The 72,089-nt window shown below is 38.9% G+C and overlaps 3 protein-coding genes across 7 annotated transcripts in view; 1 reads left to right on the forward strand and 2 right to left on the reverse strand.

Annotated features, from left to right (window-relative positions):
• LOC127181923 (Y+L amino acid transporter 2-like) overlaps positions 1-4,023 on the reverse strand; it is a 16,153-nt gene extending 12,130 nt beyond the window's left edge. Inside the window, exons 1-2 of the mRNA XM_051136940.1 lie at positions 3,588-4,023; positions 751-876 (exon numbers count right to left, since the gene is read on the reverse strand). Coding sequence (XP_050992897.1) covers positions 751-876; positions 3,588-4,023 — 562 coding nt within the window. The remainder of the gene's footprint in view (positions 1-750; positions 877-3,587) is intronic.
• Positions 4,024-32,330: 28,307 nt separating this feature from the next.
• LOC127181922 (Y+L amino acid transporter 2) lies at positions 32,331-48,080 on the reverse strand. Of its 4 annotated transcripts, none has more exons than XM_051136939.1 (11): positions 47,834-47,942; positions 44,577-44,696; positions 43,866-44,433; positions 41,608-41,733; positions 40,723-40,867; positions 38,978-39,101; positions 38,310-38,413; positions 38,120-38,216; positions 37,853-38,002; positions 35,452-35,635; positions 32,331-32,469 (listed from the first exon to the last, which is right to left on the reverse strand). In XM_051136939.1, exons 3-11 carry the CDS (start codon positions 44,299-44,301, stop codon positions 32,372-32,374), a joined length of 1,464 nt encoding a protein of 487 aa, XP_050992896.1. In that variant the 5' UTR covers positions 44,302-44,433; positions 44,577-44,696; positions 47,834-47,942; the 3' UTR covers positions 32,331-32,371. The 4 variants fall into 4 exon arrangements, with proteins under 4 accessions (XP_050992896.1, XP_050992893.1, XP_050992894.1 ...); XM_051136936.1 differs by having other exon boundaries at positions 47,720-47,914; XM_051136937.1 differs by lacking the exons at positions 44,577-44,696; positions 47,834-47,942 and adding an exon at positions 47,977-48,080.
• A 9,339-nt stretch (positions 48,081-57,419) lies between these two features.
• On the forward strand, positions 57,420-67,448 carry stmn2b (stathmin 2b). Of its 2 annotated transcripts, none has more exons than XM_051137532.1 (5): positions 57,420-57,687; positions 62,687-62,770; positions 63,142-63,317; positions 63,461-63,652; positions 66,299-67,448. In XM_051137532.1, exons 1-5 carry the CDS (start codon positions 57,669-57,671, stop codon positions 66,356-66,358), a joined length of 531 nt encoding a protein of 176 aa, XP_050993489.1. In that variant the 5' UTR covers positions 57,420-57,668; the 3' UTR covers positions 66,359-67,448. The 2 variants fall into 2 exon arrangements, with proteins under 2 accessions (XP_050993489.1, XP_050993488.1); XM_051137531.1 differs by having other exon boundaries at positions 57,425-57,687; positions 62,687-62,782.
• The last annotated feature ends 4,641 nt before the right edge of the window (positions 67,449-72,089 follow it).

Here is a 72,089-nt window from a genome sequence, read left to right on the forward strand (position 1 = left end):
TTATTTAGCATCACATGATCCTTTAGTAATTATTTGAATATGCTGATTTGCTGCTCAAGAAACTTTTCTTATTATTTCTTCTTATTATTGTTGAAAACAGTTGAGCTGCTTAATGCTTTTGTCTGGAAATTGTGATGTTTTTTTTCAGGATTCTTGGATGATGAAAACAACAGCATTATTTGATAGCATTATCAGAATTGTGTTTATATCAATTTATATCAGTCAAAACAAGGAGTTTATATCTCGCAGTTGTGAGTTATATAGTTAGAATTACGTGACATAAACTCGCAATCACAAATTAAAGTCAGAATTGCTAGATAAAAACTTGCAGTTCTGACTTTTTTCGCAAATGTGAGTTTTCTTTTTTTTTTGAATTGCGAAATATAAACTCACAATTTTGACTTTTTTTATCAGAATTGCATGATATAAACTCTGACTTTTTTCTTGCAAATGTGGGTTTGTATCACACAATTCTGACTTTTTTCTCTCAATTCTATTTTCGCAAAAGCAAGCTTATATCTCACAGTTCTGACTTTATAATTCACAATTGTAAGTTCATATCTCACAATTCTGAGAAAAAAAATCAGAATTGCAAGATGTAAACTCGCAACTGCAAGAAAAAAAGTCAGAATTGTGAGATAAAAAGTTACCTTAATTTTTTTTTTTTTTTATTACTGACCCAAAATTTTTAAACTGTAATATGGTATATAGTACATGTAGTAAACAAGCCGTGTGTCAGTGTGTGCAAACCTTGGGCCAGCACAACCATTCCAAAAATGATAATGATGATGAGAGCCAGGACTTTAGCCACAGTAGAGATGACCTGAAGAATGAACCCCCATTTCACCTTCATGCAGTTCACCAAGGTTAGAAGACCTGCAAAGGAAATGGAGATGCATGCATGTGACTTTTGGTAATTGTGTAATAGTTTGTAATTGTTTTTTTGCCTCTGCCCTGCATGCCATAGCAATCCTGCAAGTTCACCAAGCCAAGGCACCAACCCGAGGTTGATGCAGGCCTGCGCTTGGAAACTGACTTTGCCCTCTGGGCGAGGAAAGTCACGGCACGGTCTCTCGGGAAGGCACTGTCAACATTCCCATAATGCCCCATTATGGGAAGCGGGGCTCAGGATCCTTAACTATCTCGACGACTGGCTCATCATGGCCTGGTCGTGAGAGCAATTGTGCGATCACAGAGACCTGGTGCTTGGGCACCTCAGCCTGTTGGGGCCTCGGGTCAACTGGGAAAAGAGCCTCTGGAGTCAGACGCAACTCAAGTCGCTGCATGCCGTCCACATTCCGGGGGAGCTCAATCCTGCAGCCAATGCACTCTCACGACAGCTCACGTTCCCTGGAGAGTGGTGACTCCATTCCCAGACAGTCCAGCTGATCTGGAGTCGATTTGGGGAAGCTGTCCTCCCATTGCCAGCTGTATTATTCCCTGACCAAGGCTTGTGCTTATGCTCTGAAGTGGAGTCTGTTCACAAACTAGTGTTCTTCTCGCCAAGAAGTCCGCCGAACATGCCCAATTAGAGTCGTGCCTTCTTTTCTGCAAGAGAGGTTGGAGTGTAGGCTGTCACCCTCCATCTTGAAGGTGTATGTTGCTGTGATTGCAGAACATCATGATGCAGTGGACGGCCAGTTCTTGGGAAACCACAATCTTGTCGTCAGGTTCCTGAGGGGAGCCAGAGGGTTAAATCCTACTAGGTCACCCCTGGTGCCGTCGTGGGATCTCTCTGTTGCCCTGGCTAGACTTCAGAGGGGTCCCTTTGAGCCACTGGAGTCAGTCGAGCTTAAGTTCCTGTCTTCTAAGACAGCGCTCCTGACTGCTATCACCTCCATCAAGAGCTTGAGAAGCTCTGAGCTGTTCTTTGTCTGCTACAGAGGTTAGCAAAAAAGGGAAGGCTGTCTCTAGGCAGAGGCTGGCCCACTGGATAATGGATGCCATTGTCTTGGCGTACCAATCCCAAGATGAGCCGTGCCCCCTGGGGGTAAACACTCACTCCACATGGAGTGTTGCCACCTCCTATGCACTGACACACGGCACCTCTCTTGCAGACATCTGTAGAGCTGCGGGCTGGGTGACACCGAACACCTTTGCAAAGATTCTACAGTGACCCCATCAAGCCGGTTTCTTCCCGTGTGTTGGGTAATAGGTAATTGGCGGGAAGGACCGGCTGGTGTCACGCTTGCTGTGCCATTCCCCCTCACCTGGCGATGCAAGCACACTTTCCGTCGTGCACGCTTTCCGTCATGCCTATCGGTGTTAGCTTACCCGGGTCTCCAGTCAACCCCTGTACTGGGTTAGGTGTCCATATGGCTTGATTTCCCATATGTGTATTTCTCAACGGTAAGGTTCTCTCTCGGTAAACCTGTGTCTTCCATTTGACAGACCACTCTGTCAGTCTCTGCTGGCATTCGTACCATCCCTGCTCTCATGTAGGACCTACCTCAGAGACCCATTTCATATGCAGTACTGCCCCCTGGGTCAGTCCATATCAGTATCTCCATGTTACCTCCCTATGGGCAGGATGTGGCCTCCGTAGTGCCCTTCCCTTGGAAGGCTCGCTTCTCTTTTGTTACCGTTGAACTGTAACAACAAATAGGAAAGACTTTAAGCATTTTTTCGTTGAAGGTTGAAATCCCTTCTGTTAGGAAATTTCTTATGGTAAATGGAACAGCAGCTGGGCTATCTCCCTGCAGGTACCAAGGTCAGGAAATTTGCACTGAGGCGTTGAGAAGGTTATGACCTTCACGTAGCATTTGTCTGACACGCTGCAGCTTATTAACATTTGCAACGCCACAGGCTTGTGACAGTGTTCAGGTTGTGGCGTTTTCCATGGACCCCAATATGTCATCACAACATAACTCGTAGTGACTGACGGAAAGGGAACGTCTCGGTTACGTATATGTAACCCTCGTTCACTGATGGAGGGAACGGAGACGTTAAGTCCTCATGGCACAACCTCGAACCATCCCTGGTTGCCAGGGACACGTTCTGTTACAACCCCATGTAGTGGCATAAATTGTATGTTTTTTTGTTTTTTTTTTGGACATGCTAACATGAAGTGCTCTTTTTCAGTGGTTTTCAGACCTGTCCTGGAGGCACCCCAGCACTGCACATTTTGTGTGTCTCCCTTTATCAGACACACCCACTTCAGGTCTTGTAGTCTCCACTAATGAGCTGATGAGTTGAATCAGGTGTGATAGATGAGGGAGAAATACAAAATATGCAGGGTTGGGGTGCCTCCAGGACAGGTTTAAAAACCACTACTTCAGAGAGTAATCATTTTTTTTAAAAGTATTTTTTTTATTTTTTGTTTACGCCTTTTATGAGATGGGACAGTAGAGACTCAACAGGAAAGCATTGGGTCGAACTTGGGTCATCGAAGCACTAACCACAAGGTTATCAGCGTCAACTTTACAGAGTAATCTTATACACACCGTGCTTTGTGAACAGTAAACAGTAGTGAATCTCCGGGAAAGCCAGCCTTTATTGTGCCATTATTTACACTAGTCTCAAGCGTTGTTACATGTGTGTTTATCAAAGCGATCTCTACATGTATGCATGAGTGCAAGAGCACTTACCTATAATGAGAGCTGCAATGAGCCATACTGCATCATATGGTGCCGGGCAGTTAGGAAAGAACAGTTTCACTAGGTAATTAGCAAAAGTGCGTGCAACAATCGCCTGGTTAGCTGGTCTCACGATCAGCAGTGTGGTCCACAGACGAATAAAAGCCAGAAAACCCCCAAAGGTCTCCAGGATGTAGGCATAACTGCCTCCTGACTTGAGAAAAGTGGTTCCCAGCTCAGCGTAGCACAGGGCGCCAAAAACAGAGAAGATTCCTCCAATAACCCAAACCACCAAAGACAGGCCATAAGATCCTGTTTTCCCAAGAACACTGATGGGGGAAACAAAGATGCCTGAGCCAATTATGCTCCCCACGATGAGGCAGACGCCATGCAGGAGTGAAATCTCTTGCTTTAGACGCATGGAGCTGGTGGAGTCGCCGTCACCCATGATGAACTAAATTCAAGAAGCTGGGTACTGCAGAAATTAAGGAGCAGGAATGTGACGTCCGACCATCAAGTACACAAGGGTGTGTTCTCCTCAAACCTGGAGTTTCAGCTGAGTCATTTCTGTATCGAATCTCTGAGAAAAAAAGAGATAAAGGACAGTTAATGAAACGTTGTATGTTAAATACAACACTTGGATTAAATGCACCAAAAATCTTTGTTTCTGTTCATCTATAGAAATTCAGATACATATCTGGGATGGCTTGAGGGTGAGTAAATGATAAGAGAATTTTAACTTTTGGGTGGAGTATCCCTCTAATGAGCCAGATGTCATGCAGAGGCCAGAAACATATTCCAGACATAATATAAGAGCCTGTGTTGAATTAATGATGAGTGACACAGAATTAAAAAATATAATATTGACTTTTTGAAAAAGCCACTTTTTAGTGCTGTCTACTCAATGCCCCTGTCTGTAATAATAATTCTTCATTTAATTGTTTTTTGGGGGCATTTAGAGTTTTTTTTTCTCTCAGCAAATATTGATATATAATTATTTACAACTAATTAGATTAATGGGTAAATCATGTATTTATTTAGATTAAATAATAATTCACTGACAGACTTAACATTATACTTTATACTTACGATACTAAAAAATAAATAGCTTAATCACTCCCAGTTGAGAACATCACTAAAAGTGATTTACAATTAATTTAACACACAATATTCATTGACACACTTTTTGGAGATTTAAAGCATATAATTTAAAAAGTAATCATGGCTTCCTCATTCGATGGCAAAGAAATTTTAAAGCCAGACATATACCTCATGAAAGTTAAAAGCGAAGCTGAAATGGATGTGCTTGATGCATAAAAACAAACCGCATCATGGTCACTACAGTGGACAGCTATTTGGAGGCCATTTTGCGCCATTTAAGAAGTAGCATCATGCACCATGGGCCTCAGGAATAAGTGTTAAATTCTTTTATTCTCAGAAAACCAGACAGGTACAAAAATAGGATGTCAGAAATAGTTTCATCCACATTTGAACATTATTTTTCTTCTCCATTTTTTCTGTGACAGACGGGTATCATTCTGGCTAGTCTGATATTTGTGAAATAATAATTTATGCATTAGAGGGTTAACGTGTGTAAAATAAAATACAAATGCAAAAATGTAACAAGTACTTTTGAAGTTGAAATAAAATTGTAAGGAGTAAAAATGATTGTTTCTTCTTCAGAAATGTAATCAAGTAAAAAAGGGAAAGGAAAGGGGGAAAGGACGTGACGTATGGCCAAGTATGGTGACCCATACTCAGAATTTGTGCTCTGCATTTAACCCATCCAAGTGCACACACACAGTAGTGAGAAGTGATCAAACACGCAACCGTGAAAACATACAGAGCAAAAGTGAAGCTGATCAACATTTAAACAACAAAGCAAACAAACAAACAAAAAGAGCTGAGTCAGAAAAATATGTAATTAATAATATCAGGGCAGGACATATTCTGGATGGATTAAAATACGACTTTGGTCACTGTATTGGACAGAAGGATAAACTACATTGAATCAAGTTCTGCAGGACAGAATAAAAAAGCAATGGCAAGACATACTGCTATTTAGCAGCTTTAAGATATATTAAAGCTCTACTACCATGAATATCTTAAGGTTTCTTAATTGCTGGTGAACCGGGATTATCATAGATGGTTTTATTAATATTTTATTTTGATATTATAAATTATTATATGTATCTTTATAGTTGTCTACGCGAATGCTGTCTACGTGCGATGAAGTTTATTTTGAATAAATGTTATAAAATACATCAGATAAAATAGGTCTACAAGAAAACATTTTTGTCCATCCCATTTTTATTGTAAGTCCATTAGCTAATCGTCCTTTTCCGTAATATTTGATTATTATTATTATTATTATTGGTTATGTTTTTCATTTTCGTTTATATTCGTTTCCCCCCCTTCATTTCAATCTCTTTACTTAATGTTCTGAATGTAAATGATAACCTAGGCTGCTGTAAATGCTCAACATGCCAAAGCTTTGATTAAGCTATATGACTGGAATTTTTACTGGAATGCAGTTTAACAAAAAGGCTATATCATTTTATTTTGGCTAATTAATACACTATAATTGTAGTGTTTTACTGAGGAATGAATCATTCACGTAGATTTTTTTTTTTTTTTTTTTTTTTTTTGTAAATGAAAACATGTTTATTTATCGTCACACACAGGCATAAATACAATCATAAAGTCAAAACTGCAATTTGCAATATATACGGTAGCAAATATTAGCATATACAGAACACTAATTAGGCGATACACAAGAAATATAAAAATACAGCCCTAACCAGTTATTATTATTATTTTTATTATAACTGTTTAGAGCTAAATAAACGCCTGACAAATATGCCAATAAAGTTTTGACTTTATGATTGTATTTATGCCCGTGTGTGACAATAAATGAGCATGTTTTCATTTACAAATGAAACTACGTGAATGATTCATTCAATGAAACACTATAGTAGGGCTATTTATAACTATAATCTATCTAATTAGCCGAAATAAAATTAAATATTAAATTCAACCTTTATGTCTCAACTCAAAGCTTTATGTCGAGCATTTACATCAGTCTGGATTTTACATAATAATGATAAAAATAAATTGAAGGGGATAATTGTGTTAAATACATTCTATTATTAATCCCCATAACAACTGAAAAAAAAAAAAATTTTTAAACCTAATAGCAGTTACAAGTGCTGGACATGTTTTGTCCCATGTCTCAAGTATCACTGATATACAACTGGAATTATATTAAAAAACACCCTGGCTCCTCCAGTGAATGGCTGTTAAGATTTGAAGTCCAATAAAGTGCATCCATCCATCATAAAAAGTGCTCCACACAGCTCCAGGGGGTTAATAAAGGCCTTCTGAAGTGAATTGATGCATTTATATAAGAAAAATATCCATATTTAAAGCTTTATAAATTGTAATCTCTAGCTTACGCTAACTGTCGTATGCACAATCACGAGAGAATGTCGCTATAATCGATATAAGCCAAGAGGAGACTGGTTTTCACATGACTAGCATATTCTCAGCGAAGCTTACACTACACCTATGTCCTACTTTATCCGCTGAAACACCACTCTCTCGTGAGCGTGTGTACGACCGTCCGCAGAAGCTAGAGTTTATAGTTTACAAAGTTTTAAACATGGATACATTTTCTTACACAAATTCATCGATTCACAAAACAGTCTGAGAAGACTCTGCCTACTTGAAAACCTCGTAACTTGTCCATATGTCTAAAACGGGGTGCCCAAACTCGGTCCTGGAGGGCTGGTGTCATGCAGTTTACCAACTTCCCTCAACATACCTGCCGGTAAGTTTCTATTATGCCTAGTAAGAGCTTGATTAGCTGGTTCAAGTGTGTCTAATTGGGGTTGGCGCTAAACTCTGCAGGACATTGGCCCTCCAGGACTAAGTCTGGGCACCCTTGGTCTAAAATAAAAACGTTATTGATTAATTTGCCTGTTTTATTTTTATGATTTACTATTACGACACTAATTCAAAACACGTTCCAAAAAACATTGTGACACTTGACATTGCATGTCCATGTTATATACGTAATGAATAGGGCTGTCAATTTAATTAATTTTGTGAAAATAAATTACAAACCTGCTACTACAGGAAACTTGCCTTGAAAAACCACACTTAAATGAATAGTTTGCCCAAAAATGAAAATTATCCCATGGTTCAATCACCCTCAAGCCATCCTGGGTATATGTGACTTTCTTCTTTCAGACGAATATACCTGGAGTTATACCAAAACGCCCTGGCTCTTCCAAGCTTTATAATGGCAGTGAATGGATGTTGAGATTTGAAGTCCAATAAAATGCATCTATTCATCATGAGAGTGCTCCATACGGCTCCAGGGGGTTAATAAAGGCCTTCTGAAGTGATTTGATGCGTTCGTGTAAAAAAAAAAAAATATCCATATTTAAAATTTTATAGTAAACTTTATAAATAAAACACTGTTAGAAACTGTAGTCTGCTGTGACCAGATTCCACTCCACAACAGATGTTTGTTTCATGCTAATTTTCCTAAATGTCGTAATTATTATAGAGAAGAAGAAAGTCAAGAGTCTGCACCATTTGGGATCATCACATCCTGAGGAAATGGTGACCAGTTGTAGAATGGGTGTGGGACACAGAGAACCATGTCAGACAATGAAGTGTCAGAACTTAATTATCATATAGACCACAGCTGTTACGACGGTAGTAAACTGTAAAAAAGTTTGTTCTGGGTTTATTTCGACTCTGTTGAACACAGGGTACACTAAATAAATCTCTAGCTTCCGCTAACTGTCATAAGCATGTTCATGAGAAAGTGGTGTTCCAGTGGATGACATAAAACGTGGGTGTAGTGTAAGCTCTGGTGAGAAGTGACATTGCTGATGTGCAGAGGAAAGAGTAAAACAAAATACCAGTCACAAATGATTAGAAATACAATACGAAGACTGGTAAAGAAATATGTTGGAGGACTTTGATACAAGCCAAGAGGAGACTGGTTTTCCTTTGCTGTGAACTGAACTTGGCTCTCACAAGACAAACATTCTCACTGGAGCTTATGTTACAACTACATCCTACATCATCCACTGCAACACAACTCTCTCATGAATGCGAGTACAACAGTTAGCGGAAACTAGAGATTATGGTTTATAAATTTCCAAATATGGAGATTTTTCTTACACAATAGGGTTGTGCCAATAGACGATAGTATCAAGGACAAGACAAGGGCTGTCTTAAAGGATTAGTTCACTTCCAGAACAAAAATTTACAGATAATTTACTCACCCCCTTGTCATTCAAGATCATATCTTCAGTTCATGTCTTTCTTCGTTCATTCGTAAAGAAATTATGTTTTTTGAGGAAAGCATTTCAGGATTTTTCTCCATATAGTGGACTTCTATGGTGCCTGTGAGTTTGAACTTCCAAAATGCAGTTTAACCCTGTCACACATGAGTTTAAAATATTCTAGCTGATCCCCCAGAGTGAGTTTTTTAGGCGACCATTATTTTAGAATGTATCACCTTATTGTTTCCATAGCGACACTTTGTGTTTGTCACGTGACACAACACAGCCACAATAGCGCTGTATGACACATGTATAACTTTTATATTGTTTTTCCTTTTTTATTATTAATATTCACAAACATGCACACTTTATTATGAAATATCTGATATTCCGATTTTGAAATATGTGCAAGTAAATGTATTTGGAGGTTTGAACACTTTTATAATGACCGCGTTAGTTGATCTATCCCGAGTGATGGGCGCCGGCATGTTAGTTTGCGCTGAATTCGAGCTGTGGGATTTACAAGATGGAAATTCATCCTCTCCTTTTGAAAAACATTAAAGTAAGTTTCTGGTGAGCTTGGAGAAGAGCAGAGTAAACTTTATAGTTACCTACACAATGTGTATATGATATCCATAAAATATGTTGTCAGATAACATTTGTAAGGATCATTATTGCCGCTTCCATAGACATCTGCGTGCATTTTGCAAACTATAAATGCATTGTTTTACTAGGACTTATGTGTATTTAAATGTCTGGAACCTAAACAGGCATTATATGGTTGAAAACACTGAATAGTTGCGATAATATGATAAGCGCTCAGCGCCTCTGATCTGGTTTCGCGCCAGCCAAAGTGCCAAAGCAGATTTGAATTCAGCAGTTGATCATGTTATGCACTGAACTTTTGAATCACACCGGTGTGATCGTACGCTTCAGGGACCAGCCAAGAATGATCACACTTGTGTGATCATACGTGTGAAAGGGTTTTATTTAATTACAGCCGAGGTATAAGGGTCTTATCTAGCGAAGCGATCTGTCATTTTCTAAAAAAAAATGCAATTTATAAACTTTTTAACCTCAGATGTCAGTCTTGTCTAGCTCTGCGATGCACACGTGTACTCTGAGCAGTCCCGTTCAAGACAGTTGGGGCATGTCGAAAAACTCCCATCTCATTTTCTCCTCCATCTTCAAAATGGTCCTACATCACTGTTTTACCTTTTTTTGTAAAAGGGATTTGTCTTCTTTCAAACTTCTTTGATCACATTCACTTTATAAACAGTGGGTCGGTACTTCTGCAGCGATGTAGGGCGATTTTGAAGACGGAGGAGAATTGTTTTTGTTTAGACCCCTTTGAAGCTGCATTTAAACTGCATTTTGGTATTTCAAACTCGTGGGCACCATAGAAGTCCATTACATGGAGAAAAATCCTGAAATGTTTTCCTCAAAAAACAGTTTCTTTTCGACTGAAGAAAGACATGAACATCTTGGATAACAAGGGGGTGAGTAAATTCTGTAAAATCTGTTACATGTTTGTTCTAGAAGTGAACTAATCGTTTAAAGTACATGAATGGTAGAGCTGCATATTGACTGATGAGTTTAAAATGACTGATCAAATAAAAGAGAAAAACGAAAACAGGGGAGATCTTAATGTGCAGAAATGGCAAATCAGCATGTGCACATTTAGTGTAGATAACTGTTCTTGTTTATGGCCCTGGGAAAGAAACTGTCTATGAATCTGCTGGTGTTGGTTTTGGCTGATCTGTAATGTCTGCCAGATGGCAACAGTTTAAACAGGCCATGCAGTCTGGTGATGTTTTGTGCCCTGCCAAGATAGCGTGTTGAGGCAACACCAAAGGTGGCAGCTGGCAGCCAATGATTTTTTTCTGCCATTCTCACCACTCCCTGCAGTCTCTTCTTGTCAGCAGCAGAACAGCCTGCATACCACACTGGTATACAGTAGGTCAAAACAGACTCGATTGTTGCATGATAAAAGCAGTTGAGCAGTCTCGTGTCCATATTTTTCCTCCTAAGCACCCTCAGGAAGTGAAATCTTTGATGTGCTCTTTTCACTAGCGGTAGAGTTGGCTGCCCAGAATAAGTTGTTATATATGAGGACATCTAGATATTTAAAGGTCTCCACTCTCTTTACATGTTCGCCATTGATGTAAAGTAGTTCAGGGACTGAGTCTCGGTTCTTCTTGAAGTCTACTGTCAGTTCTTTGGTCTTAGAGGTGTACAAAACCAAGCTGTTTGTTGAGCAGCCGACAGTCTGTGGATCTCATCTCGGTATGCAGATCCATCTCCATCCGAGATGAGTCCAACAACGGTTGTGTAATCCGTGAACTTATTAACGGTGTTAGAAGGATGGATAGATGAACAGTCATGTGTATACAGGGTGTACAAGATCTGACTCAGCATACAACCCTGGTGGGCTCCAATGTTCAGTTTAATGGATGTGGATGTGTGAAAACCAAGTTTAACATGTTGGGAGTGGTTCGTCAAAAAGTCCTCGATCCAAGTACAGATGTTTGATGAAAGCCCAGGTACAGTTTGTCCATAAGAATGTCTGGTACAATTTTATTAAGGGCAGAGCTAAAGTCAATGAAGAGTATCCTTACATAGCTCTACCAGGTGTTCCAGATGATGCAGAGCTATACTACACAATACTCCCGATTCATAACAGCTAATTAATCTTGTGCTCAAGTGTATTACTGTAATGAACCGCGCCTCTGTGGCTCTTCCCGGCCGTCACCAGCGGGAACCGTCACCCGAGTATTAGTTCCTACCCGGACGCTTTAGACCCACGTACCGGAACTAATCCGCGCTACAGGTGTAGCTTGTTATCTAGCCTTTATTAGCAGGACTTTCACCCACGTAGGACGCGAAGTCTTGCACTTGCTACGGCCTGCATTTCTGAGCGTTCTACCCTCTTGTTTGGATTTATTGTTGAGACCATTGGATTGCCTTCCCGATTTGGATTCTAGCTGCCTGCCCCGACCATTGGACAGTCTTCTCGTTTTGATACTAGCTGCCTGCCCCGACTTGCATCCGTTTATCGTTGTGATTTTGCCTGCCCCCCTTGTGTCTCTCGTTGTGCTGTGATCGTTTTGTCAATAAAGCGCTTGCAGATGGATCCACAAGCCTCCGAGTCGTTACAGAAGACTTCGCCGCCACAGGATCCAGCAGTGGTCTTTCAGGTCGTGCACCAGGGATCACTCGTAGCCATGCATCAGCAGCAACTCGAAAAGTTGACTTCTCTCACAGAGGAACTGGTTCGCTCTGTGCAAGCCCTCACTCTGGTCACGACCACCCAGGCCCAAGGCCCCAGCACACCTGCTGCACCTGCCGGGGTTGCTCCGGCTCCGCCTACCCCGGTTCCAGCCATCAACTCACGAGTGGCGCTGCCAGAGAAATACGACGGAGCTCCCGGAAAATGTAAGGGTTTTCTCCTCCAATGCACTATCTACATCCATCAACAGCCACAGTTTTACACTACGGATGACAGTAAGGTTTCACTCATCTGTTCACTGTTGACCGGGAGAGCGCTGGACTGGGCCACCGCCATGTGGGAGGGCAACCGGATGACTTTCCCGTCGTATGCACATTTCCTCACACAGTTTCGGGAGGTTTTCGAACATGCAGCAGGAGGAAGGGATCCGGGAGAGGAGTTAACCTCACTACGGCAGGGCTCGTCCACGGCAGCCGACTACACGCTCACCTTCCGCACGCTAGCGGCTCAAACGGGCTGGGACCTGGCACCGCTCAAGGTTCTCTATCGACAGGGGCTCAACCGAGAACTCCAGTCAGAGCTGGCCTGCAGGGACGAGGGACTGACACTGAGTCAGTAGATGGAACTGGCCATCAAAACTGACAATTTGATGCACTCACGTCGAGGATATCGCTCCACTCGATTCACTTCCCCGTCACCTGTCACCACTAAGTCCGAGCCAATGCAGATCGGAGCGACAGGATTAACTCCGGAGGAGAGGGACCGACGCGTGCGGAATCACCTCTGTCTATACTGTGGGCAAGCAGGACACCTCCGGACTAACTGTCCCATCCGTCCTCATCGACCAGACACTGCACGGGTGAGTTCCGATTCCCTCTCAGATACCTTTGAACTAGAAGTGATTTTAATCTGCAATCACCAGACTACGCAAACCGTAGCTCTCATCGATTCAGGGGCGGCGGGGAACTTTATTGATATATCGTTTGCTAAAAGTGCTTGTGTTCCTCTCATTGCATGTAACGATGTGGCGGTCACAGCGCTAGACGGACGGGCTCTCGGCTCGGGGGGAGATGAAGGCCGTTTCCAAGGAGCTGGAACTGCAAGTCAGCTTTCTTCACTCCGAACGACTGCGACTATTCGCAATAACCTCACCCAGCCACCCCATCATCTTAGGCCTGCCCTGGCTAAGACAACATAACCCTAACATCTCCTGGACACACCCGCAAATCCTTCACTGGTCACCTGAATGTCACGCTCAGTGCCTGCAGAGAGTCGTTCGCCGTCCCCGAGCCGTCCCGTTCCGCCAGACCGACCTCAGCTCCACCACACTCCTACCCTCCTGCTACCGGGACCTTTTGGAAGCCTTTAGCGAGGAGAAAGCCTCACATCTACCACCACACCGACCCTACGATTGTTCCATTGAGTTACAACCCGGAGCCATGCCCACCAGGGGGCGGGTGTTTCCCCTCTCGCAACCCGAGACAGAAGCCATGGAACGTTACATCAGTGAGGAGCTAGCTAAAGGATTCATCAGACCATCTACCTCGCCCGCCTCGGCGGGTTTTTTCTTCGTGAAAAAGAAAGACGGCAGTTTGAGACCCTGCATCGACTATCGGAGCCTAAACGAGGTCACAATCAAGTACCGCTACCCTCTTCCTCTGGTACCAGCAGCCCTGGAGCAGTTACGCACTGCGAAGTACTTCACCAAACTCGACCTTAGAAGTGCTTACAACTTGATTCGCATCAAGGCGGGAGACGAGTGGAAAACGGCGTTCTCAACCACCAATGGACACTACGAGTATCTGGTGATGCCCTTCGGCCTATCGAACAGTCCGTCCGTCTTCCAGGCCTTCGTCAATGAGATCTTCAGAGACATGCTCCACAGACACCTCATTGTCTACATTGATGACATCCTGATTTATTCAGAGAACTTGGAAACTCACATCCAACAGGTCAGAACAGTGCTCCAATGCCTGATTAAGCACCAGTTATACGCCAAATTACCCAAGTGTGAATTTCATCAGACCAAGATCACCTTCCTGGGGTACATAATTAGCCAAGATGGGGTCGCTATGGACGAGAAGAAGGTGTCATCAGTCGTCAGCTGGCCGAGACCACGAACCGTCAAGGAGCTCCAGAGGTTCCTGGGTTTCGCCAACTTTTACAGGAGATTTATCCGGGGCTTCAGTCAGATCGCTGCCCCCCTGACCTCAATGATACGAGGAGGAACCCGAACGCTGAAATGGACGTCAGAGAGTGAGCAGGCCTTCAAGGAACTGAAAGAACGTTTCACGACCAGTCCCATCTTGCGACACCCCGACCCCGAGCTGGAATTCATCGTGGAGGTGGACGCTTCAGTGGCGTGGGAGCGGTCCTGTCGCAGCGACACGGAGAGCCACCGAAGATGTTTCCTTGCGCATTCTTTTCTCGGAAGCTCTCTGCCGCCGAGCGCAACTATGATGTGGGCGATCGAGAACTGTTAGCTCTCAAGGAGGCCCTGCTCGAATGGAGGCATTGGTTGGAAGGTTCCAAGGTTCCCTTCTTAGTTCTCACAGACCACCGCAACCTGGAATACATCCGCTCAGCAAAACGGCTAAACTCCCGCCAGGCTCGCTGGTCACTGTTCTTTGCCAGGTTTGAGTTCAGAATTACCTACCGCCCCGGCTCCAAGAACAGCAAGGCAGATGCTCTCTCCCGTATCCATGATGCTCAACAACAAGAACTCACTCCCGATCCCATAATTCCACCCTCTCTACTTCTAGCCCCGGTCCGCTGGGACATCATGACCGAGATCAGGGAAGCTCAGGTAACAGAACCACCGCCTCCAAACTGTCCTCAAGATCACGAATATGTGCCCGAAACACTCCGCACACGCCTGCTTCACTGGATTCACGATTCCCCCGGCGCAGGGCATCCTGGGATCACCGCCACCCTCGAACTAACCAAGAACCGCTTCTGGTGGCCAGCACTTACTCAGGACATCATTCGGTTCGTGACTCAATGCAGAACCTGTAACATTGCCAAATCGTCCCACCAGAGACCTGCCGGCTTACTCCAACCCCTGCCAGTCCCTCATCGCCCATGGTCTCATATCGCCATAGATTTCGTTACGGATCTTCCCCTCTCTCAGAACTACACCACAATCCTTACCGTTGTCGACCGGTTCTCCAAAGCCTGCCGAATCATCCCCTTAACCAAGCTACCCACGGCCTGGGAGACCGCGGAGGTTATGGTACATCAGGTCTTCCGGGTCTTCGGCATTCCGGAGGACATTGTCTCGGACAGGGGACCTCAGTTCACCTCTCGGGTCTGGCACGCTTTCTGCAAACAACTCAACATCAATGTGAGCCTGACTTCCGGGTACCACCCTCAATCCAACGGCCAAGTCGAGAGACTTAATCAAGAACTCACTCGTTTCCTGAGAACCTACTGCCACACCAACCAAAGTGACTGGAGCAAATACGTAGTGTGGGCAGAATATGCCCAAAACTCACTTAGAAAACCTGCCACTGGTCTCACCCCCTTAAAGTGCATCTTAGGATATCAACCGCCTTTATTATACCGTATTTCTCCTACTTTCCATGTATCCTTGTTGAAACCCGCTGGTGCTCCGGACGGGGAGAGAGACCAGGATGAGGCCGCGGAGACAGAGACCCCTCCTCTAATCATAGATGGCGAGGAGGCCTACCGGGTCCACGAAATCTTGGACTCCAGGCGCCGGGGTCGTGTCATGCAATACCTGGTGGATTGGGAGGGGTACGGTCCAGAGGAGCGATCCTGGGTCAACGCTCAGGATATTCTGGATCCCTCCCTAATTGAGGACTTCCATCAAAGAAACCCAGGGAGACCCGCGCCCAGACCACGCGGACGACCTCGTCGTCGCCAAGGCCCTCGCCTCGGGAGCTGCTCGCAGGAGGGGCTCTGTAATGAACCGCGCCTCTGTGGCTCTTCCCGGCCGTCACCAGCGGGAACCGTCACCCGAGTATTAGTTCCTACCCGGACGCTTTAGACCCACGTACCGGAACTAATCCGCGCTACAGGTGTAGCTTGTTATCTAGCCTTTATTAGCAGGACTTTCACCCACGTAGGACGCGAAGTCTTGCACTTGCTACGGCCTGCATTTCTGAGCGTTCTACCCTCTTGTTTGGATTTATTGTTGAGACCATTGGACTGCCTTCCCGATTTGGATTCTAGCTGCCTGCCCCGACCATTGGACTGTCTTCTCGTTTTGATACTAGCTGCCTGCCCCGACTTGCATCCGTTTATCGTTGTGATTTTGCCTGCCCCCCTTGTGTCTCTCGTTGTGCTGTGATCGTTTTGTCAATAAAGCGCTTGCAGATGGATCCACAAGCCTCCGAGTCGTTACAATTACATATCACCACAATTTAAAATTTATGCAACAAAACCCCTAGAAGGCAAACAGAACCTGGGTGTAGCACATATGAGAATGTTTCACAATAAAAACACTTTCTACAGCCTGCAGCAGAAACCAGAGCTCCACAGGTGCCCAGCTGAACTAATAGAAATGAGACAAGAGAAATGAGTGGTTTTTGCATGTTCGTGTGCTCACTTACTGAGCATGTGTCCCAGAAAGGCGGTTCTCGAGCTGGGCGGGAGGTGCACACATATGTAATACACAGGAGCCCTGGAGAAAGCGACGATGATTCCCACCAGAGAGTTTATAGTGTCACTGTTGAGATACTTTATCTTGACTAAGTATTACATATATTATTTAGAGAGAAAACAATGAGACAGAGAGAGAGCAATCCCAGAATGCACTGACAAGAGTTCAGTAAATGACATTTACATTTCATTCAATGCCAAGATTTATCTGTAAAACTGTGCAATACATTCCCAGGCTAATTACAGTATCACATTGCTAGCTTTAAAGAGGACATGGGATGCAGAATTCACTTTTACATGGTGTTTGCATATAACTGTGTCTTAGCGGTGTGTGGATACAACCAACCTACAATGATAAAAATCCATTCACTCTTTTTTTTAATCCCCAAAAAACCTAAACAGTCCCAATTATCAAGGTTTTTATTTTCTGAGCAGTATGACATCATATTGCTCAAGTCCCGTCCACGACCACTGATGGACTGTCTCGTGTTAGCATATTTCCACCCTCAGTCAGTTGTATGCTGTCCACCATTTTCTCCATGCTCAAGCAGCTGTAGCGACAACATCTTGTAAGCAATGTGTCACAGTCACCAGCTCAGCCACCTCTACGCTACACTTAAATTAACTCTAAGTTTACCTACAGCCTTTAAGTCTGTACGAGAATTCCCCCCAGACCTTAAATCCACTCCAGAGCACAGCCCAGACTCGGCTCCAGCCCCTGAATGGAATTCAGTGAAGGCTCCAGCCCTTAATTCAAGATCTGTGCCTGATATTGTCCCAGCGCTCCAGTCCCCAAGTTCAGCCCTGTGAAGGCTCCACTCTCAGAGTTCAGCCCAGAGTTGATTCCAGTTCTGTGCGACAGATTGAAATTCTTGAATCTGCTAAAGAAAATTAAAGCACTGAACTCATTCCAGAGAGTCAGAGTTCCGAATCCACTTCCGAGAATGAAATCCCTGAACCCGTTCCAGAGAGTGAGAGTTTCGAATCCATTTCAGAGAATGAAATCCCTGAACCCGTTCCAGAGAGTAAGAGTTTCGAATCCACTTCAGAGAATGAAATCCCTGAACCCGTTCCAGAGAGTGAGAGTTTCGAATCTGCTCCAGAGAATGAAAACCCTAAATCCACTCCAGAGAGTCGAGAGATGGCTCTAACCCAGGGATTAGCAACATCGGTCCTGGAGTGCCGATGACCTGCAGAGTTTAGATCCAAGCCTGAAAAAAACCTCACCTTACTGTAGCCCTACTAATCCTGAAGACCTTGATTAGCTTGTTCAGGTGTGATTGATTAGAGTTGGAACTAAACTCTGCAGGTCATCGGCACTCCCTGCTCTAACCACTGACCAGAGATGGCTCTAGCACTTTGACCAGAGTCGAGAGATGGCTCTAGTTCCCGTGTTCTACCCTGACAATGTTTCAGTTCTAGTTTTTAGTCTAGAGATGGCTTCTGTTCTCGAGTTCAGCCCAGAGATGGCTTCTGTTCCCGAGTTTAGCCCAGAAATGGCTTCGGTCTCCAAATGCAACCCAGTAATGGCTGTAGTGCCCAAAACAGCCTAGAGATGGCTTCTGTTCCTGAGTTTAGCTCAGAGAGGGCTTCTGTTCTTGAGTTCCTGAATCTGCTCCAGAGCCTGCTTCAGTTCACGAGTCCGCTCTAAAGCTTACTTCAGTCCTTGAATCAACTCCAGAGTTCTCTCCAGTTCTTGAACCCTCTCCAGCTCCTCCCCAGATGGCGGCTTCTGCTGCAGAACCTCCTGAAGTAGCAGTGTCAATTTCAGCTTCTCTCATGGCATTGGGAATCATGTTTTCATGGAATCATTGTGGCCTCTTGCACAATCAGTTCCACCCTGGTGGGTCTCAGCTTTGCCTGCTCCACCCTGGTGGGACTCGGCTCTGCCTGCTCCACTCTTTTAGGCATCAGCTCCGCCTGCTCCGCCTTGGTGGGCCTCAAATCCACCCACTCCACCCTGGTGGGCTTCTGCTTCGACTGCTTCACCTTGGTGGGCTCTGCCCTGACCGGCTTCCTGCTCTGCCTCAGTCTCCTGGTTCTCTGTTGCATGGGCCTGGCCCTTCATCCCTCCCTCTGTTCCGCCTCCACTCCACCACACTCCTGGACTGTGTTATTTCTGGAGCATCTGGATGCCGCTCTTTCGAGGGGGGTCACTGTCACAGTCACCAGTTCAGCCACCTTTACACTACACTTCCCATCATCCCTCTTTCCACCCACCTGAACTCCCTTGACAATCATACACACCTGATATCATACAGTCAATCAGCTAGCTACAGTATTTAAGCACACACATTGAGACTCACAATTGTCTGGTCTTGTTTCGATTAACGACTGCTTACCTGTGCTCCATGTTCCTGCTACGACTCCTGTGTAGTCTCTGAGTTCCTGTTATCTATGCCCCTCTGTTTTCATTGAGTGTTTGTGCTACATGTGGGATAATTGCCTTCAGACTTACCAGTGTCCATTCGAGGTGTGTACTCCGACTCCATCCCCAGAGTTCACGATCTTCACCGCACCTGAAATGACAGCAAAATCATTATCGATTCTTCCATCCATTGAACTTTCTAAAGTATCATTTACTTACCTGCTTCAGTTGCTCAAACTTGCTGCATAAACTGCACATTGTTGAACCGAATTCTCATCGTTTGAGAGCATACTGTAGGTAGACCATGTCATTATTATATGCTTCATAAGTGGACATTAAATAGTTCTGGCTTGATTTACTGATTGCGATTCTCTGATTGGTTGAGATTTCTCTGCAGAATCATTGTTTTTTTTTCACTAAGTAGGAGTGCTACTTGCGTACATGGAGACAATTCAGAGTCAGTAATCTATGGTTAGGATTACATAGGTAGTGGGTTGCAAGATAGCTCACTAGGTTTTGGATCAGAGCTACTGACTTACCTTGATAAGACGGGGCAGGTCAGGTGCTTTGATGCGCCGGTAGATCTGACTGCCTATAGAAAGGCCGATGAACAGCCAGTAACTAAAACTAAATTAATTTATTAGCTGGAACATGTCTTTCATGCAGAGACATATGAGTGAAATGCAGATCAGACTGTAGTGATCTGTTTTTAGTATATAACACTGATATTCTAGATTTTCTACATAGTACAGGCATATCTGAGCCTGCCTGCTCACATTAAACAGCAGGGCTGGGATTGGTGTGTAGCGTTTGACTTGGATCATCCAGAGGACTGTCACACGCACCGAATCACGTGAGGTCACGAGGTCCCGGAAGTAATCTCCGCGGGTATATAAACAGGAAGTAAGGTTCAGTCGGCACCGGACATTGAGTTCATGTGTGAACGTCTTTGTAGGTCGCCTCATCTCCCAATCTCAACTCACGTGAGTACCGCTTGGCGGAACATTTATATACCTTTCTGTGTGTGTATTAGAACGCGGGTTTCCTGGTGGAAATCCCTACTCCTTTGCTGGAGCGTTCTCAGAATAATTGCGTGGCTAACCTGCTCACTGTGTATCCGCGTTGTGTATCCTTGCGTTTGAGTTCTCCGTCAGCTGGTGGGGGACCTATTCTCGATCGACCACTTCTTGTCTTGCCTCCGTGACAGAACTGCTACGGTTCCTCCCGCCGAACCGGTCCGCCAAAACACCCCCGTCAGTCATCCCAAAATATCGCTCCCGGACAAATGGGATGGGTCCGGAACCAAATGCGATGTCTTTCTCACCAATCTTAACCTGGTTTTTGAGTTCCAGCCTTCCAGATACCCCTCCGATCGTAGCAGGATCGCACTTCTCACCTCACTCCTCACTGGGCAGGCAGCCGAGTGGGCTACGGCGGTTCTGAAGGCTGACGGAGACGTTGCTCATTCATACCCGGCATTTACCTCCGAGCTCAGAACCGTCTTCCAACATCCTGAGAGCGAGGTGGAGGTTGATTCACGGCTGTACCATCTCAAGCAAGGGAGTCGCAGCGTCAGCAAGTACACTACCGAATTTCGCACTCTCGCCGTTCAAACCACCTGGTCTAACTCAGCTCTCCGCACAGCCTTCTACGAAGGACTCTCCACCCGTCTCCGAGACGAATTGGCTGTGCGGGAGCTCCCTGACACCCTGGAGGGCATGATACAGCTGGCCCTCCGGGTGGATCAGCGGATGAACCACAACACTAAAACTGTTTTCCGTTCTTTTGCAGGAGCCACCGGTCACCACAGGATCCCAGAACCATCCACCTCCCATGCTGTCGCTGCGTCTCCATCACCTCCACCGATCGCCTCAGAGGCCCACTCAACCGGAGCCGGGGAACCCATGCAAATAGGGCGCACCTCCCTGTCAGCGGCAGAGAGGGCCAGACGCTACCGTGAGGGCCTGTGTGCCTATTGCGCCTCCCCGGACCACCATCGAGCAATCTGCCCTCTTCGACCGGGAAACGGGCAGACCAGGTGAGGAGGGGGAGGTCCTCATCTGGTCCCAATACTGCGAAAACCTACCCCGAGTCCGTCCCTTCCCGGCTGCTGCTGCAGGTATCAATCCTCATGGGCCACCAACGGATCGAGACCACCGCATTCGTTGACTCGGGTGCGGCTGGGAACTTCATCGATCAGGCTTATGCTGCCCAAATGGGGATTGTAATCGAGGCGTTATCCCAACCCTTGAAAGTCACTGCCATTGACGGTCGCCCCCTAACTCTCAGCCCCATCACTCACCGCACCCAAGAACTCACCCTCATCATCGAAAATCACTCCGAAGCCATCCAATTCTATGTTACGAAGATTCCCTCACCAGCCATCATTCTCGGCCACCCCTGGCTCGTCACTCACGACCCTCTCATCTCCTGGACGTCACGTCGGATCATTCACTGGGGTGCGACCTGTCAGGAGCTCTGTCTCCGGGCCAGGGTTGGGACGTGTTCAGGGGAGCCCGGGGCCCTCGACGTCGACCGCGAAGCTATCCCCGTCCAGTACCGCGACCTGGTCGAGGTCTTTAGCAGGCGTAGCGCGGCTCGGCTGCCCCCTCATCGCCCCTACGACCTCGCTATCGATCTCGTGCCGGGCGCGGTACCGCCCCGCGGTCACCTGTACTCCCTGTCGGCCAAGGAACAGCTCGCGATGGAGGAGTACGTAGCAGAGGGTCTTCGCGCAGGTACCATCCGACCCTCCAGCTCCCCGGCGGCCGCGGGGTTTTTCTTCGTAAAGAAGAAGGACGGGGGTCCCCGGCCGTGCGTTGACTACCGAGGGCTCAACCAAATCACCGTGAAGAACCGTCACCCACTCCCTTTGACTAACACCGCCCTGGACGCCCTCTCTGGTGCCCACTTCTTTACGAAGTTGGATCTACGGAGCGCCTACAATCTGGTACGCATCAGGGAGGGCGACGAGTGGAAGACGGCCTTCATAACCCCCACCGGTCACAACGAGACCCTCGTCATGCCCTTCGGCCTCTGCAACAGTCCAGCCGCTTTCCAACACTTCATTAATGACGTTCTCCGGGACATGCTGGGTAGATGGTGCTACGCTTATCTGGACGACATCCTCATCTACTCCAAGACCTTAGAAGAGCATACCCAGCATGTCCGAGCAGTCCTCCAGAGGTTGCTGGCCCACCAGTTGTACTGCAAGCTGGAGAAATGTGCTTTCCATCAGCACTCCACCACGTTCCTGGGCTTCATCATCTCTGCTCAGGGTGTGGCCATGGATCCCCAGAAGCTGGAGGCTGTGCGTTCGTGGCCCCTACCCACATCGCTCAAACAGCTGCAACGTTTTCTGGGGTTCGCCAATTTCTATCGGCGATTCATCCGGGGCTTCAGCTCAACTGCAGCACCTCTCACTGCTCTAACCAAACCATCACGTGGAGAATTCCATCTCACCCCGGAGGCCATTCAAGCTTTCAGGACACTGTGTCACCAGTTCACCACCGCTCCCATTCTCACTCATCCCGATCCCACCAAGGCCTTCGTTGTTGAGGTGGACGCTTCCGATGTGGGCGTAGGAGCCGTCCTCTCGCAACGCGGTCCAGACGAGAAGTTACACCCATGTAGCTTCTCCTCCAGGAAGTTTAATTCCACTCAGCAGCGTTACGGGGTGGGGGACCGTGAGCTGTTGGCCATCAAGTGGGCTCTGGAGGAATGGCGTCACTGGCTCCAGGGTGGCAGTGAACCATTCACCGTCTGGACCGACCACCAGAACCTCACTGTCATCAAGCAGACTAAACAACTCAACCCCAGGCAGGCGCGGTGGGCACTCTTCTTCGAGCACTTCGACTTTCACCTGTCTTACCGTCCCGGATCCAAAAACACCAAAGCCGATGCACTCTCCCGTCAACACCAGAAGGACACCGTCACCTCCGATCCCGCGCCTGTCCTGCCCTCTCAGATCATCTTGGCTCCTATCCGGTGGGGGTTAGAAGAGAGAGTTCGCCAGAGTCACAGCCAAGAACCTCCTCCACCTGAGACACCCGCTGGACGCCTCTTCGTTCCCAACCACCTGCGCCAGGAGGTGCTCCAGTGGGGACACGACTCCACGTTGGCTGGACATCAGGGAGTCCAGAGAACCATCCGCTTCATCAGTCGAGCGTTCTGGTGGAGGACGCTGCGGAGTACAGGAGTACGTCCTGGCCTGTAACATCTGCGCCCGCTCAAAAAATCCCAACGCGCCCTCCACCGGGGAGTTGCAGCCCCTCCCCATCCCCAAACGCCCTTGGACTCACATCTCCATCGACTTCGTCTCTGGACTTCCCAAGTCCCAAGGAAAGAACACCATCCTCACCATCGTGGATCGTTTCTCCAAAGCTGTGCACCTGGTGGCTCTCTCCGGGCTCCCCTCTGCCAAAACCACCGCGGAACTTATTCTAGAACACGTAGTCCGCCTGCATGGGTTCCCCCAGGACATCGTCTCGGACAGGGGGCCCCAGTTCACGGCCAAGTTCTGGCAGGCCTTCTGCCGTCTGGTCGGCACCACCTCCAGTCTATCATCAGGGTTCCATCCACAGACCAACGGCCAGACGGAGCGGGCCAACCAACAACTGGAGCGCTTCCTCCGATGCTTTGCCAGTGAACATCAGCGCTCCTGGGCTAGCTATCTCGTCTGGGCCGAACTTTCCAACAACCTCCACACCTCCACCGCCACCGGCCTAAGCCCATTCGAGGTATGCTACGGATTTCAACCTCCCATATTCGAACATCAGGAGCCGGAGGTTGAAGTTCCGTCTGCCCAACAGTTGGTCCGCCGGTGTCGGCGGCTTTGGAACCACGCTCGTGCTGCCATTCAAAAGGCCAACCGACGTTACGTCGTGCAGCACCGCCGCCGACACCCTCCGGGACGATTGTTCCATGTGGGTGACAGGGTTTATCTATCCACCAAGAACATCAACCTCAAGACTAACTCAAGAAAACTCACTACCCGGTACATCGGCCCTTTCAAGATCACCCATCGTCTGAACCCTGTCACCTTTCGGCTTCAGCTGCCTGCCTCCCTCCGGGTCCATCCCATATTCCATCAATCCCAACTAAAACCTGTTTTCTTCTCTCCTCTGTCTCCTCAGGCTCCCGCTCCCCCCCCACCCCGGATTGTGGACGGTGGTCCTGCTTACAGCGTTCGGAGAATCCTTGACTCGCGACCCCGTGGCCGGAGCATCCAGTACCTCGTAGACTGGGAGGGCTACGGCCCGGAGGAGCGGTCATGGGTTCCCGGACGGTTCATTCTGGATCCAGCTCTCATCCAGGACTACCGTCGTCGGGTATCCTCCACTCCGGGTCCGTCTGGTGCCGGCCCTGGAGGGGGGGGTACTGTCACATGCACCGAATCACGTGAGGTCACGAGGTCCCGGAAGTAATCTCCGCGGGTATATAAACAGGAAGTAAGGTTCAGTCGGCACCGGACATTGAGTTCATGTGTGAACGTCTTTGTAGGTCGCCTCATCTCCCAATCTCAACTCACGTGAGTACCGCTTGGCGGAACATTTATATACCTTTCTGTGTGTGTATTAGAACGCGGGTTTCCTGGTGGTAATCCCTACTCCTTTGCTGGAACGTTCTCAGAATAATTGCGTGGCTAACCTGCTCACTCGTGTGTATCCGCGTTTGAGTTCTCCGTCACGCTACACAGGGACCTATTCTCGATCGACCACTTCTTGTCTTGCCTCCGTGACAAGGACGTTGGGTAAGTGGCCCTCACACGAACCCACAAAGAATAACCTAAAAGGAAAAAAAAAGATTTGGCTAAGAAACTGAATTCCTGCCACCATGCATCAAGTTATCAAAAAACAGAAGACTCAGAACATATTTTTTACGTGGAGAAATAACTATTACTACTGGAATATATTTTACTGTAAAAAATTATTTAAAAGAGTATTTAAGAAAAATACCATTCTGAGACACTAAAAAAACCCTGAGCTGCTTGTATATAAATAAACACAGTGCAGCACTTTGCTCTGATACATGCAGCACATATTTTCATGTAATGAAATCACAGCCTTTGTGACTAGATAACCTCACTAAATCATACCGCAATTTTTTGTATTCTCTGATTAATTATGTTGTTGATTAAATGTTGGTGTGTTGAGATGCTCAAACAAACAGAGCAATATTTTGGAAGAATGTACAGTTGTCTCTGCGTATAAAAATGGATCAGGACACAGCAGAGACAAAACAGTGTATCAAACACAGTAAACACAGTTTGTTTGCCATTAAAACTTTCATAGAGCAGCATACTAGCATAATTACAGCCAGCAGAGAGTCTGTAGTTGTGGACTGATGTCACTGAGCATCTCTAGAGAGTGGACAGAGCCTCAAGCTGCTCTGCTTAACTAGATCAGTGTAACAGGAGATGAAAACATGATCAAATCTGGAGCAAATAAACTAAACAAATTCTGCCAATTAACTTCCATGTGTGTGACATCCAAGATCATGTGGGTTAAACATGAATTTTTCTACAAAAGTTACGAAGTGACGATAAAAGACAAAGCAGCTTTAGAGTAAAGTTCAGCTCCAAGAAAGTTTTACCCACCACAGCCACGCTTCACTCTGTTTCCTGGATATAGTTTAGACTTCTAAAATGAATCACTGAAGTTGTCTGTTTGTCTCCAGCATATGCTGGTAGGTATGTTTTGATGCTGGAATGCTGGTTAGGTAGGTTTTGATGCTGGTTTAAGCTGGTCCTTTGCTGGTTTTTGCTGGTCATGTTGCTGGTCAAGGACCAGCATGAACCAGCAAAGGACCAGCACAAACCAGCTAAGGACCAGCATAAACCAGCAAAGGACCAGCTTAAACCAGCATCAAAACATACCTAACCAGCATTTCAGCATCAAAACATACCTACCAGCATATGCTGGATTTTTCACCAGGCCTGTTGTCTGTCATTTATTCCTGTGATGCAAAGCTACATTTTCAGATCATTACTCCAGTCTTGTGTCACATGATCCTTCAGAAATCATTCTAATATGCTGATTTGCTGCTCAAGAAACATTTTTATTATTATTATCAATGTTGAAAAAAGTTGTGTAATGTTTTTGTCTGGAAATCATGATGTATTTTTTCAGGATTCTTGGATGAATAGAAAACAACAGCATTTATTTGAAATTGATTTTTAATGTAACAGTTTTTGTAACATTTTAAATGAAAAATGAGAAAAAAGTCAGAATTGTGAGATACCAACTCGCATTTGGGGATATACAGCCAACGAATCCTTGAGCTTTGGCAGTAATGACTGCCAAGGAAGGGTTACATACATGCCTGAAGTACTTTCAGGAACCAAGTGATAACTCTTTCAGCTTTCACCCAGAGCGAGCCTGTGGACATGGAAAACCCCCTGCCACAGCCGGCCTGCCCTGTGCTACCTCTGTGCATCTATGTCAAGTGCACCAGGAATTTTAGACTCTCAGAACAGCTCTTTGTGTGTTATGGCAGTCATACTAAAGGTCTACCAGTACCGAAACAAGGGCCATTGAGTCATGGACGCGATAGCCTTGGCTTATGACACACCGAATACAAATTGCCCCATAGAGGTATGTGCCCACGCCACGAGAAGCATTGCTTCCTCCTTGGCATGGGCATGGTGTACACTGTAAAAAACAATTTGTTGAGTCAACTTAAAATAATTTGTAACCTGGCTGCCTTAAAATTTTAAGTTCAGTCAACTCAAAAAAACTTTAAATGTTAAATTATACTAAGCGACAACTTAGATATTTGAGTTGAATCAACTTAAAATTTTAAGGCAGCTGGGTTACTTACTCATCTGTTAAGTTTAGCAAACACAAATACCTAAGTTGTTACTTACTACAACTTAACATTTCAAGTTGACTAAACTTATTTTTAGTTGACTGAACTTAAAATTTTAAGGCAGCAAGGTAACAAATTATTTTAAGCTGATTCAACAAATTGTGTTTTTTATTTTTTACAGTGTATATCTATTAATGAAATCTGGTCAGCAGCAGGATGGGGCTCTCAGAACACCTTTGACAGATTTTATAATTAGTTTTTTTCTTCGCAAGTTTCTCAGTTTTCCTTTTCAGTTCAGGAAAGCTAAGCGAGGTAAGATTTCTTATCGTTACCACTGCTAATACTTGGCTGTTGTGACGTTCTCCTGCAGAAGTAGGAAGCCCCACCCCCTTGCTCATGGTGCGGATTTCCACTAGGTCCGATAGACTTTTATGTCAGAGTATGGTGGCGCCGATGCTGGTGCTTTCATCTCTATACTTCTTATCATGGTCATGGTTGTCGAGCCTTGTATGTTATTTTCTGAAGCACCGAGTCGTATGCTTGCTGCATTCATGCAATGTGTTATATATTAGTGACTCTGTAGCCCTTGAACTCACGTTGCTTCATTCGAGGACATGCTAACAGAATGTGCTGCTTTTATATATATATGTGTGTTTACTCCCTATAGGACTCATAATGCACCATACCACTTGTAATATTATCTAAATATGGTTCTCTTGATAGTAAGTCTTCATTAATCTATCATTAATACTACGTTCATTCTCATTCTGTGACTACCTGGGCCCAGCCCTCCCTTCTTAGAGCACAGGGTTTCAACCAGGTCTGCTGGCATGCAAATACAGGAAACCTTTTTACTTGATTCTGATTGGCTCTAGCAAGTCTATGTCAGGGGATATCCCTGCCTACATTACAACATGACTACATGTTTCCCAATTTGAGTAGCAGTTGGGCGGGTTTTGTTGTGAAAACCTGGCAGTCCTGGACTCTAAGAATAACATTCTCTGTTTTAGACTCTTCAGAGGGGAACCAGGTTATCAAAGGAGAAAGAGGACTATTTTTTGGCATCTAACCTTCTTCAGTGATTTGTCACAGCTGCTCTGATTAAACAGATGTCACTGTTAAAGGAATCAGAGAGAGATCAGTGAGTTCATTGTGAAAGCTTAAAACAGTAAAGAATCATAGTTTGTCATTGAAATTTTCCAGAGTTAAATACTGTTACCACATTCCCACAGACTTCTATTGTAGGTGGCTATTTGTTTTGTTTGAGTGGTTACCATGGCTCAGTTAGCCCCTGCTGGTAGATGCTATGCATTACTAATATTTTATTATGTTTTTGAATTATATTATTACAATAAAAAAATAAATGAGTACTTTTTTTAAAAAAATTCAAATAAATGCTTTTGAACTTTGTATTCAGCAGTCATTAAAAAACTGTCAGCTGTTTTCAACATTGACAATAATCAGCATATTAGAATGATTTGCACATGATCATGTGACACTGAAGACTGGAATAACGATGCTGAAAATTTAGCTTTGCGTCACAGGTGTAAAACAAATTTTTAAAAATATTAATATATATAAAACTGTTATTTTATATGTACTTTAAGAGACTTATTTTTAAAACATTAAAAAATTCTTACTGACCCCAAACCTTCAATGGTATATGATTTAAAGAAACATATATGTAGCAGTGATGACAGATTTTATATAAATATGGCAAAATTATTTTGTCACAGATGCCATTTAAAGGCAGAGTAGGTGATTTGTAGGTATTGGTAGTTTCCTGGACACCCATGGTGTTTATCTCTGAGCAGAAAGTGACAAGAAGACGAGTCATGGAGGACACTGTGTTCCTTTACACTCCCTTCATGCTCTCCCTCCTTTTCTTCACACACAAATGTGAACACAGACCCGTACAAAATACATATGTGACCCTGGACCACAAAACCAGTCTTAAGTCACTGGGGTCTATTTGTAGCAATAGCCAAAAATACATTGTTTGGGTCAAAATTATTGATTTTTCTTTTATGGCAAAAATCATTAGGAAATTAAATAAAGTTCATGTTCCATTAAGATTTTTTGTAAAATTCCTACTGTAAATATATCAAAACTTAATTTTTGATTAGTAATATGCATTGCTAAGAACTTAATTTGGACAACTTTAACAGTGATTTTCTCAATATTTTGATTTTTTTGCACTCTCAGATTCCAGACTTTCAAATAGTTGTATCTCGGTTAAACATATCCTATCCTAACAAACCATATATCAATGGAAAGCTTATTTATTCAGCTTTCAGATGATGTATAAATCTCAATTTCAGAAAATTGACACTTATGACTGGTTTTGTGGTCCATGGTCACATATGAGGGAAATTTTAAGCACTATTGAATGAAATGGATACCATCAGAAATGTTAAATTTACAAAACCTAAGCTAAAATTATAAATGTTTTTTTTTAGCAACTAACTATAATTTGAAGTACTAAAACAGGAGAGAAAAAAAAGAAAAAAGAAAGAAAGAAAAGCTGGAGTCACTAAAACCACAGGAGACACAACTAGTCAGAGACCATCGTTCAGTAAAACAGGAGATCAGTTCACTTCAAATACAAGTTAAAACAGCTCTATTTTTAAATAGCTATAAATTAATAAACGCAGCAGGCCTACGTGAAACATGGTAAACAGAAACACGAGAGGCTTTCATGTACAACACACCATGGTCAGAAATTAACGAGGGCTTGTGGGAAAAATGCCACCAAAATGAGCAAAAATGCCCCAGAAATTTAAAAGAAAGGGTAAAAATGTCCTTGCAAACTTAAACAATGTGCGATTAAAACGAAACGTGAAAATGAAAGAAATGTGTCAATTCGCGGAATTACGTTTAGACTCGCCTTTTACAATTGCTTTTACGAGCTGCTTAGTGCAGCGTTGAGCCTTATAACCAATCAAACGTGTTTCTGATGAATTTAGGAATACTTTGGCCAATCAGAGGACTAATCAGCCCTGAAAACACCAGAGCTGTTGATCCCTCATCACAAACTACACAGTGCAAATAAAATATAAATAAAAACTTAAAAACATGTTTGTCTGTGAAGCCAGAATGTAATATACACACCTGCCTATGCCTGGGTGATCCTTATAGTTCATGTTATAGTTCATAAGGTCATAAGGCCGACGTTCTTCTCATGGGCCGACGTCGGCCAGGCGTAAGTGTGCTGTCCGGGGCCCATGTAATATAAAAACAAAATTAACATTTTTATATTGTTTTCTATATCGATATTAATAATCATTATTACAATATAAAGAGCAATAATTTACAATAATGATTTTTGTCATATTATTGCAGCCCTATAAGCTCTTGTTTTTGTTACATGTAGGTTATAATTTACATAAAAGTTTAAATAGATGATTATAAAAAAAATGCCTCTAGAAATCAGTTCCAGGGGGCAAGCATTGACACTTAATGGAAAAAGTTAATTTCTGACCCTGATACTCATTAATCCAAATCCAGTCTAATTCAATCTCATTTACAATACTATTTAAAACGTCTTTGTGACATGACCCTGAAGTAGTTGCAGTCTTATGTCGTCCTCTAGTGGTCTTCTCCAATACATCACTCTGTGCTGGCCTTTTCGGAAGTTACCAAAACTTAGTTATGAGGCTGTTCTGGTTCTTTGTTTCCAGGATGTTAGCCTCAGGTTGCATAATTTGAGGTTTTATGTATGTATATAGCACGAATGTACTGGATCATAATTATGATACCAAGTATGTAAGAGGGATGCTTGAATTAGATTTTAAAAATAAATAAATGACAAAGGTTTTTTTTGTCATATTTTTATTGTCATTTAGTGTCTACAATTTTGCATCTATGGAATAAATAAAATAAACTAACGAACCGTTCCACACAGCCTTACCTGAACATAAAATGAATTGGAATGGAAGAACATTTAGAAGAGCTTACGTTTCAAAAGACTATGTCTCTCAAAAGAATGTATATAGAATATTTGATTGTTCAGTACACAATATTGATCATCTGGGCCACATAAAATCACTGCTTTATAGCACATACAATAACCATACAGTACATATGACAAGGAAAAACCAACTGAATATTTATCACAGAACAGAAGTGAAAATGATTTAATATTTTGTTTTGGTGACTAACACAATTATTTGCCAACAATGTGAGATGGGTCAGAAGTACATGTAACTAATAATATCAGGGCAGGATATATTCTGAATGGATTCAAATAGAATAAACTGCATGGAATCATGTGCATAAAATCACTGGCAAGATGTGCTGTTATTTAGCAGCTTTAAGGCATATTAAAGCTCTACTACCATGAAAGGCTTCGTAATTGCTGGTATTCCATTTCTTTGGTCCATCAGTTCCTCATCAGACTCAGAAATCCTGAAAAATGTCACATCTGACCGGCAGTTCTTAAAGTGATGTCTGTGCGTCAACAATCATACAAAATAAAACTATTTAGAAACATCTGAAGTTGAGAATGACTAAAGCGAGCGAACACGCATTAAGACACGGTCTCCCCTCTCGTACTCAAACACTGCCATTTCCTATCATTACGGTCCATGTTAGTAAACACATTTCTGCACTGACTGTGCTTCCATAAACTGCTTTCAAAACATTTATGCAATTGCAAACTGTACCATCATGCATAAAATTCATTTAAATGATACAAACAAAATGGAAAGACATTATTCACTAAAAACAACAGATCTATATTTTCCTGATCTAGACATCATGATAAATCATGCTGTGCTTTGGACTATAAGGGCACACTAGGTAAAAGAAAGAAACCTTAAATAAGGCCCATAGAGTAACTTTAGTAACAAAAGTCATTTTTCCAACTGGAACTGTAACTTAAAAAAAAAAAAAAAAAAAAAAAAAAAAAAAAAAGATATGGCTTTCAAGTCTGGAGTACCTATGAAACAATCCTCCATCTCAGTAAACAAAATATATTATCCAGCAAAAATGCATCTTGAACATTTGTAGAAGTGTTATATTTCAATTATCAGGCCTACTAAAAGTTCATCTAAAGTAGAGTGTGTCATATAAGACTGCTGTGATGAACAGCAGAAGCTCACAAAAGGACAAATAAAATAAACATTTATGAATAAAACGAGGTAAACCTGATTTCCAAAAAACACAGTATTACTGTCACATTCACAACAGCCTTTAACTGAATTGTCCACTGTACTGAACTTGATGAACTTCAAAACAGTCACAGGTCTGAGGGATCAGAGGCACAGGGTGTGTGTACTTGTGTGTTCAGCTGTTTACTCGGTTGACTATTTCAATCCTAATCTCCATCTCTACTCATTGCTCCATTCTATGCGCGCTCAGACTGGAAGGTACGGACGTGCGGTTCAGGCTTGAGTTTTGGCTTATTCTCAAAGAAGTCTGGGTAATCCGGCTTCTTTGGTTTAGCTTCCTTTAGAGCTGGTCCTTATTCTTTTTTGTGATCCTCAGGCAGATTGTCCAGGTCCAAACCGGGTTCTGCCACACAGCAATAACACAGCTTCTGTGTCTGTAATGAAATTGTGTCTGAAAAAAAAACAAAGATAAAAGATCAATATGTGTAAAGCATGCAGAGTATTATATCAATCTGTGCTAACGGTACACAAAATAGTCTGAGAAGCCTCTGCTTACTTAACCTCTTAAGTGGTCCATATGTTATAAAAATGTTATTGATGAATTTGCCTGCTTTAAAAACTTGAGGCTGAAGTTTTTGTTGTTTACTATGATGGTACTAAATCAAAGTCAAAGTTTCTAGAAACATGGTGATACTTAACATGTCTATGTTATTAATAATGAATAGTGCAGTCAATTTAATTATTTAGTGAAAATAAATATAATAAAACAAATGCAAACCTGCTACTACAGGAAACTCATTTTGAAAAACTACACTCAAAGGCATAGTTCACCCAAAAATGAAAATTACCCCAAGATTCACTCACCCTCAAGCCATCCTAGGTGTGTATGACTTTCTTCTTTCTGACAAATACAATCAGAGTTATATATATATACAAAAAAAAAAAAAAAAAAAAAACTCTGGCTCTTCCAAGCTTTGTAATGGCAGTCAATGGGTGTTGAGATTTTAAAGTCCAATAAAGTGCATCCATCCATCTTAAAAAGTGCTCCACACGGCTCCAGGGGTTAAAGGAGAAGTCCACTTCCACAACAACAATTTACAGATAATGTACTCCCCCCTGGTCATCCAAGATGTTCATGTCTTTCTTTCTTCAGTCGTCAAGAAATTATGTTTTTTGAGGAAAACATTTCAGGATTTTTCTCCATATAATGGACTGGTATGGTGCCCTGAGTTTTAACTTCCAAAATGCAGTTTAAATGTGGCTTCAAACGATCCCAAATGCGATTGTAAACGATCCCTGCTAAGGAGAAAAAAATATATATATATATCGAACAATTTATATACTTTTTAATGTCTGTTGTAAACGTCTGTTTTTTTTCCGGTTCGTGACAGTTAGGGTATGTCGAAAAATTCCCATCTCATGTTCTCTCTCAACTTCAAAATCGTCCTATATCACTGTTTTACCTTTTTTGTTAAGGGTTTTTGATCTTCTTTGCATCTTCAATTTGCAAACACTGGGTCGGTACTTCTGCAGCAATGTAGGATGATTTTGAAATGGTTTTTTTGAGGGAGAAAAATAGGGAGAAAATACGAAAATACAAGTTTTTCGACATAACTGTCCAGAGCTAGAGTTCTGGGAAAGCAAGACAAGATGAGTGTTTGAGATTAAAAAGTATTTAAATTATATTTTTTAATGAAAATGATTGATTGTTTCACTAGATAAGACCCTTCTTCCTCGGATGGGATCATTTACAACTGCATTTGGGATTGTTTGAAGCCGCATTTAAACTGCATTTTGGAAGTTCAAACTCGGGGCACCATATCAGTCCATTATATGGAGAAAAATGCTGAAATGTTTTCCTCAAAAAACAATTTATGACTGAAGAAATAAACACATGAACATCTTGGATGACAAGGGGGTGAGTACATTATCTGTAAATTGTTGTTCTGGAAGTGGAATTCTCCTATAATAAAGGCCTTCTGAAGTGAATCAATGCATTTGTGTAAGAAAAATATCCATATTTAAAACTTTAGAAACCGTAATCTCTAGCTTCCACTAACTGTCATATACACGTTCACGAGAGAGTGGTGTTCCAGCGGATGACGTAGGATATAGGTGAACGCGGACGCACAGAAGAGAAAGCAAAACAAAACGAGGATTTGTACAGAAAAATGTTGGAGGATTTTGATATTAATCAAGAGGAGACAGGTTTTCCTTTGCTGTAAACAAAACTTGGTTCTCACAAGACAAACATATTCTCACCAGAGCTTACGCTACATCTATATACACTACGTCATCCACTGGAACGCCACTCTCTCGTGGATGAGCATACGACAGTTAGCAGAAGCTAAAGATTACAGTTTAAAATATGAAAGTTTTAAATATGGATTTTTTTTTTTTTTTTTACACAAACGCATCGATTCACTTCAGCAGGCCTTTATAAACCTCGGGAGCTGTGTGGAGGACTTTTTATGATGGATGGATGCACTTTATTGGACTTCAAAATCTCAACCATTCACTGCCATAATAAAGCTTGGAAGAGCCAGGACATTGTTTATTATAACTCCAATTATATTAGTCTGAAAGTAAGTCATATTCACCTAGGATGGCGTAAGTCATGGGGTAATTTTAATTTTTGGATGAACTATCCCTTTAAAACTAGTTAACAAATTCAGCACACCATGAAAATCTATTAAAAAAAAGATTTGATTTAAAAAGTTTAACTGATTAACAGCCATAATTAAAATATTAATTACTATTAATTTTATTGTCTGAAGAAAATGTGAGTCATGCTTGCCTTTGGAAGTTTTGCTGCCATAATAGTAGGTGAGTAGATGCTGAGACATTGTTATATGGTTGCTAGGATGTTCTTGGTCGTGTCTAGGTGGTTGTTTACAGGGCTCAAACCAATGAACCCACACCCAAGTTTCTATGTTTTTTTTTCCCCCTAACAGTCCGTATTAAACATATTAGCTGAGTTTTATTACTCAATACAACTATATCATAAATGCTGCAATGTAAAGTATGCCCAAAAGTGAATCAAGAATCCCTTTTTTTTCCCTCTAATGTACTCCATATTCATGGAAGCCTATGTTTAGTATAAGAACAGCAGTCTCAGATGGATAACAAGGCAGTCATTGTTCATAGTAAAGCGATCTGCACTGCAGTACATATGGATCATTACATGTTCACAATACTCCCATTTCATAACAGGGAATTCATCTTGGACTCAAATTCATTACACATCAACACAATTACGTATTTATGCAATAAAACCCCTAGAAGGCAAACAGAACCTGGGTGTGGCATAAAAACACTTCCTACAGCCTGCAGCAGAAACCAGAGCTGTGCAGGTACCGCAGGTGCCCAGCTGAACTAATAGAAATGAGACAAGAAAAATTTGCGTTTTTTGCGTGTTTGTGAGCTTACTCACCGAGCATGTGTCCCAGAATGGCGGGTCTGGAGCTGGGCGGGAGGTGCACACATATATAATACACAGGAGCCCCGGAGAGAGCAACGATGATTCCCACCAGAGTGTTTATAGTGTCACTGTAGAGCGGTACAACCACCAGAAACACGCTGCACAGACAGTACACTATAGGGAAGAACAGACTCAACTACACAGAAACAAACACACAGAGTCAATTAAGCATATCATAAACCAGGGCAATAATAAAATAAAAGGGTCAGCTCTGTCAAATATAAGTATCAAAGTATCAAATATATGAGATTAGTGGTTATCTGAGCATTTAAAGGCATCATAAATGTGCTACTGATGTGAAGGTTGCTCCATAAGATAAGAAACATTATCCTTTATTCTAAGATACTTTATCTTGACTAAGTATCATATTTCCTTCAGAGAGAGACAGAGATCCCAGAATGCACTGACAAGAGTTCAGTCAAAAAAAAAATCCAAGACGTGGACGAGTCAACAGAAATGTTCATTAAAAATATATTTTCATTTCATTCTATTAAACTACTGGCTTTAAAGAGGGAAAGAGCATTGTAAAGGACAACTGAAATAAAAACAACAGAAAAATAGAAAACTATAATTTAGTTTTTTTGTTAATTATGGATATAGAAACAACATTTTACACTTAACATATTTGTGTGTATACACAGTGCCTTGCAAAAGTATTCAAACCCCTTCATTTATTTTATTTTTTTTTTTTTTTGTTATGTTGCTGCCTTATGCTAAACTGCTTTAAATTACTTTCTTCCCACATCATACACCATAATGGAAAAGCACAAACATGTTTTTAACATCTTTGCAAATTTATTAAAAATAAAAAAAATCTGGGACAGCTGAAATTTAGCCCAGGAACATTCATATTGTATGTAGATTTTACTACACTTTGAGAAATGCTAACCTGTATCAAATTCAATTAAATGGGTATAATTTGGAAAGGCACACACATTTTAATAAAAGGTCTAGTAGCTGAAAATGCATATCAAAGCAAAAACCAAGCCCTGAGGTCAAAAGAACTGCCTGTAGAGCTCAGAGACAGGATTGCGTTAAGCCAGGCATCTGGGGAAGAGTTCAGAAAAAATCTGCTTCATTGAAGATTCACAGAAGTGAATGGTGCAAATGTTGTCTCCATTACCTTTAATGGAAGAAGTTTGAAACATCCAGGACTCTTCCTAGAGTTGGTCTCCTGGCCAAACTGAGCAACTGATGGAGAAGGGCTTTGGTTAGAGTGGTGACCAAGAAGATGATAGTCACTCTAGTCAAGCTCCATGATCATATATGCAGGAGAAACCTACAGAAGGACAAACATCACTGCAATACTCCACCAATCCGGTCTTTATGGCAGTGTGGCAAGACTCAATCTTCTCCTCAGTGAAGACACATGAAAATGGAATTTGCAAAAAGCACCTAAAGGTCCCTCAGACTCTGAGAAACAAAACTTTCTGGTCTGATGAACCTCAATTCCAAGCATCATGTTTGAAGGAAACCAGGCACTGCTCATCACCTGCAGAGTGACATCCCAAAAATAAAGTGTGCTGGTAGCAGCCTCATGCTGTGGGGCTGTTTTTCAGCAGCAGGGACTGTGGGACTCGTCAGAGTAGAAGGAAAGTTAAATGCACCAAAACATTGAGTTAGCCTTAATAAAAACCCAGTCCAGAGCATTCAGAACCTCAGACTGGGCAGAAGATTCACCTTCCAACAGGACAATGACCTTAAGCACACAGCAAGAGTGGCTTACAGACAACTCTGTAAATGTCTTTAAGTGGCCCAGAGCTTGAACCCAATCAAATATTTCTGGAAAAACCTGAAAATGTGCATCTACCACCATCCACCCTGACAGAGCTTGAGCGGTGAAGAGGTGTGGCAAAGAATGGCAGATAACTGCCAAATGCTGATGTGCAAACCTTGTCGCATCATAACCAAGAAGACCTGAGGCTGTAAAGGTGCTTCAGCTAAGTACTGAGTTGTACTGATGTACTTATTTCAGGTTTTTTATTTTTAATGGATTTACGACATTGTGACACTTCTGTTTTTGCTTTGTCATTATGGTGTATGGATTGTAAATTGATGTGAAAAAAGTCATTTAATGCAGTTTAACATTAGGCAGCAACATAAAACATGAAAAAAAATAATAATGAATGTATGAATACTTTTGCAAGGCACTATATATAAATATAACTGCTAATACAACTCTGATTGGTGGTGATTTCTCTGCAGAATCATGGGTAATGTAGTTTCTTACTAAGTAGGAGTGCTACTTGTGTACATGGAGACAATTTAGAGTCCGTCACTTATGATGGTTAGGGTAACAGACAGTGAGTTGCAAGGTAGCTCACTAGGTTTTGGATCAGAGCTACTGACTTACCTTGACAGGACGGGGCAGGTCAGGTGCTTTGATGCGCAGGTAGATCTGACTGCCTATGGAAAGGCCGATGAACAGCCAGTAATTAAAACTGAAGTAATTAATTAGTTGGAACACGTCTTTCACACAGAGAAATATGAGTGACATGCCACCCTGTGGGAGAAGGGAAAATGCAGATAATTTAGACTGAAGCATCCTTTTTTTAAGCATAGAACGGGGATATTCTTCATTTTCTACATAATACAGGCATGTCTGAGTCTGCCGACTCACATTAAACAGCAGGGCTGGGATTGGTGTGTAGCGTTTGACGTGGATCATGCAGAGGACGTTGGGTAAGTGGCCCTCACGCGAACCCACAAAGAATAGCCTAAAAGGAAAAAAGGATTTGCCTAAGAAACTGAATTCCAGGCATGATGCATCGACTTATTAAACGACAGAAGACTCAGAATGTGTTTTTTACCTAGAGGCGGCAATGATAGAGGAGTTTAAACCTCCATAACACGAGATGGCCACAGACAGCGGGATGAGCCAGCTAACATATCCCAGCACAGTGTCAGCAAACGTCTATGTTAGATACAAAAGCAAAAGTGTTAAGGTTAAAATGACTATAAAAATAATAATAATAATAATCATTTGTTATTGCTAAATAAAACTACTTTTTTCTAATTAATTTATGCAGCTGGTTAAGCGAATGTTGGTGTGCTGTGATGCTCAGACAAAGAGAGCAATGTTTTGGAAAAACATACAGTTGTCTCTGCGTATAAAATTGGATCAGGGCATAGAAACAAAACAGTGTAAACTGTTTGTTTGCCATTAAAACTTCCACAGACCAGCATACTAGCATAATTACAGGCAGCAGAGCGTCTGTGGCTGTGGACTAATGTCATCGAGCATCTCTAGAGAGCACGCTGCCTCAAGCTGCTCTGGTTAACTAGATCAGAGTAACAGGAGATGAAAACATGATCAAATCTGGAGCAAATAAACTAAACAGATGCTGTCAATTAACTTCCATGTGACATCCAAGATCATGCGGGTTAAAAATGAGCTTTGCTACAGAAGCTTGAGATATTCAGACGTGATGATAAAAGACAAAGTAGCTTTTTTTATCGTAAATAAAGTTTCACTCACCACAGCCACAGCTTCACTATGTAGTAGTGTATTCATGTCCATCACTGCATAATAAGCAATATTAGTCAGGATGTAGATTACTGTGACAATAGGCAAGGAGATCGCTATAGACAATGGCAGATTCCTGTAAAAGAGAAAAGGAGATTTTGCTTACATACTTGATCTTCCTGCAACATACCTAGCCATTCATTCAAGACGAAGTGTGAAATTTCTGCGGCACAGATGACTGCAAAAAAATAATGACTGTTTTTCCAAACACACCCCCAATCTGCCATCGGTAAGTAAAACAAAGAGTCCCGCTCCAAATTAATGCCATTGGTTGAGTGAAATTTAGCCAATTGCTTAAACTGAGCAATGTTATGAAAGTACTTCAGAACCACAGTGTTCAAACTTTTAAGGTCAAACAATCTACATACGGCTTACTTACAGTTGTCTCCATATATTAAACTGGGACATATTATTTTTGATTCTTACTCACAATGGGCCTCATTCATGAAACAAGCAGAACAAATTGTTGTGTAAATCTGATGACACTGATTTTTGAGGTACTACCGTAATAATATTTAAAATGTAATTTATTCCTATGATGCAAAGCTGAATTTTCAGATCATTACTCCAATCTTCAGTGTCACATGATCCTTCAGAAATCATTCTAAGATGCTGATTTTCCACATTTAAGAAACCTTTTTATTATCAATGTTGAAAACAATTGAGCTGCTTAATGCTTTTGTCTGGTAATCGTGATGTATTATTTTCAGGATTCTTTTATAAATAGAAAACAACAGCATTTATCTGAAATAGATTTTTTGTAACATTTTAAACAAATACAATTAACTATGGAAACTATGTTTCTGCCACTGAATGATTTCTGTCAGAATTTAGTTTATTTCTCAGAAAAACAAGTGTATTTCTCAGAATTGCAAGTTTATATCTCACAATTCTGAGAAAAAATTCAGAATTGCAAGATGTAAAACCACAATTGTGAGGGAAAAAAAAAAAAAACAATTACCTTTATTTTTTATTAAGTGGTGGAAACGGATATCCATAATTACCATATAAGTTCATATCTCCCAAATCAATTGTAAATTGTCAAATAAATGAAAATGTTTGTATTTTCCTAATGTTAGTTAGTATGAAAGAAATGTACACCTGCTCCCTACCATGTGTAAATGGTGCGTAAAACACTGCCAAACTGATGACACTAATTTTTGATGCACTACCATAATAATATTTCACAAGTTCATTTACGCTTTTTTTCTTTTTTATTTGGTAACTATTCAACTTTGAGAAAAACACAGTGTTCGTCACTGTTGCATTTTACCCAGCCGTCCATTTAATGGAGGAGGGGTCGGAAAAATACTACACTGACCAACCATCCTAATTGTACAATGACTGAATTTTTGCTTTTATGCAATATAGTGGAGCCAAACCCGAGAAGGGAGTCCAGAATATTCCACTGTGTTCTTGGTCATGTAACTTATGTACTTGTAATTTATTATGCTTTTTTTGAATTAGCATGCACACACGACCTATTTACAAATGATTTAAATTAATTAACATACACATGTAACTGTCAAATCTGATGTTTACAAAGTGTTTGCGAATCCGGAGGAGAGTTTTCTGTTTGTGGTCTGTTTTACGTGCAAATTACTCCTAATTTACTCATATATTTGCAAGTTTCATGACTGAGGCCCAATGAGTGAAACATGTCTTTATATTAAGTGAAATATTATTATTATTAGTACCTCTCTGGGTTTTTAATCTCCTCCGTGATGAAGTTCAGGGTGTCCCAGCCAGAATAAGAGTATAGAGCAGCATACAGCGCCAGAGCCATGTTTCCTGCATCCAGTTTAGAGTTCTCAAACGAATCCCTGAAGTTGTCTGTTTTTCCTGTGGCACAGCAATGCAAATGCAAATAATCATTTTCTACTTCAATACATTTTAAAATGTAATTTATTCATGTGATACAAAGCTGAATTTTCAGATCATCACTCCAATCTTCAGTGTGACATGATCCTTCAGAAATCATTCTAAGATGCTGATTTTCTGCTCAAGAAACCTTTTTTATTATCAATGTTGAAAACTTGAGCTGCTTAATGCTTTTGTCTGATAATTGTGATGTATTTTTTCAGGATTCTTTTATAAATAAAAAAACAACAGCATTTATTTGAAATAGATTTTTTTGTAACATTTTAAATGAATACAGTTAACTATGGAAGCCATGTTTCTGCCACTGAATAAAAAAAAGGTATCCGAATTTTCTTTTTATCAAAATTGTGTGATACAAACTAACTTCTGACTTTTTTCTTTCAATTCTAACTTTTTTTTTCCTCACAAATGCGAGTTCGTATATCCCAATTCTGATTTTTCTCTCAGAATTAAGTTTATTTCTCAGAATCACAAGTTTCTCAGAATTGCAAGTTTATATCTCACAATTCTAAAAAAAAAGCCATAGTTGTGAGATAAAAAGACATAATTACCTTTATTTTTTTTATTAAGTGGCGAAAACAGATATCCATAATAAACGGTCAAGTTAATTAATTTAAAAAAATTACTGACCCCAAACTTTTAGACTGTAATATTGTATTTAGTATATGTAGGACACAACATGTGTGTCTGCATGTTCAAACCTTGGGCCAGCACAACCATTCCAGCAATGATAATGACGATGAGAGCCAGGACTTTAGCCACAGTAGAGATGACCTGAAGAATGGCCCCCCATTTCACCTTCATGCAATTCACAAAGGTAAGAAGACCTGCAAAGGAAACAGAGATAGATATGCCCATATAAAAGCCAGACAATATATACCATAATATATACCAAGTGCACCTGCTTTTCAACTGTTGCTTGGTATTTCTTAATGTAATACTTGATAATTGTGTAATAGTTAAAGTCCCATAATTACAGTATTTCCTTGTTTATCAGGACAAATGTAAAGTCCCAATGTGTCATAAGTTCCCCTTAATTATTTAGGTTGACTGATGTGTCCAGAGCTATTAAACTAGGCTGCGTCTGAGTTTATTCAGAACAGAGTAAATCCTCAACTCCTGCTTCTGCTGTTTTACTGACTGGTAATTCAAGTTCCCCCATTCATCTACTACAGTGAACACTCCTGGCATCTAATTTCACTAACAAACCAGGTCTGACAGTAATTCACTCCTTGAAAACAGTCTCTGGCTCTCAGAGCAACAGAACCCATCATGACTGGACGTTCTGGCGCTGCGATACCCAGGAGATTAACTGACGTATTTCTCTACCTGATTTAATCTCATTTTAAATGCCACCTCATTATGATGAAACTGTACAGACTAAGTCCAAATAAAGTGCTATGTGTCACAAAAAAGGTAATTAAACCCTGTAGAATTGCACTGTTATATAAGCTTGCATAAGCTTTGTGGTTTAGGCCTGTTTGTCAAGTACTTGGGTGGACTTTGGTGCAATAAGTAGCAAAACATGCCACAGGTGACAAATAACCCGAGAATTCCCTTGAACCGTCACCAGCGACTTCATAAAAAGGTCTTGTGGAAGTCTTGGCAGGGTTAGGGACTCCAGCCCAAATGGAAAGTATTTGGTTGACATAAATGAAATGCCTGAATAATGCCGAACAACGCTGACACAAATGGAGAGAACAGCCTGGCGACCACAGTGGAATTAACAGCTGAACTAACAGAAAATACTTGCTTTAGAGACATTATTCACTTCATTTTGACAAATTACACAGACAAAGTACTAGTTTATGCAAAAAAGTAAGAGGATGTACTTTAGCCAAATGAAAATGATGACAATTATTCACACTGCAGGGCAGACTCTCCTGACAGACTGTGTCATTTTAACAAGTTAATATTAACTACACAGTATAACACCTGAGCCCACAGAGATAGTTCTCCTAAAAAAGAAATTAAGTAATTCTGCACTTTCTAAAAAAAAAGAAGTTTCCTAGATTTAATGGAAGTGACATTTGCACTTTTTAATCATTGCAACTAATGCAAGGATGTTTTAGTATAAGAAAAAAGAAAACACAAGTTTCCTCCTAAATATGAACAAATAAAAAAAAAAAAAAAAAAAAAAAAAAAAAAAGGAAATGAAAGAAATAACATTGTAGAGAAAGATACACCATAAGCACTCTGGGTTTACTGCAAAAATGGGCTGAAACAAACACAAACTCCTCTAGCATTTGAACAGTGTTAATATTATTTATATACTAATAATATTTTGAATCAGCTTTTATTTTTATATTTTCATTTTAAATTTAGTGTTTTTACTAAGTTTTAGTATTTTGTAATATGCTTTTAAGATACTTTTTATTTACTTTATGTTTTTATTTTTATTTATTTAGCTTTATTTTTTATTTCAGTGTTAGTTATTTTCATACTTAAACTTATTACAGTTGGTTGCCAATGCAAATTTTCATTTATATATTTTTTAATTTTAAGGTTTAGTTTGACAACTAATATTTATACTAATTTTATTTAAATTCATTAAAATGTTTAATAGTTTTAATTAACAATAACAACACTCATTTAGAAATGTTGTGTATATGATATTCCAATATATATTTTCTATTTTGTATGAAATCAAAAAAGGGACTGTAAAGCAACCATGCAAACTGAAAGAATTACCTAAAATAAAAGTATTCAGATCACCATGCTATTTTACAACCTCACATAGCGGCATAAATTGGTATGTTTTTTTTTTTTTTTTTTCTGACACGTCAACATGAAGTGCTCTTTACAGAGTAATATTATACACACTGCGCTTTGTGAACAGTAAACAGTAGTGAATCTCTTAAAAAGCGGGCCTTTATTGTGCCACTATTTACACTAGTCTGAAGCATTGTTACATGTGTTTATCAAAGCGATCTCTCCATGCATGCATGAGAGCACTTACCTATAATGAGAGCTGCAATGAGCCGTACTGCCTCATATGGTGCCGGGCAGGTAGGAAAGAACGGTTTCACTAGGTAATTAGCAAAAGTAAGAGCAATGACCGCCTGGCAGGCCGGTTCCACGATCATCAGCGACGTCCACAGACGAATAAAAGCCAAGAAGCCTCCAAAGGTCTCCAGGATGTAGGCATAACTGGCTCCTGACTTGCGAATAGTGGTTCCCAGCTCAGCGTAGCACAAGGCGCCAAAAACAGAGAAGATTCCTCCGATAACCCAAATCACCAGAGACAGACCATAAGATCCTGTTTTCTCAAGAACACCGATGGGGGAAACAAAGATGCCCGAGCCAATCATGTTCCCCACGATGAGGCAGACGCCATGCAGGAGCGAGATCTCTTGCTTTAGACGCATGGAACTGGTGGAGTCGCCGTCACCCATGATGAACTAAACTCAAGAAGCTGGGTACTCCAGAAATAAAGAAGCAGGAATGTGACGTCGGAGCATCAACCACACAAGGGTGTGTTCACCTCAAACCTGGAATTTCAGCTAAGTCTCATTTCTGTATCAAATCTAAGAGATAAAAGAGATAAAACACAGTTAATAGAATGTTGTAGGTTGTAGGTTAAATACAACTGCATCAGTGGCATTTTGTTGATAATACAAAATCTATCTTGACTCATTCAACACTTAAAAAAACAAACAAAAAAAAACACCTGGTACCCAGGATTCCATAGAGCGACTGCAGTGACCCAGGAGGAAACCAGTTCAATGTGGGAAGAGAACCAGGCAACGCTTGGTTGGGTGCAGTCTCCAACAACAGCTTACAGAACTAACTACATTTAGAGAAAAATCGACTAAAGATAAAGACTTTCACTAAACACTAAAATTATGTAGGAACATGCTCATTTAAACAGCATGAAAATGTTGTTTTTTTTAAATGTATGGCTTAAAGGAGAAGTCCACTTCCAGAACAATTTACAAATAATTTACTCACCCCCTTGTCATCCAAGATGTTCATGTCTTTCTCTCTTCGGTCGTGAAGAAATTATGGTTTTTGAGGAAAGCATTTCAGGATTTTTCTCCATATAATGGACTTTTTTGAACTTCCAAAAATGTCTGATCTTCTCGCTAGATAAGACCCTTCTTCCTCGGCTGGGATCGTTTAGAGGCCTTTACAGCTGCATTTAAACTACATTTTGGAAGTTCAAAATTGGCATACCAATGAAGTCCATTATATGGAGAAAAATCTTGAAATGCTTTCCTCAAAAACCAAAACTTCTTTACGACTGAAGACAGAAAGACATGAACATCTTGGATGACAAGGGGGTGAATAAATTATTTTTAAACTGTTGCTCTGGAAGTGGAGTTCTCCTTTAAGCACTTTACAATATATTCTGAAAGGTGACATCAACAGAAGGCCAAGTGTGAAAATTCAGATGCCAGAGCTACTTTGACAGTTGTAAATGAACATTACAATGTTTAATATAAAAGAGAAACGCACTTCTCAATTCTTTCATGTCGTGACATACTTTTAAACAATGACTGAGTTTACATGCATAAGGGCTGTTTAAATAAACACCTTTTCACTGTTTTTTTTTTTTTATGTAAACATGCACTTGATGGACATGCTGACTGACTTCTTTTTGCAGTCTTGCATTAGATATGAGGTTTTTAAAAAACCCACATTCTTGTTTTTCATTCTTGCATTTTGAGCATAAAAGCATAATAGGTTTATTTGAGCATAATAGGTTTTGTGTGCATGGCTTCTAACAATACTGATTTTAATCAGAATTTGGTCATATTCTGATTATGCAAGCATCATATAAATGAATATGCATGTTTTTTAACCACAATTTTTGTTCAGAATTTTTCACTGTAACTAACCATTTATTTATATGTATCTCATTGGATAATATAATATTAGGAAGAGACATTTGATATACACACTGGCATTCAAAAGTTTGGGATCAGTACGATTTTTAATGCTTTTTAAAGAAGTATTTTCTGCTCATCAAGGCTGCATTTATTTGATTAAAAATACAAAGAAAGCAGTAAAATTCTGTAATATTATTGCAATTAAAAAAAGTAGTTTTCTATTTTAATTTACTTTAAAGTAGAATTTATTCCTGCAATGCAAAGCTGAATTTTCAGCATAATTTCTCCAGTCTTTAGTTTCACATGATCCTTCAGAAATCATTCTAATATGCTGATTGATTATCAATGTTGGAAACAGTTGTGTTGCTTAACTTTTTTTTTTTTGGGAACCTGTGATTTTTTTGATGAAACATTATTTATTTAAGCATTTATTTAAAATAGACATCTTTCCTAACAATATACACAAATACTGTTATATAGTTTAGGATCAGTACATTTTTTTCTTTCTTTCTTCGTTTAAAAGAAATCAATACTTTTATTCAACAAGGATGTGTGAAATTGATAAAAAAAAGTGATAGTAAAGACTTATATTGTTAGAAAAGATTTCATTTTGAATAAATGCTATTCTTGTAAACGTTTTATTCAGAGAATCCTGAAAAAAGTATCACAGGTTCCAAAAAAAATATTAAGCAGCACAACTGTTTCCAACATTAATCAATTATCATATTAAAAATGATTTCTAAAAGATCGTGTGACACTGAAGTCCGGAGTAATGGCTGATGAAAATTCAGCTTTGCATTACAGAAATGAATTATATTTTAAAGTATATTTAGGTAGAAAACTGATATTTTTAATTGCAATCATATTTCATAATATTACTTTATGTATTTTTGATCAGATAAATAGAACTTTGATAGCATAAGACAATTATTTATAAAAAAATAAAAAATAAAAAACATCTTACTGATCCCATACTTTTGAACGGCAGTGTATAGGACTACTGTAAATGTACTGTTGGAGCAAGGATAAGACAATATACAAAAATTTTACTGTACAAAAATATATGTACAGTAGGCCTTAATAACTTGACATTTGTAAGAGCCTCTTAATTTCTGTGATTTTATGCACTCATGTACGTCTCATGTACGTTAAGAACATAAATTAGAGTTGATTAGCATTTATTATACTGCATCTCCGGCGAGAATTAAAGGAACAAAAGCGTATGTCTGAATGTAATTATGCAGGGGTGTTACAACAGCTGTGAAGCTGAATCATATACACCTCCTTGTTAGATGTAATCCTAACCAAATATTTAAACTAACTCAGTGCATACACGGAAACACAATCATTCTTACATACCGGTGTTGTGCCCATTTTCGACCCCCGCCAAATTATTACCCTCTCTCGTTCAAATCGCTACCTGATTGCCTAATCCTAAACCCATCCCTAATCCTAACCTCTCCCCCACACCTAACCCTAAACCTACCAATACTACGGGGGTAGTAATCAGGCGGGGGTCAGAATTAGGCACAACACCGGTACTTACCCGGAAGATCTTATTGTAAAATTATAACCACTGAACAAATAAAACATTTCCTCTGTGATCATTTACGATAATTCGCCTTTTTAATGACCACAGTTATATTAAATAATAACAAAAAAGGATGCTAATTTAAAAAGGCGAATAATTATTGTAAAACATTTATATTTGACACTTCAGCGCGCTTCAACATGCTGTCAAACACGTCAATAAACGATTGCGCGCCAAAACAAACGGTACAAACGGTACAACGATAAAACGGACAATACAAAACAATATTCAGTAACTGTTGTTTTACGTGCACTTCATCTCTTTATGTTCGGTAAAACTCGTTTCTTTATCAACTATCGGTCTGCAACACCAGTTTGAGCGCGAGCTAACGATAGAGGAAGTTAAACAACACGTTTTTCAGGTTACTTAGGTCTTAAAACAGAAACTCACGCTTTCCCGTCGAACTTCTTAATTTCGATACTACTTGACTTTAAAGCTAAGAATAAGTTCTCCTTTATAGGATAAAAAGAGAAGAAAACGTCTCTGATGCCAGCATTCACATACACTGCTGTAAGCTAATGTGGTATTAGCGGTATCACAGACGCCTCCGCTTCAACAGTCACTTCGCAAACACTACGACCAACTGATGCGCTTGATGTTGGAGGATGAAAATATAAAGTTGAAGTGATCTAGACATCAGATCTCACCTGTTTTTAATGAAGAGAACTGGACCATGTGCGAAGATGAGCGGACGTGGAGCTGTGAAAGAGGAGGGAACTCATGATGACATCGTTAGGCAGTAATACTACAGCCTCCCTCTCTGACATTAGAGCTGTATGGCAAGCCGTTTTAGCTTAAAATATTCTAAGTGTTACTCGTCGTAATTGCATTTTTACTAGTAATAATTTAATTGGAGAGCTCTATAATTACATTTTTAGAATAATAACAATAAGAACTGAATTAGAGAGCTCTCTAATATGCATTGTTGATAGTAAAAATGTAATTATAGAGCTCTCTAATTCAATTATTATTAGGAAAAATGCAATTACGACGAGTAACACTTAGAATATTTTAAGCTAAAACGGCTTGCCATACACGAGATCATTTTGTCGAGGTAAAGACATCCTTATGTCGTGGCCACGAGATGCTATGATGAGGGAACGACATCCATTTCTCGTGGCCACGTCTTATTATGTTGAGGAAACGACATGCGCTTCTCGTGGCCACGAGTTTAACGCGTAAACAAACCTGCGTGACCATAGTAACCCGGGATTATCGGAGATAGATTTATTACCATTTTATTTTGAATTAAGGAATTATTATATTAATTATTATAGAAATTAATACATTATTAAATTATCAATAATTAAAATTATTAAAAATAACGAATATAAAGGAATGATACAAATATTACAGAAAAAAAGAGGATCAGTTAATGGCCTTACAAGACTGTGGGATGCATGACATGTTTGTAGGACTATTTGATATACTTTATGTAATATTTATTCATGATCAACTTCTTTTGAATGCTGTCTACATCGCGCACAGATAACATTCGCGTAGACATCATCGCATAATATTATCATTTAATATTGTATTCATTTCTATAATAATTTCAAAATAAATTTCAAAAATAAAATAAACTCCAAATAAAATGGTAATAAATCTATCTCTGATAATCCCGGGTTACTATGGTCAGGCGGGTTTGTTTACGCATTAAACTCGTGGCCACGAGAAGCGCATGTCGTTTCCTCAACATAATAAGACGTGGCCGCGAGAAATGGATGTCGTTCCCTCATCATAGCATCTCGTGGCAACGACATATGGATGTCGTTACCTCGACAAAATGATCTCGTGGCCACGACATAATATCACGTTCCCACGAGTTGATATGTCGTGGCCACGACAAACTTAAGTGAACTGAAGGTGTCCCCTCCCGGTCACCATAGTAATTGCATTTTTACTAGTAATAATTGAATTAGAGAGCTCTGTAATAACATTTTTACTAGTAACAATGCCAATTAGAGAGCTCTCTAACTGCCATTGTTATTAGGAAAAATGTAATTATAGAGCTCTCTAATTGAATTGTTACTAGTAAAAAATGCAATTACGACGAGTAACGCTTAGAATATTTTAAGATAAAACGGCATGCCATAAGCGCTGTTGACTGGTAAATGACTTGGGTATTTTTGCTTGATGAAGTATGGGTTACTGCACATTTTACTGTTTTTATTTATTTATTTCTTTATTATTTTTTGGTGTGTTACTTCAGTAAGTACTTAAAGGGATCTTACAGTCTCTCAACATAATCTTTTGTAATAGTTGCCAATGTAGTGTTAGTCAGTAGGGAATAGCCAGTTTAGGGCCCATATTGGTTTAGAGTTGTGATAAACTTATATTACTCATAAATGGTGTGTGTGTAAGAATGAATATATATATATATATATATATTTATTAGGGCTGCAACGATTAATCGAACGATGTCGTGAGGCGCGTTTAGTCAATGAAGCCGGTACGTTGATTAGTAGTAAAGCTCCATCACATGCGTTCAGCTGGAGCAGCAAGTAATACACAGAGCCGTAAAGCACTGACAAGCTACGCCAAAATCGCGCTCGCCGATTTGGCGTGGCTTGTCAGTGCTTTACGGCTCTGTGTATTACTTGCTCTGTGTACTGAACGCACGTGATGGAGCTTTACTACTAATCAACGTACCGGCTTCATTGACTAAACGCGCCTCACACATCGTTCGATTAATCGTTGCAGCCCTAATATTTATATAATAGCAGTGACAGCAATGCTTTGGTAGCGACCACATCACATTGCAGAATTTTAGCTTGCATACTAAAACATAGTAAAATATAAAAATTTGCGTAACTGTACTAAAATGTTGTTTATTTCCCTCAAATAAAGAATTATGTGTTCACTTTTGTCACTACAGAAACAATGATGACATGTTGTGTTTGTGACAATTTTACAGGATAACACCCAGCAAACAAAGATGTCACTACCGAAATGCCACGACTGAATGTTTCAGTCGTGACTGTTTTGGTAGTGACAATATTAGATATATTTGAAGCTAGCTCAAAGATGCTAATCAGCACATGGTTAGCTAGCACAGTTCTCAACAGTTTTACACATATAAAAATTAAATGTTCTGGAATAACTCACAAAAAAGGTGTTTAATTATAGAAAATTCTTTTGAACACATTTACTTCAAAATGATGGGGCCTATCTATTCACACCTTGTAGCTACACTGTAAAAAACAATTTACTGAGTCAACTTAAAATAATTTGTAACCTGGCTGCCTTAAAATTTTAAGTTCAGTCAACATAAAAAGTTTGAAGTTTATTCAACTTGAAAATGTTAAATTATACAAAGTGACAACTTAGATATTTGAGTTGAATCCACTTAAAATTTTAAGGTAGCTGGGTTGCTTAACCATCTGTTAAGTTTAGCAAACACAAATATCTAAGTTGTTACTTAGTACAACTTAACATTTCAAGTTGAATAAACTTATTTTAGTTGACTGAACTTAAAATTTTAAGGCAGCAGGGTAACAAATTATTTTAAGCTGACTCAACAAATTGTGTGTTTTATTTTTTTACAGTGTATGAGGGAGAGGGACACAGGAATATTTTCTATTAATAAATGTAGGGGTGTAGTTAAAATCAGTCTCAGCCAATAGACTAAAACATTCACTGTTTCGGGAGTGACATGAACATTTTTTTACTTTTTTAAAAAAATCCAAAAGATAAACAACAATGGAATTATTTTAATTATTAAAATTATATTAATATTTCCATAAGTTTAAATTTAGGGCTTAGGGTTCGGGACAGCCACTTTCCAATTGAAAGTCCCAATAAATGATGATTATAGAGTTTTGTTCCAAAACGCAATAAATCCATTTTGATTAATTTGAGTAAAAATGTGTTTTCTTTACCAAGAATGTGGCTTGATGAAAACCACTATTTTCTGTTTTAAACTTTCACATAGCGTCTTTAGGTTATAATAACATTAAAAATTCAAATCTAGATTTAGATTTTTCAAAGATTTATTATAAAAACTGATTATTTTTTCCCAAAATGCAATAAATCCATTAGGGGTCTACGCTTACTTTTCTTTTTAGAGAAAGTATAAGTGATGGAAAGAGATGACATAAGTGCAGTCAAATTCATAAACTCTTTTTGAGATTAATGCTTTAAATATACAATTTTGAACATAGAAATATTAAATGATTTTAATAACTAAAAAGAAGATAAAAATGAAATACTGCCAGTAGGTGGCGGTAAGTCGCTGATTTAATTTCTGAATCATATCATTCATTTGATTCGTTGGAACGGCTGATTAATTCAGGAATAAAGCAAGTGACTCTTTTTATGAATGGGTAATTGATTCATTGACTCACTAGAAAACGCACGTTCATTCGTAAAAAAAAAACACCAACGTTGAAAACTAGGATGCGGGGTGTACTCAAAGCGCTGCCTTTACTGTTTACAATGCGTTCAATACCGACCAGATACAATACTGATTTTGGCAGGAACTCAATTTTGTAAAAAATGGCGTTTATCGCGTTTTGGAAAAGAGCTCTTCATTAAGCCTACAGATATTTTAAATATTATTGTGGGTTTCAATGGATAATAAAATGAGCTTAGTAAATATCTAAGATTTGAATGCTTAAATGCTTTTTAAATGTGTTTTTTGGTTGTGGGACAGCAGTTTGGACCAATTGTGCAGAATGGCCCATATATATGTGTGTGTGTGTGTGTGTGTGTATATATGTATAGTATTTAAGGCATACTGCTTCTGCACAAATAGCATATGTAAATATATAATAATTCATAGCAGATCTATACAGGTGGAGCTGGGGATGTAGAGGCCTTCAGAGAAACTCAGGGAACTGCTCTAGTGAATGCTAACTAGCCATAAAAGCAGCAAGCTCATTGGCTGTGTATGCAACATGAACCAATCAGCTTGAGCCAAGTAGTTTAACGCTGTGAATATCATAGTTTGCATTGAGAACTTATCAGCCTGCACCACACAAATTATATAAGGAATTTTTACAAGTTTTTTTTTTTACAGGATTTTTTGCAGGGTTTTTTTGCACTTCATTTAAACATTCTGTAACCTTTAATATATTTTTTGACTTATCTACTACATTTTAATTATACATTTTCATACCATGTCAATTATAAATTATCATAATGTCAAGTCATAACATTTATTTTATTTTTTATTGCTAGATATAGTCAAATTAATTAATTTTAATACAGCACAAATAATGTAATTTGTGGATTTTAAAGCTTTTTTCTTTTAAAATGGGCAACAAAGTCCTACTGTATTTATAGAAAGTGCACAAGGATTTAACTTATTGAAATTCACAGCCAGTTTATTAATGATGTGAGTTTGTGCTTCTGTTCACTCAGCTGTGCAATAAGGCAAATAATTTCCATTGTTAATAGCTGAAGCAGAAATAAAGTTCTGTCAAATGTTAGTGTGAACTTTTTCGTGAACTAAGCAACTGGTTTTAAATGAGATTTGTGTAGGATTTATTTATTCAAAGCTCTTATTTTCCCTGCTTATTTGTTTTGTGAGTACAATGCATTCTTGATCATTGCTATGCTGGAAACATAACAAAGCCCCCCCTTTTGGCTCAGGTCTCCTAGTTAAAGAGTAACCATGAACTTTGGTGAAACTATTTCTCACATTTACAGTAGTCCTCCCACTGCTCTTTAAATTAAATTTCCCAGTGACAATATCTGAAAACTATGCAGCCTTAGTTTCTTTCGAGCATAACCAAAACTCATTTTAAATTCATTAAGGAAACCCTCTGCAGTGGTGACTTGTGGATATTTAAAAAAAGCAGTTTTGCAAAAACACACGCAATAAAAAACAGAAGAGCCTTTTCAAATGTAGTGTGCCTCCTGCTTACATACATACATACATTTTTTACAAAACTGCTTAATAAAAGCTTTTTTTGGCCACATTTATGTACGAAAATGACGTATACAAGACAATATATTTAAAAATTATTGTTATTTTTTTTTATTATTATTTTTCTTATTTTTACTACTATTTTTACTTTTTTTTTTTTTTTTTTTTATTAATATTACGTCAAATAGAAGACAAGGCCAGCAGAATAACTTTAACTAAAGTTCGTTCAGGTTCACTGAGCCTGTTAGTCACTGGGTTTTGCTAAATATAAATGTTCTAAAATGAAGACTGTTTTATGTCCAGCTGCTCGAAAGGGAGCTTTGTAGATTTATTTTATTTAAATATATCCCTGTATTTACTACATATCGGCAAGACAGGGCAGTTCAAGCAACAGTTCAAGCGACGTCTCCACAGTAATTGGTTGATAAACTAAGGCAGGCCAGCCTCCTCCATGAATTTTATTAGATATATTTAAACAAATGAAAAATAGAGCCGCTCTGTCTGCTAACGCAATGAAATACTCGATGATTTTTTATATGTATATATAAATGGAGGCCAAAGTCTCCATCTATGGGTTGTGCTTCCCCCTCCCCTTTTCTATCTACAAGTTCATGAGGGCAGCAGTAATGTACAGTGTTGAGCTAGTTACTAAAAGAATGTAATACATTACTCATTACTAGTAACTCATTTCAAAAGTAATATTGTTACTTATTATTTTTGGTAACAGTAATTAGTTACACTACTAGTTACATTACTTTTTCTTCACACCCCACAGTTGTAACTGTGTGTCTTCCACATAAAATTCTTCTAGAATGTTACAACATTTATAGAATACACTATATATAGTGTTGGGAAGGTTAATTGGAAATGTAATAGGTTACATATTACAAGTTACTCTATTTAAAATGTAATAAGTAGTGTAACTTTTCAAATACTTTATTAATGTAACTCATTACATTTGATTACTTTTTGATTACTTTTCTAAATTTCTAATATTTTCAACTGTTAATCATTTAAACATTCAAAACCAGGCAGAGTTAACCTTACAGCAGCACTCAACACTGATTACTGTCAGACTTTAAAAATCCTTTATCAGTTGAATTAAGATTATAATAAGTAAGGGATAATATACATCTTCATTTTGTGATAACAACTGGCTGGATGTACATTATCCCGCTTATTACAGCTGCTTGCCACAAAAGTAAATAATTAGACACGAAACACTGATCTGAGTTGAAATATTTGAAGAAAGCAGTTGCTAGCAAGTGGCAAGTTCAAACTAGACAGACATTTTAGGGATACAGTGCAGTCATACCATTTTTATTACACAACATTTCACCACATAAATAATTAAGTACTAGTATTTACAGTACTAGTTATCTTATAATCCATTACAGTGTACAAAACACAATGGTAGCAGCTGCATAAAAAATAGAATGAGTCCACAATACCAGGATGACAGAATTAAGAAATTGTACACATAATATTGAATTAGGTTTAAAATTTTATTAGCTAACCAAATGCAAATCTTCCACCAAGAAAATCTATCAAGCATATAGCGCCGACTTAAGCTGCCCATGTTATCAGCGGAGTCTGTGTTATTTGCTTTTACCAGTTGTTATCGGGGAATAACATACCTTGGAATGTCATGACTGACCAATCAGAATCAAGCATTCCACAGAGCTGTGTAATAATTTAATTTAAAGCACAGCCACCACAATTTCAGACTTAACATTTCTTATTTGCTTTGGGATCATTTTTAAGGTTAAATACAGATTTAAAATCATAACAAGAACTAGTTTAATAACTATGATACTTTTTTTTAAATGAAATGTTTGCATAGTTATGACAGAAAACACTGGCATCTAACAATGCCTTGGAAAAATACAATTAATCTTAAAAAAAAAAATAAAGTATATGCATAAACCCAAATAGATAATAAAAGTGTCCTATTCTGTGTCCTAAACTCCTAAAACATTGGTTTCATTTTAGAGCAGTCAATTTATGAAAGAATTCAATTAAATCTGTATGTGTGTGTGAAAAAATTCAGATGTAACCCTCTTTGTAATCATTAACATTTTCAAAAGTAACTGTAATTTAATTACACATTTTTTCCTCAGTAACTGTAACTAATTACAATTACATTTATTTTGTAATTAAATTACATAAGTCTATTTCATGTTACTAGTTACTCCCCAACATTGCATATTTCTGCCTCATCGTTTGACCAAAATCCACATTGGATCGCAGTCAGAAGTTATTACAAACACTCAATAGTGATTGATAGTGACATTCAAGTGGAAGTGTTGTATTAATCTCATTAATTGTCATGTGTAGCTTGAAGCTAATTGCAATTTCTCCATTACCCATATACGATTATATTTCATTATGTATATTATCAGATCACATAAGTTTGTAAGAAACTGTTTAATTTTCCAAAAAGATTTTTAATTATATAATGTAACACATGCTGATCAGAGGGATGTGGGTGGGATGTAATGCCAGAGTAAAGTATAATGCAATATAATACAATCTTTCTATCTGCTGAATATAAATTTTTCCATATTCCAAGCTTGCCTGCTGCACTGGGGACATCACATATATGTGCAATTTGTGAAAATTATGAAAATAAATCTAGGAATTATTTGATTTGTCAGAAGTAACTAAGCTGTTTTATGGATGGTAACTGTAATATTATACTGGAATCTTATTAGTAATTAGTTACACTACTAGTTATTGCAAAAAGTAATATTATAACAGAAACTAAATTACTAGTAACTAGTTACTGCCAAACACAGTTGGTTTACAATGGTGAAATTACAATAAAGAAATACACATTCTGACGACGTGAAATTTATAACTTGAGATTTAATTATCATTTAATTGTAAGCTACTCCTTCCATTTTTCCACCTCAAAACTGCCATTTTCCACTGATAAAGAAGTTTGTCCTCTGAAAATATGTACCGTTTTGTCTTATCACAGAACATTTGTTGTAAATGAACCCATGCACTTGGTTATAAACTGCTCTAATGTTTCCATAATTAAGGATCTAATGCCACCACGTGGTTGAAAATGATAATGCAGCGCTCCTTTTACTCGTGAATCTTAGGCGTGACCCTGAGCTGACTGTCTGATAATAGGCTATCAGTACAAGATTTAGCCTTCAGTTTTTCAGGAGATATAATAATAAAAACGAAGATAATATTGTGTTATAATTTAAAACAATAGATTGCAGGAAATGCTAACAAATCCTATGGATTATTTAATCTACAATGTGACATAATACAGAGGTCTCATATGTCTAGTAATGCAACTCATGCTATCTTTCATGTCTTTCTGAGCTATTTCTAACCCACTTTGTTCAGACACAGGAACTTTTATTATTTATTGTGCAGTCTTCGCTTCCTTCATAATTGATGCTTGCTTTGCCTGCAATGGGCATTTCTAATAGGAGCTGGAACTGGATGTGCATATACATGTAGTAATAAATCATTGTTAAATGGGGCTACATGGGCTTATTTATTATGAATAAAGAAGTATTTTACAATTTTGTAATTCTTTATGCACCCACAACTACATCACATCAAGAATTAGGCCTACTCTGACATGTTTGTATGTTACTGTCAGCTAAATGGGTATCATAGGTCGTGCTGGTGTTAAAAAGTATTTTGTAAATCTTTTTTATTATTATTTATCAAATCATTAAATATGGCTAGACATATCTGAATATGTTCTAAAGTCATTGTAATTATTTTAATTAAAAAATGACTAATAACTAAAATAATATTGACAAATATTGAGATACATTTGATATAGATAAAGGCATAAGACAGCCTTTTAATCTCAAGGGACCCTTAATAGTGCTGGGAGGGGCTCTCCATGTCCTACTGCTGCTTTGGTGGTGCTTCTGCCACCATATCTTCACAAATTTATGTAAAATTAATTATAAAATACAAATGCGCAGCATATAACATACCATTTATATACGAATTGTGAATACTGTTATTACAGGGAAGACAGAGGTTATGAAATTGATGCAGTGATGACAGACTATTCAGATAAAATAATCCATATGATATTATTCGTGCTTCATATAGTTTACTGTATCCAGTGATATACCAGCGCTTCCAGTAACCACCGTCTTCTGATGTAGTCTACCATAAAAAATGAATATAAATCATTGCGAGCTGTGCATGAACGGGCTGCACCACTGCTGAAAAAGGGGGGAGACGCAATTAGTCACCTTGTAAGCTCCTCACCGTTGACAACCTCCTGTACATTAGAGCGGGCGTGCGACAGCCTTTCACTTGGAACTGCGCGTAAAGGGACAACAGCAGCCAATCTGATTGAACACGCACTCTTTCCCTCAGAGCGCCGTTCTGCTGACTCAGTGCCTTATCAGAGCGAACCGGTTCCTCTCCACCGAACAGACCTGAGACGCACCAGTCAACGCAACAACTCCAGCCATGGCCAAAACTGCGATCGGTAAGACAAACCTTCCTTCATTTTGTTCGTCGGTCCGTGTCTCTTTGATGCTGGGAGGATGCTGAGAGATGCTGAGAGATCCGCGCACAATAGACCCTGATGCAGAAAAAAACAAAAAAACAAAACAAAAAAAAAAAAAAGAAATAAGGGTAGATGAGGGGGGAAATGATTTTACAAATATTTTCTGATATATAAATCTGCTTTATCTTTTAAACCCCATGCTGTTTTATTTTCAAATATGGCTGTGCGTTTTGGGTGCACCCAGGCTGCCTACTCACTTCTGCTTAGAAAAAAATGGAGACATCTTCATAAATGAGAAAAAGCATTAAATGCTATTATTACAGTCTTGAAATACACTGGAAAATGCTTTGAAAGCTCAAAAAAGGATTTTCTTACAATGACAGTGCACCTGCCGGCTCATGCATCTCCAGCATAATGCAGAAGGACCCCACCCAAGATCCAGCTCTGTGTTTCAGCCTTCAGAAAACCCTGTAAAGCCTAGCAATACCTGACTCAGAACAGTTTAAACCTTTTGACATCCTCTATGCATGATGTTTTTATCATTTTTATAAAATGAACTAGGTGTGGCCGGTGTATTAATTGCCAAGCGAAGCTAAAATAGGCAAATGCAGCATGGTAGTTAATGAATCAGGGTGTTTGAAATAGCTTATTGTTTTTATCAGTGTGTGTATGTTTATTATATAGACAAAATTCCTTAATTAAAGGCAGTTATCACAAATTACATAGTAGGTAATTGGTTTATTGTCAGTGGTTTGGACTGATTTGGGAGCATGACTCATTAGCTGGTGGGTTTATTAACCTCGTACAGACTCTACTGGCTGCATTTTTAATTTATCTAATTTATAATGGGTAACTAACAACCTATTCTCACACCTTCAGTGTATTCCTGTAACATACACAATCTACCACCACACATCAGATTTATATTTAACACAATTGATTTTTACAAAACTGATTAAGTGCAAGTTTTTGTGGATGTGCATGTGCATCCTTTCGTTCGCACCATTTCTAGCGCCATATGAGAGGCAGACTGCAGCATCAGATGATTGATGTTTTAAATGGAAGTGTGTCAGGGCTCGAGTCGTCTCGCCGGTAAGCATGTCTCAGTGCTCTGTTGTGATTCTGGATTATGTTGTAGGCGGCCAAACTGGGGCATACCATAGAAAAGGTGTGCGTCGGCTTTTTTTGCATCTTTGCGAGATGCCTACAGGGCAGGGCACTGGCCGACTGTGTCTGAATGTCTCTGTTTTAGCTTTTAAAATGTTAAATGACACCTTGGAGAGACATTTATTTGGAAAACCAGTGTAGTTAATCCTAGCATGGAATGCAATGCAATTACACAGAGCTGAGTCTTTAGGATATTTCATTTCATTTCACAGAACACACAAGAAATGCACCGACAGATGCCTGTGGGAATCCTCCCGCTAATGAGAAAGAACATGTCAATCAATATAATCAATACACTTGGAATATTTATAAGGCTTTAAAAGAGCCTGCAGAAAGACCTTGGTGTGTTTGTCAGCAACATATCCTCTAAAGTCAACCAGTTCAAAATAAGAAAATTAGGTCTTAGTCTGTGCACAATCAGCTCTCTTATTATGACTCATCTAAAAGCATGGCTTATTTAATTAGACTCTCAATTAGGCATTTGAATTAATGATTGGATCATTGGCCATAATATCAAAAGTGCATTGGCAGAAATGCATATCATATATCAAACCAGAGTTGACAGGTGCCTGTCTTTGTCCTATATACTTTATAGATCTTCTCACATATCATCTATGATTACTGGATATGTAAGGGCAGTATCACTAATCCAATCAAGCCCCATTAATTATGCACTTAACAGGAAATTCAAATATACACATTCAGCAAAGCTGCACAACAGTGGAGTACGCCCATGCCATTGCATTTTAAAATTAATTATTTTCTTTGGTTTTAAGATCAACTTTATATGATATAACAACAGATGATATTTCCTGAATACTGAGAGCTCATCTGGAGGGGCATTTGCCCGTGCAGCTGCAGTGGACAGAGCAGAAAGAGAGAAAGAGAGACGTGGGAGGGGCCATTATTGATTTCCAGGGTGGGCATGCTGATGCATTATCAAACAAACCACACAAAGGACTTTTCGCTTGTCCACTGGGCCGTAGAGCCTGATAGCAAATGTTAAGCAATGCACGTTACTTCATATTTAGTGGTGCTGCAATACACTGTCTGTATCACTGTAGTGCATGATACGATGCATTAAGAATCAGTCAAGATAAAGAACAGAAATGAAGAATTACTTAATGGAAAAATAAATAATATGATTGATAATTCATAATTAAACTAGATTGATAGATAAATAGATGTATACTTACAATATAGTATGTGTGATATAATATATATGTAAAATTGTGCATTAAAGTAAGATATAAAAGAATCAGTCAGGACAAAAAAAAGTAATATGAAAATTATACATAAATTAAATACATATATTAATATATATGTATATATAATATATTGCATATATATATATATATATATATATATATATATATATATATAAAAGATTAGATTAAGTGATTTATTCATTTCAGTGCGTATGTAAAAAATAGTACATGGAAGTATGATTTATAGAAAACAGTTATGCCAAAATACAGAGAATTACTTTACTTTATTGTATTGTTACATTCTTAATCAGTGTATTTTAATTTTTTTTTTTGGACCAGTTGCCGCAATATCTACATCTTAAGCCAAGGGTGTGGTCTCCAGGCAGTGAATGCTTTCTTAATTACAAATCTGATATTTTTCAGTAGAAAACTCTCAATTAGATCAGCGTTTTGCACACATACAGACGCAGTCGTGTGTGTGAGATCCTTTTCACCTGCTCAACAGCCGGCTGACCTGAATTACTTGCTTCAGTGAGCTGTCTATCGTCCTTATCTCACTCTGACTAGACAGCAGGAGAGAAATGCTTACCGAGGTCTGGGAACACTCAATATCGCAGCACTAAACCTTCATCGCCACCCCCTCAATTTACCGGAAGAAATGGTTTGCTCCAGTAATTACTAATTAAAGCCCCCTACACCAAAATCAGCCAGCCAGAGGGCTTTTAATCCTGCCGAGAGTGAACACAGTGATTCTCTCACTTCTTGCTTATCCTCGGTTTTCTCCATCCTCTCTATTTGTGAGGGATTAATAAGCTCGTCAGGGAGCGAAGAGGGAGTTGATCAGATTTTTCCAGGCTCCTCTGGGTGGAGAATGAAGAAAGTAGGTTGGTGCTGGAAAGCAGCAGTCTGAAATCTAGCTGAATAAAACCCCAAGCGTTCACGGTTTGATAACATCAGCACAGCGCTGCTGTCAAGACGTTGATTTATAACTTAAATGCACTGGCCTTGATAAACGCTGCCTTGTGTGTTCAAGGAAAATCAGATATATTAATATGCTTCATGTAGCACCTGCCATCACTGATGTTTTGTGATTTAGGCTTGTTTGCACTTAAGCATTTAATTCTGAAAAAGAAAAATGATTCGGAAGTTGGGGATGAGGAATGGTTGCGGTAGGATCAATGTAGCCGTTTTGAACCGCCATCTGGAAATCTGTCTGGCCTTGTGTTTTCTCTGGTCTTGCCGACTCACTCCCCGCACACACCCTTAGTAGTCGGAATAAAAATGGATTCCAATAAATAATGTAACACTGAAGGCTGGGCGGTGGGGGATGGTGGAGCTTGTGGCGAACATTGTCTTGAAGGAAACCAGAGCATGTGAGGACACGGCTGCTGGTTTTTCCTTAGAAAGCTCAAATGAAAACATAGTGCTGTTAAGGCTAGCTTGCTTTTATTGATTTATTGATTGATTTAATGTTTTTGGACTCAGTGACCCCTACCCAGACTCTTAGCCACACCTGGGACTCTCTATTACTTTAACAGTATTCAAATATAAAAAATATAAGTTATAAAAATATCAAACATTAATATATGATTTTAACATGACCTATCTATCTATCTATCTATCTATCTATCTATCTATCTATCTAGCTATCCATCTATCTCTCTCTCTGTAAATTTACAAACACTTCTATATTATAAATTTCTATAAATGTATACATTTATATAATCAATATTAAAATGTATTATTTATATATATTGTTATATTTTATTAATAAATTGTATATATATACATATATATATATATATATGAACTTATTAATTAATATTACACACACTATAATTGACTATAATTGTTACATTTTAATTTCAGAAATACAGTACAATAGCTTTCAATAATAACATTCTACATGTATAGTATGCAGATTAATTTAGGCGTAATAATAATAATAATAATTATTACTATTATATATATACTTTTTAATTAACTAAATATTTCTTTCTTTTTAGATATTTTTTATATTTTTATATACAATAAAAAATTCTACAAGTGTTATTAGTATTGTTATTAATATATATTAATTAGTTAATTAATATCACACACACATTGACTATAATTGTTAAATTTTTCTCATAAATACAGTACAGCAGCTTTCATAACATTCTCTATCTATCTATCTATCTGTAGTATGTAAATTAATTTAGGTGTAATAATAATAATAATAATAATAATTACTATATATATATATACAAAATTTGTAATAACTAAATATTTTTTAGTTCCTTTTATTTTTACTTTTCTTTGTACTTTTTTAATATACAATATAGAAATTTCTAAAATGACACACACACACATTATAGTATATTATGTGATTTTTTTTATATACGTTTCTATCTATAATTATTCTTAAGCTCCATATTTTTCTTTATATTTTATGTTAGTCTCACCAAATTTTATATTTTGTTTTATTCAGTGTACCTCTGGTTGAAAACCTAGATGATTTGGGTTATTTTCTGCAACATTAACGATGCAGTTTCGAATAATCATTCATAAAACAGCAAGAGAGAATCTGGGTCAATACTTTTGTTTGATGTGTCTCCCCGCAGCATACAAAGAGAAGATGAAGGAGCTTTCCCTCGTCTCCCTCATCTGCTCCTGTCTCTACCCAGAGGCACGCAAGACCGTCATGGGTGAGTTTGAAGGTAGGAAATGAAAATATTATACCGATAATGAGAAGCAGTGTCGAAGGAATTTACAATAATGTGCTGTACTTTATAGTGCTCATTCTGTGTGATCTTCATGATATAACTTTTTATTGGCTTATGTGTGTACAAGCAATACGCGTTTATTATCGTAACAGCTAATATAGATCAATAAATGTCTGATAAATGTTCAGGATGACTGTATAACAAAGTTATACGAGCTCATTTCATGAGCAGAAGGTGTTTTATTGCATTTATCCGGATGCTTAAACCCCACGAAAGTGTAAAGGAATATTTGCTGCATGACATACTGCAGTTTCTACCCAGCATTTATTTAACTTTATGTCTTGTGTGTTTAGACATGGAGGTTAAGCCCATTAACAAGCGGGCTTCTGGCCAGGCCTTTGAGGTCATCCTGAAGCCACCCTCTCCCATGGCTGACAGCTCCTACAGCATCACTACACCTCCCAAAAAGAGGGACATGTCCCTGGACGACATCCAGAAGAAGCTGGAGGCAGCAGAGGACAGGAGGAGAGTGAGTTAGCCATTCATTTGTATTATATATCTGTGTATATAACTAATGTTTGACCATTTGCATTATATTTATTACACTTTATAATGTGAACTGATAAACAGATGATTACTATGACTACTACTATGATCACTCTTCCTCTCCAGTCCCAGGAGGCTCAAGTCCTGAGGGCCCTGGCTGAGAAACGTGAGCACGAGCGGGACGTCCTGCTGAAAGCCATGGAGGAGAACAGCAACTTCAGCAGGATGGCGGAGGAGAAACTCATCATGAAGATGGAGCAGATCAAGGAGAACCGTGAGGCCTATCTTGCAGCCATGCTGGAACGACTGCATGAGAAGGTACATATAACTTATAGATAAAACTTTTGAAAAATGCAAACCGTTTGGAGCCAAGATTTTTTAAAAAAGCGGTCATCGGATGCCCATTTTCCACAAATTCATATGATTCTTTAGAGTCTTAATGAAAAGTCTATAACATACTTTGGTTAAAATTTCGCAATGGTAGTGTAAAACAACACCCTTTTTACCTTGTCAAAAACAGCTGTGTTCCATAGACCGTAAAAAATATGGACGTAGTGTCCGTGACGTCACCCGTAGGTTTCTGAAGTGCATTTTTGAAGCTCTTAGTGGGCAGGAGTCGGCTGTCGCCATCTTGGAATCACGTCACTGCATGTCACTCCCGGATAATCGAAAATGGGCAAAGAGGCGGGACGTGGGTGGAGTTGGTTGCTAAAATCACGCCCACCTAGCGCAACGGTGGTGACAGCAGTGGCAATCCACCTGTCACTCAAGTGGCCACGCCCTAAATTATGCAGAACTTTAAGGCTTAATATAATTTAAACGGATGAGTTATAAAAAAAAATTTACTCCCCTCACAGTTGACATGAAGGTGACCAAAATTAGCTATATAGACCAAAACCACTTTTTGTACAAGGCTGTAAACATATTTTTTTCTGCTGTAAAGTTGGGCATTTTAACATGGGGAGTCTATGGGATTGACTCCCTTTTGGAGCCAGTCTCTAGTGGCCAGTCGATGCAGTTTAAGTACTTCCGTGTTGGTTTCAACAGAGAGAGTGGAGGTTGCCGCTTGCTCTGTTCACAGCGGGCCATTTCAGTGCATGCCCCTTTAAATGCTAATGAGCTCTGCTCACCACACCCCTCTTATAATTTTAGCAGCATCTGTCACGGAACTAATTAGCAAATTATTAGGAAAGGTGATTTGCAAAGATTCATAAAAAAAAAAAGTATACTCTGGAGGTGAAGCTGGATCACGAATGATTTGCACGATAGACGTATTAAGGAGATCGGGGGCACATTCCCTCAAAAACAAAAGTAATTTACTTTTAGTAATTTAATCTTCAGCAGCTCAGATGTCAGGAGTAAATAACAACTGCTATGTTCATTATTACATCCAACAACAAAACACCTCAATTGCTTAGGAGACATTCTTGTCTTCACCTGCTCCAGCGTCGAAACAATGGCGGACTGTTTACAGCTCACTCAGGGCAGGTGTGTGATAAAACGCTAGTGTCAATCAACAATCGTGGGAGGGGCCTGCAGAACTACGTCACTCTGCCAAGAATCTGTGAACGGCTTGTTCTGAGAAAGTGGGGATTTTAAAAAAAAGCACTGGGTGGATTTTTATTATTATAGGGTGATTGTGTACACACACTGCCAACACACATTTATATTCAAGTGAATTTTGCATCCGACGACCCCTTTAATGTTTTTGAAATGCTGCATATATTATTGCTATTCAATTAGCTTATTTCTTTATTTAGTGTATTTTAAAATGTCATTTATTCCTGATGCAAAGCAGAAAAAACATTTATTATTATCAGTGTTGAAAACTGTGGAAGCCCATTTCCTCCACTGAATAAAAAAATAAAGTTACATTTTATTTCACAATTCTGACTCTTTTTTTTTTTTCTGCAGTTGTGAGTTATAAAGTCAGAATTGCAAGATATAAACTCACAATTCTGAGAAAAAAAAGTCAAAATTGTAAGATGTAAACTTGCAATTGTGAGAAAAAAAGTCAGAATTGGAGTTTATATCTCACAATTCAGACTTTATTTCTCAGAACTGTGTCTCTCAATTCTGAGAAAAAAAAAAAAAAAAGTCAGATTTCCGAGTTTATATCTCACAATTCTGACTTCATAACTCACAATTGCGAGTTTGGACTTTATAACAGAAGTTTATATCTGTGAGATAAAAAGTCACAATTAAATAAATTTTTTATTCATTGGCGGAAATGAGGTTCCATAGTTTTCAACATTGAAATGAATAAAAAAATGTTTTTTGAGCAGCAAATCAGCATATTAAAATGATTTCTGAAGGATCATGTGACACTAAAAACTGGAGGAATGATGCTGAAAATTCATCATTTGCATCACAGGAATAAATTGCACTTTAAAATACATGCAATTGTGCATTATTGAGTCAGAATTGTAAAATATAAACTTGCATTTGCAAGAAAAAAATATAGAATTTTTATTTTAGTTTATATCATGTAATTCTGGCTCTATAACTCTATAAGTTTATGGCTCACAATTCTGAGAAAAAAAGGTGTGGACTGTCAGATAAAAAGTCACAATAACCTTTTTTATTCAGTGGCAGAAATGGGCTTCCATAAGAAAAAACAGTTGTGATGTTTTAATATTTTATGCGTAAGCAGTGATAATTTTTTTTTTTAGGATTCTTTGATAAATAGAAAGTTCAGAAGAACAGCATTTATCTGTAATAGAAATATTTTGTAAGAAATTATGAAATTAGGAATTTTACATTAAAGATAAAACAACCAAAAATCATGCCATCAGTTTCTGATTCTTTGTCACAAGAGGGCGCTACAGCACAATAAAAGTCAGACAAAAAGCATTTTTAAACAAGAATGGTCTTCATTTTCATCAACAGTATGTCAACTTTAAGCTATAAACTATAATGATTATGTTAATCAAATTAGTGTATTATTTCTCTATGCGTTTTCAGGAGAAGCACGCTCAGGAGGTGCGCAGAAACAAAGAGCTGAGAGAAGAGTTGACAGCATGAGCACATCTCTCTACACCCACTGTCCCATCACCCCACACCACCCCCCTCCCCATACCTGCGACCTCCCGTCCCCAGAGAGACCCCCTCTCAACCCGCCACCGCCACCCCATGTAGAAAAGAGCCTCTGGCACCCCACCCCCTGCCCCGCCCCACCCAGACGAAGGGAATCGACCCTGCCCCCCTCAGCAACAGCATCCTCCCCAATATAGTCCAGAAGACAAAAGGAACACCATTTACTCCAGAAAAAAAGAAATGTTTTTGATCAATTCGAAACCAGTCAAAGTGGGTGTGGTTTTTTTGTAAATACTTCCTATTTGTTTTATATGAGACGATGAAGAGTATTGCGGTGTGCCATTTTATAAGTTTCTCTCTGTATCTTTCTCTTTTAGTGGATGTACTTGTTTCCTCTCTCTCTCTCTATCAGATCTACTACGGTTTCTCTTGTACCAGGCTTTGGTGTTTGTGAGTTTACTGGCTAGCAATGTCTTCTCTAAACCCAATGATCATTTTAGTGTCTCTATGTCCATGTGGAGAGAGTAAAAGCCGCCACAGTACAGTAAACACAACTCTAACCGGTCACTATCATAGCATTTACAACAATCTCTAGCTCTTTCTTCATACATTGATCACACACACACACGCACACTGTATCAACCCAGTCAGCATGATTTAGTAAAAAATGACATTGCTTAAGAGAAGCTGCGGTTTGAGCCACGCCAAAGTCATGTGCCATCTCCCGACCCGTGTTTGACCATAGTCTGGGTTGCATTTTTGCTGACGGCGTAACATCGGGTTAACCTTAAATTCTTAAGAAGTTCTCAATTCTGATTTTTCAAAGATTTAGGGGATTTCAGAGGGGGATTTCAGGTGATAAAAATGGATGCTGTGTGTAAGTGTGTGTGTGTGTCAAGAGCAGTGTGGGTGGACGGTGTTACCATGTGCCATTGCTCTTGTGCAAGTAGCTTTAATGTCACAAATCTGCCCACCCTCATATTTCTCTTCCAGCTGTGTGTTTGATTCCCTTCACACATGTAACTTTGGGAGCATAAGCTGTGGTGAATAAAGGCTTGGGGTTCTTGGAATGAGAATATATCTGTCTTTGGCTCCGTTTTTATTTCATACAACATACATTAACATAAACACATAATTTCACTTCAAGTTTAACAGCTTTGCTGTAGGCCACAAAAACGTGAATAACAGCCATGTGAGATAGAACCTGACGTGTACTACCCTAATTTACCAACAGATGGCAATACATCCCTGCTGAAAAAAACAATAGACAGCATCACAAAATTTGTAATGGTTTTACTGTTTATAATGGGACTTGGTATTGGTTTGAATAGAAACTGAAATGGACCCTGTTGGTCTCTACTTCTAATTGGTCACCTTCTATTGATGGCTTGTTAAAACCAATAAATCCTATTGGAATATACGTCCTAAAACACACTACAGAAAACCATTTGTTTCCACTACATTTGTAGTGGTAGTTCTATTGTTTTTTCAACACGAATTACCTCACAATAGCATACCACTAAACTATTTCTCCATAGTATTGGATTTTATGGATAGAATACATGTATGACTTAGTAAATTTGCTTTCAGAACGTGCAGTATGCTATACAGTGTTTAGTATGCTATATAGTGTTTCGACTTCAGCTTTATGGATAATGTAATGAAATGACACAACGCAGATACTGTATGACTCGTTATTGACTTTCAAAAACTGAAAATGTAACACAATTATCACGTGGTAATGATATTTTAGGATATTTTAACCTTTTATTCAAAGATTACTTATTTCCCTTATGAAAATTAACCATGTTTTTACTACAAATAAAACCAAGAAACCATGGTTACTACCATGTTAACCACAAATTAACCATTGGTTTGCTACACTAACCATAGCTCAACTGTCCCTGGTGAAAAACCAGCATATGCTGGTAGGTATGTTTTGATGCTGGGATGCTGGTTAGGTAGGTTCTGATGCTGGTTTAAGCTGGTCCTTTGTTGGTTTTTGCTGGTCCTTTCCTGGTTTTTGCTGGTCAAGAACCAGCATAAACCAGCTAAGGACCAGCTTAAACCAGCATCAGAACCTACCTAACCAGCATCCCAGCATCAAAACATACCTACCAGCATATGCTGGTTTTTTCACTGGGGGTGGTAGGCCTATTTGTAGCAAAACTGTGGTTATACAAATGGTTTACTAGAAATTATACAAATTAATACACTTTTACTATAACAAAACCATGGTTAAGTTTCGTAAGGGTTATTGACCTTAAGTAGCCCTGCCCCGTTTTAGCACTGCGTTTGTTGTCTTCTGTCTTCCGGTTGTATTTCCACAGTGATCTTACGGATTTATGAATGAACCACTCGTTTTAAAATCTTCCTGGTCTACTGACATTTGCTTTAAAGATTGCAATGCTCACGATGACTTTTGTTAACTCTACAATATATAAATCCACTTTACTGCGATGCCATAGAAAGGTGGAAGTTCAAGGACAATATTTTAAAGATGGTGATGCACTTATTTCTCTGAAGAATAAGGTCAGTATATTAAATATAAGGAAGTAAGCCTATTAAAGCTCTATTAAAATAACAAGAAGACAACGTGCAGTAAACGGCAAAATTGTTTAAGATAATACATTAAAAAATATAGTAAGACACACCAATCTGCAACATCTAAGTAGCCTGTTTAATTTAAAACATGGTCTAGTTATTGGTATAGGACACTAGTAGTAGTTGTTCAGAATTACTGCATACCTATCCACAATATGGCCTTTTATTTTTTGAAACGATATGCAAATAAGCATACTTTGTCATTGCTTGACCTAATTATGTGACAGTAAATGTTTAACTCAGCGAGTGGCATCATCTCGGATGTAATTTTGTGACAAGTTTTGTGTAAAATCTCTAATCAAATAAGTAAAAATTGTACTTTTCATTAAGTGTGTTGGATTTTGTCATATTTCTAGCACAGTATGCTCTGTTACATACTGTACGTTTTGACAAATGTAGTAGGTCATCCATTATTTTATGCATGCGGACAATTTGCATACTGCATAAACAGTATGAGTAGTTTGCTACTCCAAACCTAGCCATTACTGCTACATTATCTACTTAATATTCCAGGTTTAGCAAATCCAACCACCTCTGGGGGCAATGAGGGGGAAAACATGCGATAAAAGCCTCTAAAATAGATTTAACGGCAGCTAGAGAAATAAAGAAGTGTGTTGGCAGAGTGCAGTGTGTAGGTGGGAATCTGTTTTACGGCTTTGGCTGGCAGTCACAGTACCCGTAGTGGCGTGGGAGTGCACCACACCAGGAGCTCAGTGAGATGCTGTGATTGCTTTGGGACAAAGATGCACTGTGCGGCCCTCTCCTCCCACTTTTCCATCTCTCCCGTTCCTTCTCTTCTCGCTCTGTACCTCTCTCTTTCCTCGCTGTGCAGTCCAGGCCAGCCAGGCTGCCATTGTCCAGGATATCCCTTGGCTGTTAATGGCTTCCTGGATACATAGAGAGGCCACAGAGAGGCCCCTGGGCCGTGTTTGATATCAGTTCAAAACGCACGCATACAGGCACTGGTTCAAGCCCTATAGAAATGTGCAGTGCCTCATCTCGCTGGCATGAAAGGAACTATTCATCCCCAAAGCATTAAATCACACGTAAGGCTTATTTATGTATATCCACCTGTGAAGAGCGAGGGTGACTGGAACATTTCAAACTCGCTGACAATTCCGGATGATAAAAACATGAACGTAGTTTTCTTTGACTGTTTACATATAATGTTCTCAGACTGTGAGGTTTGACTTAACAACATTTTGATTTAGAGGTCAGTAATTATGGTCATTTTGTAACAACAACAAAAAAATGTAGTCATTTAGATTGGGACTACACAAGTTATACATTTCTTTCTAATGCCAATAAGCTGATAAGAATTTTCATGTAATGGCTAAAAATTAAAAATGGCCAAATGTTAAAATTATATTATAATTTACTATAAAATTTAATAAAATTATAAAAGTTTTTTTTCATTATTTAAATACAAATTTCAAATTAATAAAAAAAACGAAAAAAAAAATTATTAAATAATTAAAACTTGTGATAATTATTATCTAGTAATGGTCAAGGACTTAAAAATGTTGTAATTGTATTAATTATAAAATTAAATAAATTATCTAAATAAATGTCAAAAAAATAAAACAAAAAACTAAGTCATTTTAGATGCCACGTCTGAATTTATGCATCACATTATAATGTACACATTTGTCAAAAATGCACAATTTTTCAATATCTGATACAAAAAAACTGATAATAATTTTAATGTAATGGCCAAAAATGGAAAAATAAAACTGCCAATATTAAAATTATATATTAATTTTATTCATTATAAAATGTATTATTTTTATCTAAATAAATGTCAAAAATATTACATTATATTATTATTATTATTTTATGTTATAATTATATTATTTATAAAATCATTTTTTTTTTATTTAAATGTCACCAAAGAAATAAAAATAAATAAATAAATAAAAGCAACAATTTTAGATGATACATCTGAATTTATGCATCACAACATTATTTTCAATTTTCAACATCTGGGTGATACAAATAAGCTGATAATTATTTTTATGTAATGGCCAAAAAAAAGGCCAATATTAAAATAATGTTATAATTATATTATTTATATTTTTTTTTAATCTAAATAAATGCCAAAACAAAAACTAAAACCAATAATTCTAGATGTTACATCTGAATGTATGCATCACAACAATATAATGTTAAGTATTAAAAATAGATATTCATTTTGAGATTTGTCAAAAATGCACCAATTTTCAGTATCTGATACAAAGCTAATTATTTTTTAAGTAATGTCCAAAAATTTACAAAAGGCCACTGTTACATTTGTTATATTATTTCTAAAATTAAAAATTTTATTAATAATAATAATTTTAGATGTTACATCTGAATTTAGGCAATATTATAATGTACAGTATGAAAAATAGATACTCATTTAGAGATTTGTCAAAAAAACACAAATTTTTAATATCTAGGTGATACAAATAAGCTGATAATTATTTTAATGTAATTGGCCAATAATTAAAAAAATGGCAAATTTAAAATTATATTGTAATTATAATAATTAATAATTAAATAATATAATAATTATTATTTTTTTATCTAAATAAATGTAAAAAAAAAAAAAAAAAAAAAAAAAAAAAAACTTTTAAATGCTACATCTGAATTTATCATCACAAACTGTAATGTACAGTTTGAAAAATAGATATTAATTTTGAGATTTGTCAAAAAAGCGCCAATTTTCAGTATCTGGGTGACACAAATAAGCTGATAATTATTTTCATGTAATGACCAATAGCTAAAACATGTCTAATATTAAAATTATGTTATCACTTTATTAATTATAATTTTTTTTATCCAAGCAAATGTCAAAAATTAAACAAAAAACTAAAACCAATAATTTAGATGCTACATCTGAATTTATGCATCACATTATATAATGCACAGTATGAAAAATAGATATTCATTTTGAGATTTGTCAAAAATGAACTAATTTTAAATTAAAACCAATTATTTTAAATGCTGAATTTATGAATATTAAATTCTGGTTCCATTAGATTTGTTAAAAATAACATTGTTGTGATACCACTATATTTGCACTTGTAGTTTTGAATGTATCAATGACAGTGTCAAAAATGAAAACAGGACATGA

The sequence above is a fragment of the Labeo rohita genome, chromosome 19 (assembly GCF_022985175.1).
Source record: "Labeo rohita strain BAU-BD-2019 chromosome 19, IGBB_LRoh.1.0, whole genome shotgun sequence".
NCBI classification, from domain to species: domain Eukaryota; kingdom Metazoa; phylum Chordata; class Actinopteri; order Cypriniformes; family Cyprinidae; genus Labeo; species Labeo rohita.

Excerpts from the sequence above, each read along its gene's own strand:
- LOC127181922 (XM_051136937.1), bottom strand. The coding sequence starts at position 44,301 with ATGGGTGACGGCGACTCCACCAGTTCCATGCGTCTAAAGCAAGAGATC. Across the intron at positions 41,734-43,865 it reads CATTGCAGCTCTCATTATAG|GTCTTCTTACCTTTGTGAAT; the intron begins GTAAGTGCTCTC and ends TTTCCTTTGCAG. Across the intron at positions 32,470-35,451 it reads CATTCTGGGACACATGCTCG|ACACAATTTCATTACAGACA; the intron begins GTGAGTAAGCTC and ends TTTTTTTTTCAG.
- stmn2b (XM_051137531.1), top strand. Across the intron at positions 62,783-63,141 it reads CGTCATGGGTGAGTTTGAAG|ACATGGAGGTTAAGCCCATT; the intron begins GTAGGAAATGAA and ends TTGTGTGTTTAG. Across the intron at positions 63,318-63,460 it reads CAGCAGAGGACAGGAGGAGA|TCCCAGGAGGCTCAAGTCCT; the intron begins GTGAGTTAGCCA and ends CTTCCTCTCCAG.